Source organism: Populus nigra, chromosome 1, assembly GCF_951802175.1.
Source record: "Populus nigra chromosome 1, ddPopNigr1.1, whole genome shotgun sequence".
Lineage (NCBI taxonomy): Eukaryota > Viridiplantae > Streptophyta > Magnoliopsida > Malpighiales > Salicaceae > Populus > Populus nigra.
This window is the reverse complement of record NC_084852.1, coordinates 43,934,424-43,996,940: the sequence shown is the minus strand read 5'-3', so window position 1 is coordinate 43,996,940 and position 62,517 is coordinate 43,934,424. Positions and strand designations below refer to the sequence as shown.

The following is a 62,517-nucleotide window of genomic DNA, read 5'->3' as shown; positions in this document are numbered from 1 at the left end:
CACCCACTAAAGTAAATCTTAGACACGTCGGAGCGATCCAGCTTTGACGACTTGACTACAGACTACTTGACTAGAAATTTAGTTTTACTTTATAGAAGGATCTAATCAATTATCCTTTGACTTTATAAAGGGACAGGCTAGTTGCATCAAATTTATTCAGAAAATATTTCTATTTTGATCAATAATTTATGAGATCCTGGGCACTTTTTACCCCATATATTTATAATTCTCGGCTTTCATAGATTTTAATTGTCGAAATGCATTGAACATGTTATATATATATATATATATATGCTCACGCCTCGAAGTTCACTTATCACATTTGACTTAAACTGATTTTTCTTGAAGATTTTGAAATGTGATCGACCACTACAAATTACAATCACTCCGATTTATTAAGCTTGTTAAGTATGCCTTGTAACTAGGTGATGCAGTAACGTTTTGAAAAAATAAATGTTTTTTTTAGTTATTTTTAATTTTTATTCAGTGCTATTAGGTTTTTCTAGGTTTTTTTTGAAATAATAGTTTTTTTATTTTATTTTTTCTATTTAATATTATTAGTGTTGTTTTTTTTTCTATATAAATAATTGTAATAGCTTTTTAATAAGGAGACTAGAATGAAAAAAAAATGAAATATTTTAGGTGTCTCAATTATAGTTACAGTGTTTTTAATTTTTAATTTATAAAAAAACCCTATTATCTTTTATTTTTTATTGTGTCGATTGGTCCCGGTGAAGGATGATTTTCTAGTGAGTTCATAGTAAAGGAAAATTTCTGATTAAGAAGGTTATATCCTAGGAAAGTTACGTTGGAGGTGTTCATAGTAGAAATGATGGTTTTTTTATTGAGGTATGAATCGATGATAAGTACATTTCAATTAGAAAAGACTGATGTAATAATGTCTTAGAAAAATAAATATTTTTTAAGTTATTTTTAATTTTTTTATTTAATTAAGAATTTTATTTCATGTTGGATATTATTATAATTTTTTATTTTTTTATTTAAAAAGTTATAATAGCCTTTCAGCTACATGTATATTTGATATATAGATGTTCCAATGTTTACCTTTTAGATTAAGTTTGTGAGTGTAGTTGTGGTTATTTTTTAAAATATTTTTTATTTAAAAATATATTAAAATAATATTTTTTTTTAAAAAAATTATTTTTAATATCAACATATTAAAATTATCTAAAAACATAAAAAAATATTATTTTGATTAAATTTTTTTGCTTCAATCTTCTCTATGTTAAAAAGAACTTATTTTGTCACAAATATCATACCAAGTAATGACATACTCATATAAATACTCTAAGTCTTGTGCTACACTAAAAAAAAATGTGTTTCCTCCGAGTCTTTTTCATTCTCAAATAGACATGCTAGATCAAAATTTTCTAGTTGAGAATAGAATTCAACGAGGTTATTAATAGTTCACGTCATTATTCATAGCTTTTTTTTGCCCTTTTTCCACAAAGGTTTTATATATATATATATATATCTTTACCCTTCGGTCATTACATTTTGTTTGTTTTTTTTATGCCCTCGTAAATTATGTTGCCATAGTTTATATATTTTGGGATGTGTTTTGTTGTGCTCGCATTTATATTGTGACAAGGATTATTTCTTGCATTACATTATGGATAGTTGTTACGAAAAATAATTATAGGTTATAGTTAAAATAATTGAAAACGAAAATATCAAAATTAAAAAAAAGGATCATTTTTTTGTATTGTTACACTTTGGTCCTTGTTATTTTCAAAATTTATATCTCAACCATCAAACTTAATTTCTCTTATATTAGAAGGTGAGAGATAGTCACCCAAAAGTAGATAAGAGATAAAACTTATGGTCAATTCCATTTTGGCAAAAAAAAAAAACATTCGATGATGATGTCCATGAATTTATCTTGAAAAAAAAATTCAATGAAGATGGTTTGACCCTTTAATCATGCCAAGAAAATAGAACAAGATCCAAAAAAATTATTTTGATTTGATTTTAAGATTTTAGCTAATAAAAATATGTTTTTTTGGAAATAGGGTTGTGAGGCTCCTTGATGGTTTTAGATGAAAACTAGTCAAAATTTGAATTTTAATGATCCAAAAAACTCATATTCTAATTTCTAGTCATCAAAAATGCTCGAAAAGTATTATAACACACATCACATTGCTTGCCTAGATGAACAACATCATTCATACCTTTTGTTTTTTTAAAAAATACATGTGTTTTGGAGGTTTTTTCATATCCAGTTGTGCACGTGCTTTATTCTATTGACCTTTCACTTTTTTTAAATTGTTTTATTTATTAATATTTCAAAATAAATAATTACAATGATATTTAAAAATTTATTTGACATGCCATATTTGTAAGTAAGATTAGAGCTTTTTATGGTAATACTAGAAATTACTTTATGGATAATTATATATGAACCTAATAAACAATTTTTTTTTAAATGCACATGAATATTTAATTAGAATAATTATTTTTATTTCTGTATTGTGTAATTTTTATATAGTTTTCTTAAATTAATTATTCTTTTATTTTTTTTATACAAGAACATAAAAATTATCAAGACATAATTTTTTATTTTTGTTAAAAATTGCTTTTCAAATCGTATTAATTGTATACTTCTATATTCATCCTTGAATTTCGTATTGTTGTAGGTGAACCCATGTCTTCAATGTATTTGGGATGTAGGTTTATTTTTTATTGCCCAGCTATCTTGCTAGTCATCAGCGGGTAACACTCCCATGATCTTCCACTCATGTTTTTTTTTTTTTTTTGTATTGGATTACAATTAAATTTCATTTTCAAATAAATATCAAAATCAATTGGAATTAAGACTCTACACAAGTGAAGTTGTGAAACATGAAATTGCTGAGTTAACTCAATAATTATAGAAGCTAAGTTGTGCTCGGTGTCCAGCCACATAATTGGGCTCTAACAGGGCTTCAGAGTCGGTGAAAAGTAGGGCCATGTATTTTTCTGATTGAAGATTGGATAATGCTTGAATCTTGATAGCATTCTTTATACTAGTAACCACTGCTATTTCAACAAGTTTATCTCTTTCAAATTTCTGGCAGTGGACATGAACTCATTGGCATTTTCGGTTGGGAATTACACTCCCAGAAACCTCAGCGCACCCAATACAACACTGCCCGCTAAGAATCTTGACACAACAAAAGTATCGAGTATCAAATTCTCGAGCCACAGCCAAGAAAACTTTTCTCGACAGCTGCAGCCGAAAGAAAGCCAGACTTTTTTCAAGAGAAGAGAAGCAATTGGTCTTGGCTTCTGCGCAGGCTTTCTTGATGTTCTCTTGCAACAACAGCTCACTGCAACAGCTGAAGAAGCTCCATGTGAGCTAACAGTTGCTCCTTCGGGTCTTGCCTTCTGTGACAAAATTGTGGGCATTGGCCCTGAGGCTGTCAAGGGACAGCTCATTAAGGTAATTATCTTCTTTTTTTCAGCCAGTTTTAAAGAAAAGTAGAAAATCAAAATCGTTGTGTCCATAAGGTTTTCTGAGCTGGCACCATTTGCCAATTTCAAATTTGATCTGTAACATGTACATCTAAGCCAGTTTTACCATGGTCATTGAGTAACATTAAAGAACGAGATATGTTGGAGATTTGCCGTTTTTATATGCTTACCCGGGTACTTTATTATGTGGATGAACAAATGAACAGGCACATTATGTCGGGAAATTGGAGAGTGGAAAGATTTTCGATAGCAGCTACAATCGTGGAAAGCCTCTCACGTTTCGAGTTGGGGTTGGTGAGGTATGCGAATGTCTATATAATCTCTTCTTCTTGAAACTTTTTGCTGTGGCTGTGGGGGAAAGGATTAAATGATGAATCAATTTGATATTCCTGGAATATAAAAGTCTAAATCTGGGATGAATCTAAATACATTACATGTCTAATGTCTTGGAATATGAATTTAATTTGCTAAATTAAGTGGTCACCTCTCTTAAGATTTTCCCTTTAATACTTTAGTGTGATTTGTTAATTCAAACCGGAGGCTTTTTTGAAAATTTCTCATTTTCAAGGATAAGAACAGCAGTCAACTGATTGCATTGTTGTTGGTAAAAGAGTGTAAGGTAAATCATAAAACTTGTCGGAATAGCAGGAATTTCTCATATATTGGTTTGCATTATGTTACGGTTACAGGAGCAGTGTTGCTGGTTTTGGTTTTGGATGATTAATTTCTAAACAACTCACAGCTCCTTTAAATGAACCCAATAGGTCATCAAAGGCTGGGACCAAGGTATTCTAGGTGGTGATGGAATTCCTCCTATGCTAGCTGGTACGAGAAAATATATAAAAACAGTAGCTTCTGGGTTGTATTTTGAATATCTGACATCAACCATGTTATCTTTGATGGATTTTAGGTGGAAAACGTAAATTGAAGCTCCCTCCAGAACTGGCATATGGCATGAGAGGGGCTGGATGCAAAGGAGGTGATTAAGCATCCTCTTGGTTCACTGATACTTCACAACTAAATATAATTTTGCACTTGTTATATATAAATATATAAATAGCATTCACTGTGTTTTTTTAACCGACAGAACTTGTTTTTATGATGGTATTTGGGCTGTTGAAAAAGAGAATTCTCATAGGTTACATAACTAATGCAGGTTCTTGCATCATTCCTCCAGATTCAGTCCTGTTATTCGATGTAGAGTTCATTGGAAAGGCTTGAAACTTTGTTCCTGATCAACTTCCCTTTTGAATTGTGAAGAGAATTACATGTTTTGCTTGTTTCTTCGGATTCTAATATCAGTTTGAGATGATATCTAAATTAATTTCAGATGGAATGAAGATATTGGTGTAATTCTGAGGATGAATAGCGTTGACGGATGTGTTTGATAAATTATAGGAGGTCCGCGGGCATATGATTTCATCAATTAATCAGAAAGTTGTATGAGATTTTGGTGGAGGTGAACCAACATGTATATCAAAGGCTTTGTTATTTTCTACTTTCTAACCAGCGGAGGTGTTTAGCATTGCATTGTTAAATCTTGATCTAACACTACACTTTACATTTTTTTAAAAAAAAAAAGTCAACAAAAGATTTATGATTATTTATAAATTTGTTATTATATTTAATTTAATGATTAAAGTGCTCTTGAAGCCATGAATTTATGAAATAAACTTATATTTTACATTATGCAAACATGTTTTTTTTTTACTGGGATAAAAAATAAATTTAACTTATTAAGATATAACTCATTTTTTTTATATATTTTATTTGTGAAATGATATTTATTGTGAGGGGTTTTTTTATTCTAATGGTAATGATGTCTGGGGACATGTTTTATTATGTCTATATTCTTATCGAAACTTAATTTCTTAACTTTTCAGAAATTGTATCATTTTTATTATAAATTGCTTGACCACATAATCACATTTTCCCATCATCGAAACACCTCTCATTGTTTTGGTTGTCTTGAGTTACTGTTAGGCTCTTTTTGGGCTCGGCTCATAGGACTTAATATGGATAATGGCTGGACAAAGAGCTTGTGGTTATGAAATTGGATGAAAATTGACTTTTAATTCAGTTATGAATGATAATTATGTGGATATGAATTAGAAAATGAAGTTGGTTTCTAATGTGTATGTGTGTGAATTAGAAGTGAAGTGGATTTATTTTCGTCTGCCATGTTTATGTAAAGATTAATGGATTGAATTCTAAGAATTTATGTAAAAAAGGAGGCTGATTTGAAGTAAAACCTGGGTTGGGCCAAGCTTCTAGCTGTCAGATCAGTTGATCTGCTGGGCTGCATGAATAAATAAAATCTTGTTTTTTAATTTATGTAGATCTTTTGAGAAGCAGATGGATACAATTGTGCCATATAATTGCCATAAGCATGATTTCACTGACAATTTCTGTGATTATTAAATGACACTTTTTTCGCATATAAGTGGATTTTTTTTACCAATATTAGAATTGACACATTTGTTCTAAAAGTCAATTGATGATCTCACAGATTTTCTAGTTTCTCATGGTTGTGATTCTTCATTCCTTTTCCTCTTTTTCAAGTTTTATTACAACCAGCAGTAGATTGATATATCATCTGTCAAATTTTAAAAGTTACAACAAGTCACTGACTATATATATTTTCTGGTAGCACGTACAAATTTCAAATATAATGACTTTGATCATGGTTTGGCCCTGCAACGGATATGGAAATGGATGGTGAAAATCAAACTAAGAGGTCGTTGAAGCCAATAGGGAAGAAGCTAAAAAAGAAGTCGAGGCTGGCAAGAAGGAAGAGCGGTGGAAAGGGGAGGATCAGGAGGAGAAATATTTAACTGCAAAAACTGATAATGCTATTGACATTTTCTTCTCAGTTGTCCAAGTTTTGTATGTCTGAGGCTGCTGTACAATCAAGGGCGGAGGCAATGCAAAGGATTGGGTGGGTTCTAACCCGGTTCAAGATTTTATCAATACTTTTTTATTAGTTTTATATAAAAAAATTTTGTAATTCTCAATTGAGTTATCAAAAAATTCTGAAAATTTACGTGGATCCTTCTAATATGATGCTTTAACTTGGTTTAAAATTTCAGAATTTTTGAAGAAATTCAGAAATTTGATAAAAAAATCACAATTTAGCCAGTTTTATGTTATTTGGTGTAATTTTCAATCCGACCATCAGATTGAGCTGAAATTTTACGAGGAATCTTAAAATATATTGAATAAAATCTGGTTAAAATTTTAGGATGAACAGAATTTGATAGTGTTAAAAAAAAGGACCGTCAAATAAAAGCAAAACGACTCATTAAAGGTAAAATGGATATTTGCTATTAAAAAATAAAATAAAAATTCTTTTTTCTTCTTATATGTTGTCGATTGGGCAGAAGCAAAATAGAAAAAGAAAGAAAAGAAAAGGCAAAAGAGAAAGAGAGAAAAGTAAGGGAAAAACATTAAAAAAAAAATCAAAGGAAAAAAAATAAGAAAAGTGAGAAAATAGCCTTGTAAACTTACAAAGTCCAACTTATAAAACACTAACCTAAGGAAGAATCAAGTGAAGAAAGGAGTGATTGAGAGAGGGAAAAAATTTAATTACTTTTTTTTTTCCAGTTGACATAAGATTGTTATTTTATCCCGATTGAGAGATTGTTATAATATCAATTCAAATTTGATTATAGATGAATTATATTTCAAAAAATATCGAATGAATTATATTTCATAAAATATTTAACTTCAATAGTTAATTTATTTTTACCTTCACTTTAATTTTTTGTACTTTCAAATTTATTTTTTAATATTTTAGATAGTGTATTTGAATTAAAATTTTATTGTTAACTTTAAAAATTCATGTACATAAATTAATAATTTATCTTAAAAAAAATTTATATATTTATTTAATAGATAGGATAGGAAAAATTCCTAGCTCCACCCTTATATATAACATTTTGATAATCGTGTCTTCAAGATTTTGGTGTCATTTGGAAGGTGCTGATATTAGAGGCCGTGTGCCATGATATCCACCGAGTTTTTGTAAACCTGTTCTCTTTTTAGTTCTTTCCAATCCAAAACGTTACTTAAAAGTGTTATATTCAAACGCTCAATCACAATTTCGGTAAAATTTTCCAACAGTGATGGGGGTTCAATTGTACGAATCATCTCAAAAATGGTCTGCTATCTCAATTGAACGCAAGGATCATCGATTGTTGAATGCGTTCATATCATGTATGGAGCACGAGAAATGAAGGGTCTCGCGCAGTTCCATCTGCTTTCATATTTGATTCCTGAATCACTGCTGACAGAGAAAATGGAGGGGCATATTTCTTACAAAAACTACTCGTCCAGTTCTTCTTAGCATTTTATGAACTCTGTTATGTACTCATGGAATGGTCGAACCTGAGGACAACGTAAGAATGATGGACAAAAAAGAACACGGATCACAGGATAGGGTTAAGTTATCGAGCAGGGTTGGGTTTTTCTGCATTTGCGAACACATCCTGGACTTTTCCCACAAGGGAAATGGACCTACTCTGGGCTCATACTTTTCTCAACATTCTGAAAGATTTAGCTTCGGGGCATGGCCGCATGGGCTGTATATCAGCAAATTTCCTGAGCAAGATGATTTCTTGACCTTCTTGTCTCTCTCAAGTTGTTCGGCATATTTCCTTAAAGTAACACAAACAAGGAGGAGAATTCGATTCAATATATCACATTCACTCTTGGCATCGTAAAGCTATCTCCAGTCTCATAGCTTGATAACACGAGGATGAAAAAAAGGGATGGGTCATTTCTCCTTCTGTAGGACACTTAACACCATTCCTGAATAACACCTCCCTTGTGGCTTTCTCCTTGGATCTTTCTTCTTCAAAAAAAAAAAAACTATCAGAATTTTCTGTCAAATTATACATTAAATTCATAAAGGTCAACTGTTGGTTAGGTAAGGCGTGATGTAGCCTGCGTTTAAACTAGTGGATTTCGTTAAATAAAATAAGCTTATCTTGATTTTGTTAGTGTAAATTTCTTGTCAGTATTTTTATGAAAATCCGGCATGACTTAACCGATCATATCGCCAGATTGGAATTGTGGGTCTCTGTGGCCAATGAATTTGTATCTTGACCAGTAAATACAAGACATAATAAATAAAGTACAGGAGTCTATAGTCAGCACAAATATATCAATATGGTAGGGTTTCTATTTTTTTTTTACTTTTATCTTGGGAATATTAATATGCTAGGTTTTAAAATATTAGGATGTGAATATCCTTGTTAGTGTATTTTTGAATGCTTTGTTATATAAATATATTTTTGTATATGTACACGTGTTATGCACATGTTGTTTCAGCTTCTATCGATTTGGAAGGTGGCACAGTAGCTCTAAACTCTTTTTTATGATGGCAATTATATCCTTCGTTGTGTCATAGCGTTGGACTATACAGGGGCGTGCTATGCTACGGGCAGACTTAAATTTTTTTCAATATAAAAAAATATATGTTAAAATTATACTAATATCTTTTAAAAGTAAATAAATCTGAAACATGGCCATTCACCTGTTTGGGTTAATACAATCAATTAATTTAATAAAATAATTAAAAAAACATCAATAATAAATAAAACAAAAAGAAAATTAGCAATAATTTACAAGAGAAAAAAGAAAAGTTTGTTGAAAATTTACCATCGGTCCACTATGAATAGCCCCACCACAAGAAAAAGCTTATCGAGATGGTTCTAATACCACTATGAAAGGTTGTACGATAAAATCAAAAGAGGTTATATGTGTTGTAAGAGCAACAACCCGGAAATCAAACCAAACAAAATATCATGAAGTGAGTATCTCATACTTATATTCAATCAATTAATTTAATTTTATTAAAAAAATAAATTCTTTTAAATAGCTAAATTTAACAAAGAACGACAATAAAAAAACACTGAAGATAACTCTGAGTTTTTTTAAAATTAATAAAAAATCCTATGGAAAGAAAAAAAAATAAAGGAGATAATTTTCAATTAAATAAATGTTGAAGATTGAAATTAAAAAAACACGAATTTAAAAAAACAAAAAAAAAACCAAGTAACCCCAAACGAATATCCTAAACTTGGGTTAATCTTTCAAACTCACAACTCATGAAATCCTAGACTTGGGTTCAACCAAGAAGCTCATTTTCCTATCAATTAAATATTAAAGAATAAAATCAAAATAAATATTTAAGTCTAAAAAATCTATCAAAGTAAAATAAATAACAATTAAGAAATAGAGACCAAATTCATTATAAAAAGATAAAATTAAATTCTGATTAATAAAATTGACAAATAAATTCAATTAATAAAATGATTCACAACAAAAAAAAACATATAAAAATCAAATTTGATAGATAAAAAATTTAAAAGAAAATAAAATTTTTTAAAAAATCAATTTTAAAAATTATTTTAAATAAAATAAATAATAAAAAAAAACTAAATAAAAAAAAAAGAAAATTTCAGCACGAAAAATAATGTTTAACATACCAAAGAGAAGATAAATTTTAAGTTCATCAAGTACCAAAGCAAAAACAAATTATTAACGAATGGAAAGTTTAATAAATAGATTGAAAAGTCTCCGCCGCCCCCGAAAGCGAAAACGAGAGCTACTCGACCCTGTACGAGCCAAGTCAAGAGAATCTGTTCTCCTTTACGCTTCCTTCCAAGAATACTTCGCATTCCGTAATTGTCCTTATCTGGAAAGACACGTCACTCTCGTTCTATTGGACGCGGTTCTCTTCTGAAAAATACCCTGTTTGTAGTACTACTTCTAAATCTAAAATTCATGCAATAAGTTTTTTTTTCTTCTTTTTTTTGAAAGTTACATGGATAATAAAATTTAATGAGCAGTAGGATTCCTAAACTGAATAAATCCTTGTAAGACTTAAGAATTAAATGAGATTAAAATAAAAACAACTATTTTATACAATTAAAGAAATAATTTTCACTTAAAAATATTTTTAAATGACCTTTTTAAAAATTTTATTTTATTTTTAACATCATTGTACTAAAATTATTAAAAAAAATATTAATTTGATGTATCTTCAAGTAAAATACATATCTAATTATAATTTTAAATGTAAAATTATATGGTGTGGATTGTTTTAATAGATAAAAAAATAAAATAGAATTAGGTCGCGGAGATGGACCCTCCCTTCTCTATAATAATAAAATGAGTACATCACATGACAATATACATAACAATAATAAACGGGCCGATCTTGTTATAATAATGAATTATTAGCATGCTATATGATGCTAAGAGTCACGACGAGGGTTTTAGGAGTATGAAAAATTGTATAATTGATATTATATTGAGAAATAGTGAAAAAATGTAGTGATATAATTTAATAAATATTGAACAGCCTAGATTGCCTGGTTGACTGGTGTTTTGATTTTTCTTAATGCTTAGCTAACCCCTGAGACACGCAACTTGCCTTGCAAGGCGGGCTGCATTACTCCCATCTTTTTTCTGCTGCCTTGAGCCTTGACCATCATCCGAGAAAACGACTTCGTTGGCTCGGGACATCTCCAGTCAATTCAAAATATTTTATTTTCTTGACTCTCTAACCCCGAATCTTTTATATATATATATATATATATATATATATATATATATATATATATATATATATAATCTGCGATTTGACATGTATAATTAAGCTGTAGCAGTTGAAGAAATCTAAAAATATTTACTCCGAGAAAATTAAATTATATAACTATAGTGATTAGAATAGTACCGTGAAATGAATTTCAGTAAATAAGACACACAACACACACACTAAAACGAATAGCAAAATCACTGTAGTTATAGATTTAATTTTTACTATTAGAACTTGTTTCAAGGGCATTATAGTCTTTGCATGTGGTTCATTAGTTATTATGGAATTTACTGTGAATAACTAAGTTTTTTTTTTTTTTTTTAACATGATATAATTACTGAATTATCCTTAAAAAGCAAGGAATATTAAGCTTCCATTCAAGGTCATTTTTGTCATTTTCATTCTTATTTGCACGACAAAATAATGATTGTCCCACTGAAAAACAAAAAAGATTATAAACATCATCCAATAGCTATTTTGTCAATCTTTATCTGTTTTTTTTTTGTGTGATATTTATGCTACCTGAGGGACAATTGTTTCTTTTAATAAATAAAAAATATTAAGAAAAGAAAAATAGATGAGGCATATAAAGGCACTTCACAACATTTGGCCGGCGCGTGCAAGTTCGTTTGGCAGTTAATGATGAGCTTTCTTGACGTGGTTAAGTTTATCTTGGCAGCCCCTTCCTTCTATGACGATGTGTTCGGTGTTCTGAGTTCTGCTTTTGATGTCACTTGGTTTTTTTTTTCTTGTTTTTTTGATGATTGATTGATTTTATTTGATACACTGAATAAGTTTTAATTTTTATTACAAATATTTTATTCCATTCAAAAATAAAAATAAAAATAATACTCACACACACACACACACACACACACACATATATATATATATATATATATATATATATATATATATATATTTAATATAGTAGCTGAGTTCTGATGTTACCTGTAGCAAAGTGCATGCCTCAACCTAGTGATAAGCTAAATTTGCGTTAATATAAGTGAAAGAAAGGGAAAGAAAGAAAATTAGATAGCGACCGTGTTTTTTGTACTTCTCCGCCATTCCTTTCTTTCAATTCATTTGAACGACTTATAGAAAATGTTTCTAATGCGGTGTAAATCGCATTTTTAAAATATTTTAAATTTATTTTTGTTAAAATTTAATATGATTTATATATTTTGGATTGTTTTGATATGTTGATGTCAAAAATAATTTTTTAAAAATAAAAAAAATCATTGATATGCATTTCGATACAAAAAATTATTTGAAAAGCAATCGCTACCACACTACAAAACACTCTCTTAGTCTGACTTACCCCCCCTGTATATAAGAGAATGGTAGGTTTGTTATCCTTTCATGGAAAAAATAAAATGCGCAATTTTATTATCCTTATTAAAATAATTTAATTAACACAAAATAAATAAAAATATATAAAAAAGATATAATTCTTCTTAATTAATTTATAGAAGTACATGATTTAATCTAAATACAAAGAATTTATATATAGGTTAAGATAAAAATATTATTCTACTTTTAATAAATAAAACAAGATAAATGTATTTAACAATCCTTTTAATAATTGAATTTTTTTATGTTTTATCATTTAAAATTGGAATATTAAAATTCCATTTCATTCTATACCTTATCCTCCTACTTCTAGGAGATTGGTGTAAGAATCTGCTCAATTTCTTAAATTTAAATGTAAAGATTAAAACTCAGGAGAATTTATTAACTTTTCATGAATATACCAGATCTATTGATGTAAAATGTATTTTTTAAAACCCTCTCAAAGAATAACTTGGTCATAATTATCACAAAAGCTATATAAATATACCTTCACAATAAATAAATAAATAAAACTATTCCTCCATGTTTATTAAACCACCCAAGTGGATTGAAGTAATAAGACAATAAAATATCACCCAAACTTCTACTTCTAATTTATTTAAAGTTGCACTTGTTGTTAACTTTTTTAATGGGAAAACAGTTGCACTGTTCTTCATGTAAAAGCTGGATGTTTAAATAATAAACCCATTAAATATATGTTACTTGTTCCAATGATGTTGGAATTTGAAGTTTTCAATTTTTTCTACTGTAATAATCGGATTATAGAAGAACAATAATATTTTTTATATACAGCATATTATACTTTAACAGATATGAGAAAAAGAATATGCAGATACGTGGACATAAACTAATTATACTATGAATCACATTATAGATATAAAGTATTTATACTATGAATGATATTATAGTGCCATGTCGTCTTTGCTGTTTTTTAGTAAAAAAAATATTACCCAGTTTGACTTATAGCCAGGCTCAAGAGATATTGAGTCTGGCTTTGCAGCAAGATCTAAGGAAAAACATTGTGCATATACTGTATACATAGAGTGTTTGTATTGTGGATCACATTGTAGACATATAATATTTGCACTGTGAAAGACACTATAGCACCAAGAGGCGTTGTCTTCACTAATTTTTAGTAAAAAGTGTTGTTGAGTCTAGCTTGGCCGTCACCTAATGCTTTTGGCTTTGACTAAGTAGCTAGACCTAATGCTTTTGGGTCTGGCATTCCAATCATACCCAAGGATATTGGGTATAGCTAAGCAACGAACCCAAGTTTTTTTCCATAAGTCGTTGGATCTGGCCATATAGAAGGATCCAACGCTATTGGATTTTATTAGGCAGTCGGACCCAACATTATTAGGTCCTATTAGGCAGCTGGACTCAAAGCTATTAAACAGACTCATAACATCTAAAACATCAACCGCAAACCCCAAAACAAACCCATAACAAACTACTCAACAAACCAATCAAAATCATCTTGTATAACAACCAAAACACCCAAGCCATCAACAACCCGCTAAAAACCACCCTTCAACAACAACCTTTAACACCCTTGATATCCATAATAATAGACCTATTCTAGCCTGAAACCACCATTGATAATATATTTAGATTATCTTTGTTTTTGTGTTGAAAATTCTTTTTAATTTTTTAAAATTAATATTTTTTAATAATTTTTATATATGTGCTGATATTAAAAATAATTTTTTTTAAAAATATTTTTTTAATATATTTTCAAGAAAAAAATATTTTAAAAAGCAATCACTATAATAATCTCAAACATTACTGCTTTTTATTTTTATTTTTATTTTTTTTACAAGATATCCTTCGTAACATATAAAATTAATAAAAATATATTTTGAAAACCAACCAACATCTGCATATGTGGGGGCATATGAAGGATATGTTGTTTGAGAGGGTGATAAGTGATAACAGCTGTTTTTCAAAATATTTTTTGTTTTGAAATGTGTTGAAATAATTTTTTTATTATTAAAAAATTAATTTTGATATCGGTATATCAAAATGATATGGAAATACTAAGAATTTCTTTAATTTATAGTAAAAAAATAATTTTCAAAAAATTTTTTCAATTTTTTTTTAAATCATAAAAATAAATAGCTCAAAATACACTTAAATTTGAAAGCCCCAACACCCCACCCACACTTTGACCTTTTAAATTTGTTGTTTTTGGTTAAATGACTCGGGTCACTAACTTAATAGGTTTATATGGGTTGACATTTTTTTTTTGCTTGTTTTTTTTCTTATATATATATATATATATATATATATATATATGATTATCTTATATTATTTCCACTTCTCTCTCTATTTATTTTTTAAAATTCCCCTCTTCTTGCTGCCTGTGTAGAAATCTCCACCAAAATAGGACCAACTCATTTTTGGTGCATAAATAAATATTACTAATAGCAAATTGCTAAAAAAATCCCACTTTGCTTACAATTGAAGAAATCAATCCAACTACTAAAAGAATAAACAACAACATTAATTTGCTCTTCAAATAATAATAAATAATATATACTGCCTTTCAACATGTCTCCATCTCCAATCCCTTACGCTTCTCCTATCACTCTCACTCTCAAGTTCCAAGTAGTTGCACCCTATAGAAAAAGGTTCGGTAGTTCTACTGACTCCGTCCGCCCCCAGCCCCACTTTTACTCCTCCCCTTCCTCCCACTCTCATGCCGTTCTCTTTACGTTAGAATTATTTTCATTTCCATGGGATATACAAAGACTTCAAGCTAAAAGTAAACGTTCCCTTCAATTCTCCAATAAATGTCTCTCGTCCTCTCTAAAATACACTTTATTATTTAAGTTAGCAAGAGATTTATGATTCTAACACCAAACTGAAAACTATAGTACTTGTAAACTCTCCACCTGAAAAGACCATTGTAAAGTCCACTCTCGCTCACACCAAACGTCCTCCCTAGCCATTCCACACCCCCCCCCTCCCCCCCTCTTTCTTTCTTTTATCCAGTATTTCTCTCTGCTTCTCCTTGTTCTGGACAAGAATTCATAAACCAGCTCGTAGCTAGTCTTGTACGAATATATATTCTTCCTTAATCATCATGGCACTGATGGTCACTTGCATGGCTGCTTCTCTAAAGAAACTTGCGTCTTTGTTACTTGTACTAACATTTCTAGGGAAGAGTTATGTGTTTGGTCATTTTGTGGTCGAGAAGAGTAGCCTAAGAGTGTTGTCTCCCATGAAATTGAGATCAAAACATGACAGTGCAATAGGTAACTTTGGTATTCCAGATTATGGTGGCTACTTGGCTGGTTCTGTTATGTATCCAGATAAAGGAGCTAATGGTTGTCAGCCTTTTGATGGTGATAAGCCCTTCAAGTCTAAAGGCTCTCGCCCAACTATTCTACTTCTTGATCGTGGAGGTATAAATAGTTTACTCACAATTATTCTCTTGCCTGTTGAGTTTTGATAGATTAATGATGTTAAGTCCAAGTGAAGTTTATTTCTTCGTCGAGAACTTGATTCATGGATGTTTCTTGGACTTTGACTCCACTCTGTTTACACTCCATCTTTTTTTTTTATTGATTTGCTAATTTGTTTGTTAACAATTTGATCAACTCTGTTATAGAGTAGCTAATAAACCTCGTCTAAAACGGGTTTTGTTTGATTTTGCTCTCACAAACAACTCTGTCTCTCTTTCTCTTCAACTTTCTTATTTGCTTAATGAGATTCGTTTGTTGGGAATTTGATTGACGGATCACTAATTATGGAGTTAGCGTTGATGGTTAGTTGTTGTATTTTGTGTTTTTTTTGTTCTAATAGATTACAAAGGCATATTCATTTTTTAGTTATGGATTGGGGTCTAGTTGTTTGCTTATTGAACTTGATTTGTTTGAATTTAGTAAAAGTTATGGTGAGGATGATCGATTTAAGTTGTGAATTCTCTATATATCTTCCTTCTCTCCATTTGTTTGAATTTGGTAGAAGTTATTGAACTTGATTTTGTTCGAATTCGGTAAAAGTTATTGTCAAAAATCTATTTCACATTCATTACTCTTCCATCTTGGCTCTCTGGCTTTAACGCAAGGGTTGCTTTCTGTTGACTTCTAGGTTCGATAGGTTGACTGTTTGATCTGGATCAACTGTGAGATAAAAAAGAGGAGTATTTTGATTAATTTCAGAGTTTTGATAAATATTCTAGTCACCATATTGAACAAAGATTAATTGTGTTTAGTTAAATTTTTACTTTTTTTCTTTTATTCTCTTTGTTCTTGCTTTCTCTAGGCCTGGTTTTATAAATTGATGATTGATTAAGACTAGTAGATGATGATCTTATGTAAGGCTTAACAGTGGTGATTAGTTCTGAAAAACTCGAATTCATAAAGTTCAATGACTGATTAGCTAAATCAACCCCACTGTACTGCGTAATTCCAAGAGGATTGAGCTTTCTTTTAATTTATTAAATTGATGAAATCATATGTTGATCTTTCCGTTTTCCTTCTTGGAAATGTAGAATGCTACTTTGCCTTGAAGGCATGGAATGCTCAACAAGCCGGAGCTGCAGCAGTGTTAGTGGCTGATAGCATAGATGAGCCTCTAATAACTATGGATTCTCCTGAGACAAGCAATGACGCAGACGGGTATATAGAGAAGATTGGAATCCCATCAGCTCTGATAGAGAGGTCACTTGGAGAGAGCCTGAAACAAGCCTTGAAAAATAAAGAATATGTGGTGGTAAAACTGGACTGGAGAGAGTCAGTGCCTCATCCTGATCAGAGAGTTGAGTATGAGCTTTGGACAAACAGCAATGATGAATGTGGGGCTCGATGTGATGAGCAGATGGATTTTGTGAAGAATTTCAAAGGCCATGCTCAGATCCTCGAGAGGGGGGGTTACACTCTGTTCACTCCACATTATATTACTTGGTTTTGTCCCCCGCCTTTCATTCTTAGCACTCAATGCAAATCTCAGTGCATAAACCATGGGCGATACTGTGCTCCTGATCCAGAACATGATTTGGGGATGGGATATCAGGGGAAGGACGTGGTCTTTGAGAACTTGAGGCAACTTTGTGTCCATAGAGTTGCCAATGAGACCGGAAGGTCTTGGGTTTGGTGGGATTACGTGACAGATTTCCATATCAGGTGCTCTATGAAGAACAATAGATATAGCAAAGAATGTGCTGAAGATGTTTTGAAATCACTTGGTGAGTTCTATTCTACACTATTGTATTTACAGAATCCTGTTTGAATTGGTGCTCTAATGATTATAATCGACGGACGCAGATTTGCCTGTTGAGAAGATCCAAAAATGCATGGGTGACCCTGAAGCTGACGTGGAGAATGAGGTGCTCAAAACTGAGCAGGAATTGCAGGTCATACTTCTCATTTGGTTTTCACTTTGCCGTTCCTTCCATCCAATAGGCCTTCAAATATCAATACTGCAGATTTCTTTTCTAAATTGAAATACAGTGCCCTTAATTGTGTCTTTGTATATTTCTGTGTGTGTCCGTGTCTGTACATCCATAACACAGTTCGGCTATGTGAACTCAATTGTTTTATTCTGGTTTGTGGGATTTAGGTAGGGCGAGGATCTCGTGGTGACGTTACCATCTTGCCAACAATGGTGATTAATAATGTTCAATATCGAGGTTCGTATTTACTGACCATGTCACAGTGTGTGAATGATCTTTGTTAAAGCAGTGTAAGATTGTGCTTAAGCATGTTGAGGAGTTGGGTTCACCATGTAAGCAAGTGGGTTTCAACACTGAACGCGATTCACTGTTTCAATTTTGGATTGAGATCTTATATTTGACTTCTCATAGTCCAAATCCTGGTTGATGATTTGTTTGGTTTTAAATTGTATACCATTTTTCTTTAACCTCTGCATTATGTATTTCTGGCCACTCTAGTGACTACAGGCCAATCATAAGATGCCTTTCCAGCTCTTTGTTAGAAGCGTTTGTATTGGATTTCTGCATTTCCTTTTCTAGTTTTGGTTGGTTATGACCTTCCATTTCCCAAGCTTTTTTCTTTTATTTCATGGCTGTTTTCCCATATATTAATCTTTTGATTCTAGTTAAAAGGAGAGCTCTAATATTCCCTGATCTTCACACAACTTTTGCCAAATTGTTCTATGAACTGGATACCTTTGACAGTGATCTTTGTGATCCTTTTCTTGGATGTTGTATATATATCATGGCTTTATGTGTCCTTATTTCTTATTTTAATTTTCTTTCTGAAGGAAAATTGGAGAGGGCTGCGGTGCTGAAAGCGCTATGTTCTGGATTTAAGGAGACCACTGATCCTCCAGTTTGTTTAAGTCCAGGTTGGTGGGCATATTTGCTTTCACGCTCACGATTGGTGCATCACATTTGGTTAAATTGCTGAATAATCTTACTCTCCTTTTCGCCTTAATTTATACTGTCAGAGCTTGAGACTAACGAGTGTCTGGAAAGGAACGGAGGGTGTTGGCAGGACAAACAATTTAACATAACCGCTTGCAAGGCAAGACAGAAGAATTCCAATTTGAGCTTTTTGATTGATTCCCCGTAGAATTTGTTGCTTTCTCTTTGTTTTGTCTTCCACTAATAGCTGGATCTTGAGTTTGTTCAGGACACATTTAGGGGAAGGGTGTGTCAGTGTCCAGTTGTGAACGGTGTTCAGTATGCAGGAGATGGTTACATGTCTTGTAAACGTAAGCTTTTTTACTTGGTTTCACATCCAGTGAGATTGGAAGTCAGTCCCTGCAAACAATTACAGGGATATTCTGTTTCTTCTTTTGTGTTATAAAACCTTGTACCTAGGTGAAATAGACTATCACTCTCATTCATACGCTACTCTCTTTATTTCTTTGGCAGCTATTGGACCTGGAAGGTGTGCAGTACAAAATGGAGGATGCTGGTCAGAAACAAAACATGGATTAAGTTTCTCAGCTTGCTCAGTTCAGTGATATTATCTTTCATCTTCTTATTATACTAATCCTCCTCCCTACGGCTTCATTTATTTTTGCTAAATCTAATAACTACCCTTGAACTTAATTTGTTCGCTCCATCTTGACACAATTCCAATTCCATACTGAGCAGGAGTCCCAGTTGACCGGTTGCCACTGTCCACAAGGGTTTCAGGGGGATGGCCATCATTGCGAAGGTGCTTCTCTTCTATCAGTGTAACTATTGGAAAAGTTTCGCTGTCTACCTCTCCGTCAACTTTGTTGTTCTTGTGAAATATTTCTCTAATAATCATTTTCTACTTTGCACCAGATATCGATGAATGTAAGGCGCACACTGCTTGCCAATGTGATGGTTGCTCCTGCAAAAACAAGTGGGGTGGATATGAGTGCAAATGTAAGGGGAACCGCATTTATATAAAGGAACAAGATGCTTGTATTGGTAAGAGAACAATACCATGCTACAAGTTTAATTAAAACTGAAGGCATACTTGTCATCAATTACTTTCTGACCTTCGTTTCTCAATTCTGCAGAAAGAAATGGATCCAAATTTGGATGGTTCCTCACCCTTGTGATCCTAGCTGTTGTGACTGGTTCCGGTATTGCTGGTTATATATTCTACAAATACAGGCTTCGGGTATGTCTAAATGAATACAAGGGACCAGCTTTTTATCTATATATCTTGGGTTACTGATTAGTATCTTTACTTGCAAGCAACGATGTAATCATTGACATTTTTTCTTTCCACTTGCAGTCTTACATGGACTCAGAGATCATGGCTATCATGTCACAATACATGCCACTTGACAACAACCAGAACAATGAAGCTCCAACACAATCCCAACCATTACGACGTCATGACACAACTGTGTAAGGTAACGAGTTCTTTTCTTTGTGGTTCAAAGAGAAAGAGTCCTTTTCGTTATCATTTGTCTAACTTTGGTGGTCAGACTTTTTCTGCAACCTAACACCTCATGTTGCTTTCTATTTGCAGATGCAAGAACTAAAGCATCCAGTCCAGCAAAGAATGATTCCATTAGAGGAGCGGAGATTATGTGTCTGCTGAATGGAAATTTTCGTGACCAATGGCAGCTCTTATACACAACAGAGAGAGGTCCAGTTCCTGTGCTATATACGGTTTAGAGAAGTACCTATTTTTTAGAACATTTATAGAAGAATCTTCTGAGTTTTCCCTTCTGTATATAGAAATAGTTGAGATCATGTAGATGTTACTTCAAATATTAAATAAGGAAATGTGAAGGTGACAAAAACAGGTACAATGAAGAGAATAAAGGGATGGAAGGATGCTGCTGCTTTGAATCAGTTTATTTAAGAACATTTTTCAACAATTTATACCTGCAGAGCATACTTGATGATACTGTGTTACTGTGTAAAAGAAAGGTCTGTAGTGTAGTCTATAAATTAACTAATAATATATATATATATATATATATATATATATATATATATATATCAGTCCTATAGATCACTGTATGATTTTAGAAACAACCATATAATATAAGGAAATAGCACCTGCTGCTGCTGGAATTATATATTTTTAGTCTCTTTAAGATGCTTTATTACTGTGGTAGCTTGTGTTTTTTTATTTAATTATAAAATAAAAAAATATTATTTGATTAGTTAATTTTTTTTTACTAGAATAATTGTATTTTAAATCTTAATTTTATAGAAGATAAATAACTTTTTTTTATTGATGAAAATATAATTTTTTTAATTTTACATAAAAAAACATTTTATAATAGTTTTAACTAAATATTTTTTTTTTAAATCTACTTATTTAAAACCACACCTAGAAATATTCTTTCAAGAGACTAAAATTATTCTTTTAAGAGAATGTCTAGGGGAGTGGTGGAAGTGGTAGCTGCTGTGGTTTTCATCCATTGTCTGGTTATAAATTTAACTGGTTCATCACGAGTTAAAAATGGTTTTGAAAAAAAAATATTTATTTTAAATTAATATTTTTTTATGTGTTTTTAAACTATTTTGATATGCTAATGTTAAAAATAATTTTTTTAAAATATTATTTTAATATATTTTCAAATAAAAAACAACTGCTATCACACTCTTAAAAATCCACTAAAATCTCCGTTTATTTTTATATTTTAAAAATATTTTAAAAAAATTAAAATACAATACATCCTAATATCATTAACAATATTGTTAACGTGTACTTTTAAATAATTTTATTAGCAAAAACACTTATGAAAACATTTTAACCAAATATATACAAACTTTTTATCAATAATAATTTCAATCAAATATATATTTTATTTCAATAACTCATAATTAAAAATGATTTATTTAAATTTATTTTTCTAACTATAATTATTTAAATTATCATTCTTACAAATGCCCTCTAAAAATATAATAGCAAAACTCCAACCATACACCAAAATTACTTTGTTTAAACATTTAAACTGTATTTCACCTTTTTTTTTCAAAAAGCATAAAATATAATGCCGTAAGAAATGGGTACGAAGGATTAAAATTTAACTGAAGTGTCAGAAAATTCAAGTGTTAGAGTCAAAAGGTGTCCAAATCTTATTTAAATGCTCTCGTTGAGAGTCGAACTCAAGACCTCCCGCTTACTAAACGGGTGCTCTAACCAACTGAGCTACGAGAGCTGGTTGATACTTAAACTTGATTAATACTATTTAGACCAAACATACAAAAACCAATTCAAATTATAACAGGTGCAGTAGGGTAGAAGGAACGCCATTGATGAAAATGAAATCAATGGAAGCCAAGCCCCTCCTATTCCTCTTCCTCTCCAATCCATCAAAATCCATTACCATCTCTCCTTTCTCGCACCAGTTGTTTGCATTGTTTTCTTCTTCAATTGATATACCAAAACTCGCCACCAATTCGGAAGTAGTAACAACATTGACACAAGAAGAAGTAACCAAAATCAACCTTCTAATCCCACGTTTATGTCTATTAAACCACTTAACCACCGCAATCCAATTAATCACAACCTCTCTCCTCGCTAACCCACCTCCAAAGTCCCTTTCGTTTTCCATTCTCACTCACTCTCTCACTTCCCAACCAGACATGACCAAACCCATGTCACTTCTCACCATTCTTAGGCACACCCCACAAGCACATTCACATCTTTCACCTATAAACACCATGCTTATCACTTCATATATAAAAAAGAAGAGACCCAAAGAGGCCTTGAAAGTGTACAATTGGATGCTTAGGCCTGGCTCTCCATGTAAAGTTGAAAAGATTGTATTTTGTGTTTTGCTTAATGGGTTGTGTGAGATTGGTTGGGTTCTTGAGGGTTTGAAGATTTTGAAAGACATGGTCATTGTGGGGTTTTTGCCTATTGGTGGGTTAAAGGAAAGGGTCTATAAGAGTTTGTTGAGCGAGGCTAGGGTGAAGGAGGCAGTGGAGTTAGATAAGGCTTTATGTGATTGTTTTGAGGATGTTAGTGGTGAGGGTGGTAAGAAAGTTATTGACTTGTTGGATTCTTTAATTAGGAACTGGTCCGAGTAAGAAGCAGGTATGCTTTAACAAAAAATTTTCCCCTTTGGAACTGCTTTAACTGATTCATTGAGGTTCAGTTTGTGTGATTAATTATTTTTATATTTTTTTATGATGTGAATTATTGAATGTTAATAAATAGGGTGTAAGATATGTGCATTTTGTAATTGTATTCCAGATATAAGACTATTTTATATGAAATAAACAATGATTGGATTTGTCTGTCTGTTTGCAGTCACTGATTCTCTCTCTCTCGTTCCATTGTACGTATAGAATGAGAGAGGTAATATTCAATGAGATAATCCTGCAAAAAAAATGTCTTTATATTGAAATGAGCAGTGATATTAGTGAAGAGGATTGAAAAAAGGAAAAAAGATGGGGAAGGGGTGTATAATCATTTCTGGCTTGTTGGTGCAGAACAATAAAGTCAGTGGTGCTGAAAAGTAGCTGGATTTTTGGTAATCTGCTAAGGGAGCTATACTCTAATTGTTTCCTCTCAGTGGGTTAAAGAAGATGTATGTCAAATTTTACTGATTGCTAGACTTGGACATTTGGCCTAGAATTTACCTAACGAGTGAATCCAAATAATGGAGAGTATTAAGCTATTAAAACCGGCATCCAGCTGAAAATATCAAAGCCATATGTTATGTAGTAAGAATTCACAATTCCATGAGCTTAACCTGGTTTGCGTTTGTTTTGATGCATCTGCTGAAGTTTGCATTTCATTTGATTGCTTTTCTGAAGCCAGAGAAGATCCTTCATCCTGCTTGAACCTTTGTATAAAATGAATTAGTTCTGTGGTGTAATGTTTTTGATGCTGGAAAAATTCTGGGGGGAGTTAAAGTGCACTCTAAGGGAGGCACGAAATTAGGATGGGATGTGAGGATGTGAGTGCAAGATCATTCCCTTCCATTCCCAACCCTGATCAATTGTATCCAAAATACTTGAAATTATACCTTCCTTCTCCAATATAGTTTTAGCATTGTTAGAAGATAGTTATGCTGTCTTTTCCTCTTCTTATCATAATTTCATTTCACAGCTAGATTGTATCATCCTTCGGTAAACATTTCATGCTTTCATGCAGAGTAGCTTCCTATATCAAAAGGGTAAAATTTCCTTTGATACATGTGGATAGGTGGTCATGCAGCAGTGAGTTCATTCTGCTCTACTTTTCCAGTTAAAACAATTGTTTTATGAAGAGTTCAGTGTCTATTCTCCTTTGCTCTTGTGTCCAAAAAGCATCTCTTAAATCTCTCTCTCTTTTTTTCTTTTCCAAACAGACTTTTACTCAAAGGAACCTGGTCAAATATCCTATTTTTCGAGTGCTTTTGGACAGAAATTGGTTTATCTGGAGCTTTCTGAGAACACTTTTGCTACTTTGGCTATAGTTATTTAAAATATGACTATATTCCTTTCTTCGTTTTCCATATCTCTAAGGCAGTTTTCTTCTCTCGCCATAGTTAGTGTAGTGTTGCTATGCCCCACCTCCAAAGACAAGGATATTGGCTTGACCATTTCTTTTAAGTTGTCCAATTTTGCCTTGCTGCATAAATGTTGAAGTGAAATCAGAAATTGAGAAAGTCTTGATGGTTGTGGTTACTTTCCTAACATTGCATTCTGCTTATAGTTGGATCATTCTTTTCTGCTACTTCCTTTAGCGCTCACATGCTTTGAAAAATATTTTGTCTCTGCCTTGAACAGCTTATAATGTTTTCCATGTAAGTTCTTGACTCGTTATATAACTGCTATGCCCTTACTTGGCCACCATATGCAGTTATATTGTACTATAATTTAGCTTTATATTCTTTAGATTCTGTATAGCTCTCTCTCATAATTGTTTTTCTGTGTGGCAGTCTTAAGGTTTTACCTTATAGATGACGCAATGAGTTTCTGAGACCACTCTCTATCTCCGTCAAATCCTTTTTGAGCAGGCTGTGCTTTGCCATTAAGGAATATCAAGGCACCGATTCTCTCCCCATCAGTTTCTTTCTTAAGTTTTTGATCCTTGTGATGTTTGTTCCAACAATACTGTGGAGCTATCATATAGGATTGAAGGAAGCAAACATATTGCCATTTTATTTGGGAATAGGAGATGATAGGATGGTTATTGATGTGATATCAATGTTTTAAGATTAGGGAAAGCTCACATACCATTCTGACTCGAGTACAGAGTATCTTCATTTTCGGGGGTCTAGGACTTGTGTATCATCTGGAAGACTTTAATCTCATCCGTGCTACTTTCCTTGTAAACTTGCAGATTCAATTATTCGTATTTTACCCACTTTAGTTCCTCTTCTACAATAGTTATATGTGGAGTTAGCAACGTTTTTGTGAAGGATTTCTCCTTAAGTGCACAAATGCTGCAAAAGAGAGATCCTTGCCTAGCTGATAATTGTGTTATGTTTTCCAGTCAAATATCCTCAGCATATCACCATAGAAGACTTCAGGAGCTGCATTTTTTCCCTTCTCTTCATTCTTTTCACCAGATTCCAAGGAAGAATAACACACGCCGAAGCGTCTGTTAGTTCTGTCTGATCACTCTGGCAGATGAGAAATGTCCCAAATGATTTGTCAGCTCGGCGCAAGTTCGTATCTGTTTGAAAGGCCCTGTATTCCTATTTTCTCATCGGCCTGATCAATTAGTTTGTTTAAACAGCTATTTCTTTTACATGTTTATTATTATTTATTACATTTTGGAATGATATGTGTGTGCTACTTACTATCTGGGAGTAAAAGCGGTGCACAATATTTGCTGTCCTTCCGTATCTCGTACACAACAGTAGCACTCAATTTCGTGAGAATGTTTGTGTTTGTGCTCAGATTTGAACTAACAATTGGTTGAGCTTCCATTTCCTAAACTTGCAGGAGCTATTACTAAGGCAAGCATTTGGTAGGATCATTCAATACCTGTTCGATATCGTTTTCTTACATTCATATTGCAGGATTGGATAAGTAAATAAACAAAGTTCGTTTCTGAATTACAAAATGAGACAATTTTTGGAACTTCATAAATGCTTTATAGAATATCAACTCATCCAACTGCATTCACTTGCCGATGAACGAAAACTGAACACAAATTTGACCGAGGTTACTTCCATAAAACTTGAATAAATTATGCTGATGTCAGTTTTTTATTTTGTGATTAAAATAGCATTTTTAAAACTAGTAGTAATATTTTGTTTCATGTTATTCAGAAAAAATCATACAATAGATGTGAAAATCTTAATAAATTATTACACTATATTCCTAAATAAAACATCAATTTTTTTTTTTCAGGGATCACAGGAAAGATCATGAAGTTGTAAAAAGATGATGATGATTTCACATGAGTTGAAAAAATCAAGAATGATGCATGACATGCTCAGTGTAAGAGTGAGTGTGCCAGAGAAGCAGCATTTTGATAGAAGGGATATTTTATAATTTTAAAATATCTTTTAATAAGATGAACTTATACTTTAAATAAAAATTAAAATATATATAAAAATGAAAATTCTAAAAATAAGATGAGAAAAAATATATAAAAATATGAAAAATTTTGATTTCTTATCTGAAGGGATTTCATTGACCACGTACTAAAATCCTGCGCCGCTGAAAACCAGTTTCTTGATGTCACATAGATTTATGATTATCTATGGCTTCTATACTAGTCTTTTAGGATATAACCTCGTGAGGGGGGAGAATGTTGTTTATCACCTTATTGTGTGACTTTCTTGAAACTGCATCGTAAATGGCAGTAAAATGTCAGATCAAGTATTGGGATTTGGTATAGATTGATTAGACTTCTTTCTTTCAAACTAATTGCGGATAAAACCTTATCCATCTTTTGGAGCTGATCAATCGGGAACATTAACAACGACAAAAGCCTTAATGCCAAGCTAGTTGGGGTGATCAATTGCTAACATATGTAAGAGAATGTCGTTATATGCATATGCTACTTTTCACTATGTTGAATTATTAAATATCATCCAACGAGCTTCGTTTTCTGTCCTATAATGTGTAGCCTTCTTCCGTTTTTCTTGCGAGTTTTTAAAGACACATTTATCAGCTTTGGCATTTCACTTATATTTGCCCAGCATTTAACCGAATTACATTTTTATTTAGGAGATGATTGATCACCACATCTGTGACGGCTAAACAATAACAACATTTAACAGCTTTAACTAGTTTTTTTGAACTAAATCTTGCTTCTTTTCCTGACATGTTTCTTTATCATGCTTTGCCAGGCGGTTATCAGAGCTTGGAATGTTGAAGCGTCGTAGAAAGGTACCACCTAAGAAGGGACAAGGAAGGGGAATGATGATTTTCTGGTGTTCTTCAAATTGATTGTTTTTTTGTCTGATGAAGAGTACTCTCTGTTTTTGTTACAAGTGTAGAATGCATATGTTTGTACACTTTTTTTCGCACTCTTTCCCAGTTTTTTGGGAAGATTACTTTCTGTGACAATGGGCATATATTGGCGAGGTCAAACATTTCTACCCATCTAATGTTGTCTATAGAACAGCACACTTCTTGCTAGTCTTAAGTGGCTGTCCAGCGCAGGTGCTAGAAAGCAGGATAGAGAAATTACAAGTTCGAACTCTATTTTAGCGGTTAAGCTAGTACATCTTCCTCGAGCTTCTTTCGGTGCTCAGTTTACAGGGCAGATATATTAAATACTCCATCCTTTTGCTGTGTATTCTTCATACCAACCCATTTAAGTTCGAATTTGAATTTAAAATGTTGCTGACTAGTTTTATGAAACTATACATATATCTCAAACTGTATATTAAAACAAGCTAAAATTTTATAAGACAATATTAAAAAAATAAAACTATATTATGATAGATTTTTAGATAAAAATATTATTTCAGAGGGTTGAAGTTATTAGACAAATCTTATCAAATTTGTTATACTAGATTTTTGTATACTGTTTGGGACATGTCTAGAGTTACAGGTGAAATTGTATTTCGATTAAAATTGGGGTGAAAATTATATATCTCAAGCTTTCCAATCATATATAGTAGGCTCAATAATTCACCAGACAAGAGAGAACAATATGTTTGAAATCAAGACTAAAAATTTGTTAAAAATATGCTAAAATCAAAGATTCGAGTTACATAGAGGAATTTTGGCATGAAGGCTTTATTTTTATTATCCTATTTTATTTATTTATTTAATATTAAATAATTATTTTTAATTTGGGTTTGTTATGGCCCGTTAGATATTGTTTATGAGTTTATTTCATTATTGAACTTATATTAGTTGATTACTAGTTTAGGCCTATTAGTTTGTAACCCAAAAGAGATTTATTAGGGTTAGTTAGATGAAACTATATTATATATTTTAGTTGCAAATTTCAGAAGCAAGTTGAAGAAAGAGTTTTATTTTTGTTTGTTTGTGGCAAAATAATTTTTCTTTATAGAGCCAAATATCATACATTGATTTATCAAAGATTAACTGGTTTCATGATATCATTCACATATTTAGGTTTTTAGATTCAAAGTTATCTCTGAGTTCAAGTTTTTTTAAAAAACTTTTAGTTCTTATATAAATAATTATTTTTAAATCAAGATTCTATCAAATATAATTTTTAATTTTTCAGGTTGTTATGTATTTTGTTAAAAGTTACTCAACCATGATCAAGAATTCCCAACAATTCCCCTCCCTTCTTTTTCATCAACTCCCCTCCCTTCTTCTTGATGGAAGACTTGCTGTGTCTCCTGAGACGCATAAAGTTCCGCACCTTTGGATAGCTATAGCTCAGTAAAATTTAGTAGTTATCATGCTGATTTTGATACTTATGTGAAAAAAAAAAAACAGCTGGATCTTCATTAGAAATACCAGATTGAAGCTAGGCTCAAGATCTGCTGGTAGATAAAAATTTGATGTGTGAGATTCGTATCTCCAATTTTTTGTTGTCAAAGCTCTAAACGAGTTCCCTTCCAAATGGAGAAAGGAATAGAAGCAAAACCCAAAAATTTGATAACTCACTAGAATATCTGACATGTCTTGAGGAAGAATTAAAACTACGGATTTAGTGTTTGATTTTTCTTCTCTATTTCACAATTTTTCAATATTGATGAGGATACAATAAATTTTAGTTAAAATATCAATATCAGAGCGGGGAAACCAATGAGAATATCTCGTTGTACAGGTACAGGATTGTCGGGATATTTTGGCTCCTATAAAGCTGTTTCAAGTCGTTTTTTCACCAATAATCGCCGCAAGAACAAGTTCCATCCTTGAAATGATGGAACCGCCTCGCATCTCTTAGGATGATTTCTCTGTCTTCTATCTTTGAGATAAACTTAGAAGCAGTATGGCAGTCATTGCAGACTCTAAGGTTCTTGGCAACTCTAATAGTAGTTCCAGGAGGAGTGTTGAGTATGCCAAAAGCTATTGCCAGTTTCTCACTGTGCCCACAAAGTATAGTTTCTTTCTCGTCCTCGTCAATATCGTGGAGTACACAAGCAGTATCAGGCACATAACCCTCCTTTTTCAACCTTTCTGACAAGGTCTCCAGAAAATCGTGGAGCTTCTCACTTTGTGGATGTGACAAATCCCCAGCCAAAAACTTATGCACCTCATCACCAGACTCAATCCAACTGCAACCAGGTTCTTTCTTCACACCCATTGCCTTCATCCTCCTCCTAAGATTCATTGCTTTATCCCAAAGTCCAGCAGATGAATATATATTAGAGAGTAGAACGTAGTGGCTAGCCACATCAGGTTGCAACTGAAGGAGATTTTCAGCTGCAATTTCCCCAATTTCAATGTTATGGTGGATCCTACATGCTCCGAGCAAGCTACTCCATGCTCCAACTTTGTCAAATCCAGAAGGCATGGTATTGACAAGTCCATATGCTTCCTCCACTTTACCTGCTCGACCAACCAAGTCCACAATACAAGCATAGTGATCAGGTGCAGGTTCAATCCCATGTTCGTTTTTCATTTTATGGAACAAGCTCAGGCCCTCATCCACCATCCCTGAGTGACTACATGCGGCAAACAATGCTATGAAAGTAACTTCAGTAGGCTTTACTTCCCCACCTTTGGCTCCTTCCGCCACCATATCTTCAAATAGCTCCAATGATTCCTTTCCTTTCCCATGCATCCCATAAGCCATGATAATTACATTCCAGGTTATGACATTTCTAATAGGCATTTGATCAAATACTCTTCTAGCTAAATTTAAGCAGCCACATTTAGCATACATGTCAACTAATGCACTTCCAACAGTGACTTGTGATGCTAACAAATTTCTAATGGCATAAGCATGGATTTCTTTCCCCTTTGCTAAAGCTGATAGGGAAGCACAACCAGGAAGGACTGTCATCAGAGTTATTGAGTTAGGTTTGAAAGGAACTTGTTTTTCGTCATTGTAATCACCATCATACGTGGACTTTTCTTCTATTCTTTGCATTTCATGAAGCAGAAGAAGTGCATCACTAGAGCGTCCACAAATCACATAACTAGTGATAATTGTATTCCAAGAAACTATATCTCTATCCTCCATGCTATCAAATATTCTTTTTGAAGTTTTTATGTCCCCCATCCTAGAGTACATATCTATTAGAGCATTTTGCACATATCTATTTGTCTCCAAACCCCTCTTTATTACATATCCATGTATACCTTCTTTTCTTGAAATTCCTTCACAGCGCACATAAGCAGGCACGATACTTGACATTGTGGTTGCATTTGAATAAAGTCCAGCAGCAGCTTCCATTTCAATGAAGAGCATCAATGCTTTCTCATCGTGCTCACTTTGTGCATAACCAGCAATCATAGCATTCCAAAGACCAATCTTCCTGTCCAAGACACCATCGAAAACTAGACGTCCACTTTCAACCTGTCCACAATTGCAATACATGTCAACTAATGCACTACCCACGAAAGAATTCTCGATCACGTCATCAGTTCTCAATGCATAAGCATGAATTTCTTTCCCAGTTCTTAACAGGTCCAAGTGGGAGCAAGCAGGAAGAACACTCGCAAAAGTGACCCCATCTGGTTTAACTCCCTCAAGAACCATAAGCCGCAAGAACATTAACGCTTCCATAAACCGCTCATTTTGCGAAAACGAACTTATCATGCTGTTCCAAGTAACCAAATCACGGTCCTCAAACAATACTAGTAAACTTTTTGCATCATCAAGTCTTCCTAGTTTAGCATACATAGCCATCAAAGCATTGTTTGAAAATGTTCTCCAATGACCCTTTCTAAAACAACACCCATGAATTTGCTTGCCAAGCCACAAGCCATCGCGTTTGCACAAATTAGAACAAGCAAGCGCCATACTCACCAAAGTAAACGAACTAGGCTCGAATCCCTCCATCAACATCAATCTGAACGCCTTTATTGCAACCTCCCATTCTTCAAACCGACACAACGCAGAAATAATTGAATTCCAAGAAACCTGGTCTCTCTCAGTAATTCTGTCAAACACTTTATAGGCATCACCTAAACCTCCGCACTTACCATACATATTCACAAGGGTATTATCTATAGTCACAGACGAGAACGACCCGTACCCGAATTTGAAAACATGGGCATGAATCTGTTTCCCTAAATACATTTCCTGAATCCCTGCCACGGCCTTCAAGACTGCCGGGAAGGCAAAGTTATCAGGCGAAACACCCGAACCAATCATTTCAATGTACGTAGAAATGGCTTCACGGAATAGATTAGAGCGGGATCTGGAGCGAAGGGATTCAATCCATGAGGCTTGAGAGTGTGATATGGAAATGGGTTTTGGAGAAGAAGAGGAAATGGGAGGCTTCGTAGGCTGCTGGTGGGAAGGAAGAGAGGTTGACGGACTGAAAGGAAGAGAGATTGGGGAAAGAGGGTGCTGAGTGTAGGTGGACATATGGTAGTTATTTCAGTTAAGGAAGAAGAGTTTGGAGGTTTTTCAAGATTTTCTCTTACATGACTCCGAGGCATTCGTATGCTAATCCGAACTGCTGAGGATTGAGGAAGCTGTCCGTCCATAAACCAATCCCATGGTTTCGATTGCGACACGTGACAGCCTGGGCAGAGATGTTTCTGTTTATTTACTTACAACATGTTTTTTTAAAGTGTTATTTAAAAAAAATATTTTTTTATGTTTTTAAATTATTTTAATATATTAATATAAAAAATAATTTAAAAAAAACATTATCTTAATATATTTTTAAATAAAAAAATACTTTAAAAAATAATAATAATTATATTTTTAAACACCTCTTTACCAGCAAAATAGATATAACTAATTATCTATCCTTGTTTTGCCATGAGTTATATATAAAAAAAAAAGTTAACAAAAAAAAAATGCATGTTTCTTAATAGCAAGGAAAGTTATGATTGTAAATTCAAAATTTGAAACGAATGTTTAACAAAAATAACTAAGGCTTTTGTACATCAATAAATGTTAATATTATTAATTATAACGTTATTTTTAAACCACTTAAATAACTAATATATTCTGGTCAATTTAATGGTCCAGCTATAATGTCAAAATACTAAAAAAAATTGACTTTAAAAACTCGTTTTTAACTAATTTTTCATTTTAAAAACACTTTAAAGCCTTAAAAATCTCATTTATAATTTTAAACTTGAAAAAAATCGGTTTCAAAATACAAAATCAACTTTGTTCTATAAAACTTTCTTTCTCTATAAAAAAACAAATGATATCTTGTCTGTTACAATAAATGCCTGTCGTTCATAAACTCAGATGCCGACCACGGTGATTGGAAAATCATGTCCAACTTTTTGAACTTATTTTTCAACCAAATTTTCATTTAAAGAACACTCTAAAGACCTTAAAAAAACCCATATGAAAAATCGGATTTCAAAATGCAAAATCAATTTTATTCCATAAAACTTATGAGACCCTAATTTATTTTTTTAGACAGGACGAAGGCCAAAGAATACATAAAAGGAAATCATTTAGTCTAAAAAGGAACTCATTAACATTAAATATATATATATATATATATATATATATATATATATATATATATATATATATATATATATATATTTGTGGCTAGAATCTGATTTTCAGCCAACCGACAACACTTTTTCCTTCACTATTTTTCAATAGTATTTTCTCTTCTATTTGAAATTAGAGACATAAAAATAAGAAAAATAAAGCTTTGAATTAAAATAAAACTTTCCAAAAATAAGGATTGTAATAGAAGAAAAATGAAAATAGGAGGATCAAAAGGAACTTTGTAGCATTGATTTTAGACTAACCATGTCAATTTGCCATGCTTTACACTTTGGTCCTATATATCTTAATTGTGTTTTTCTATGATAGATCATAAGAAACCAATTACTAATTTGATAAAAAAAAAATGCAATCGAAAAATAAATCGAGATTAATAATAATAATAATAAAAACGTTGTGTGAATCCATATTTTCCAAACCTTCTAATGTTTCTTCTAACAATAACTAGTAGTGATAATTCCATAAGGTTCTGATGGAGTTCGGGGAGCCAATTTGTCCTTCTCAGTTCTCCCTCCTGTAGCATTCCTCGAGTGTTGAAAAAGGCAAAAACAAAACCTTCGGAAAAGGTAGGAATTGCAATTGAATCAGATGTTCGTCATTCAGAAACTGAGGAGCTTTCTCATCGCTTTGACAAATTAAGAGCTTTTTATAGGATAAAATCACGAAAATTTCCTCATAATCATGTCATTAGCCCACTACCTACAAATAATACAGGGAAAATTGTGTAAAATAAATTAAACTATAGATATGAATTAATACGCGTGCATTAAAATTCGAGTTGAAAGTATAATTTTTCAATAATTGATAGATAAATGCAATATTAACTAAATTATAGGATGGCCAGCATGGTTTTTTCATAAAACAAATATAATTTTTTTTCCCGAAAATTAAGACGATGAACTCAATGCAAAACAACAAATGAACTTAACATTGTCCGAAAGAAAAGTGAAGAAACAAAGCTACACAAAATCAATTATTTGGTATTTGGTCACCAGATTCAAACCATAGGTTAGGTTATCATTTATAAGAAGTAAGATTTTTATAAATCTTTTTAATTCTAGCAAATACACACACACGTTGGGATTTACCATTAATGGACAACCTACCCTAAGAAGTAGGGTTACCATTTGTCAATGGTAGTTGCACCCACCATTGACAAATGTATCAACCCATGTGCAGCTGTTGTTGTTGAAGAAGAGGAGTCACCATACTTGCCTATAAATAGGCATACGTGAGAGAGCACAATTACAAAAAAGGGGTGAGAATGTGAAGAGAGTAGAGAGAAAGTGAAGAGTTGCAATGATAGCAGCAGCAGCTTTGCTGCCATTGCAGCAGCTGCAAGTGCAGCAAAGAGAGCTGGGAGTTGAGTTTGAGTGAAGTGATCCTCCTCCTCCATGTATTTGTATTGTTTCCTTTCTCTATCTATAATAATATAGACTCTCTCCCGTGGATGTAGGCGGTTTTGCCGAATCATGTTAAATATTGTGTCAGTGTGCTTAGTCTCGGATGAGCAAAAATCAGTACACCACCGGTCCGCGCATGGGGAAGCTGGAATCCCAACAATATATATATATATATATAATAATTCTTATATAATAGTCTTGAATCCACACATTTAACACAATTTAAATATTAGAAGGATGCGATTTTTTTTTTAATTTTTTGTTTGTGAATGCTACAATGAACGTGCTGTTTACAACCCTAGCATGAATGACCGAGAAAACCCTCGAAACTCTCTGTAACAAGACACAAGAGTTGAAGAGACGTTTCACAAACCGCAAAACCAAAATACCGCCCTTTCAACTCCATGCCCAAATGCCAACCATTCAACACCAACTCCATCCTCAAGGCTCTCAACAACTTGTTTTCGTTCCCAAGTAAGTTCCTTTCTCTTTCTATGCACTCTAACTTTTCAGCTCATGCCATTCCATCCACCAAAACTATTGAAACTGAACCCCTAAACCACACTCAACACTGTAACACCACTGACCAAGAAAATGCCATTGAACCTGACCCCCCAATATCTGATAAGATATTCAAGTCGGGCCCCAAAATGGGTTCTTACAGGTTGGGTGATTCAACCTTTTATTCCCTCATTAATAACTATGCAAATCTGGGCGATTTTAAGTCTTTGGAGAAGGTTTTGGATCGAATGAAGTGCGAAAAGAGAGTGATTTTTGAGAAATGTTTCATTGTTATCTTTAAGGCTTATGGGAAAGCTCATTTGCCTGAAAAAGCTGTTGACTTGTTTGATAGAATGGCTTGTGAATTTGAGTGTAAAAGAACTGTAAAGTCTTTTAATTCGGTTCTTAATGTGATTATACAAGAGGGTTTGTTTTATCGTGCTTTAGAGTTTTATAATCATGTTATCGGTGCCAAAGGTGTCAGTATATCCCCTAATGTACTTACTTTTAATTTGGTTATTAAGGCAATGTGTAAGGTGGGATTAGTTGATGATGCGATCCAGGTGTTTAGAGACATGACGATTAGGAAATGTGAGCCTGATGTGTACACTTATTGTACATTGATGGATGGACTGTGCAAGGCGGATAGGATTGATGAGGCAGTTTCGCTGTTGGATGAGATGCAAATTGATGGTTGTTTTCCTAGTCCTGTTACGTTCAATGTGTTAATCAACGGTTTGTGTAAGAAGGGTGATTTATCACGGGCCGCGAAGCTTGTAGACAACATGTTTCTTAAAGGATGTGTTCCTAATGAAGTAACTTATAACACACTTATTCATGGTTTGTGTCTGAAAGGGAAGCTGGAAAAGGCAATTAGTCTTTTGGATCGGATGGTATCGAGTAAATGTGTGCCTAATGTGGTCACATATGGGACAATCATTAATGGACTTGTTAAGCAAGGAAGAGCTCTTGATGGGGCTTGTGTATTGGCTTCGATGGAGGAAAGGGGGTATTGTGTTAATGAGTATGTTTACTCAACACTAATTAGTGGGTTGTTTAAAGAGGGGAAATCTCAAGAGGCAATGCATTTGTTCAAGGAGATGACAGTAAAAGGATATGAGCTCAACACCATTGTATATAGTGCTGTTATTGATGGTTTATGCCGGGATGGAAAGCCAGATGATGCGGTGGAAGTTCTTTCTGAGATGACTAATAAGGGCTGCACACCTAATGCATACACCTGTAGCTCGCTGATGAAGGGATTCTTTGAGGCAGGTAATAGCCATAGAGCTGTTGAAGTGTGGAAAGACATGGCAAAGCATAATTTTACTCGGAATGAGGTTTGTTACAGTGTACTCATTCATGGGTTATGCAAGGATGGGAAAGTCAAGGAGGCTATGATGGTGTGGACACAGATGTTGGGCAAAGGATGTAAGCCTGATGTTGTGGCTTACAGTTCAATGATTAATGGCCTTTCCATTGCTGGCTTAGTAGAAGATGCTATGCAACTTTATAATGAGATGCTTTGTCAGGGACCTGATTCTCAACCAGATGTGGTCACATATAACATACTATTGAATACATTGTGCAAGCAGAGTAGCATCCCTCGTGCCATTGATCTTTTAAATAGCATGCTGTATCGGGGATGTGATCCTGACTTGGTTACATGCACCATATTCTTAAGAATGTTGAGAGAGAAGCTGGACCCACCTCAGGATGGGAGGGAGTTTCTAGATGAGCTTGTGGTTCGTCTTTTAAAGCGACAGAGAGTTTTAGGTGCATCTAAAATTGTAGAAGTGATGCTGCAAAAGCTTTTGCCACCAAAACCCTCTACTTGGGCACGAGTTGTCGAAAATCTATGTAAACCTAAGAAGGTTCAAGCGGTCATTCAGAAGTGTTGGAGCATCCTGTATTAATGATTCATTGGTATGCTTATTACTGCTATCATACTTCAACCTGAATTGAGTATGATATATATTTTTTTTAATTTGGCTATCAAACCTTAGGTATTCTAATTCTGATTGTAGTTTTACAATATATGCTTCTGCATGCATGTGTGTGAGCGTGTTGAATGCATGATCATTCATGAGCATTTAATACTAACCTATTTTCTTGCTAACAGGGTTCTCTGTGACGTTCTTGTGAAGCTCATATGATCATAATGAACCTCTAGCTTATAGAGCATAGACTTCTGTCACAATTATATGGAGTGTGTGACCAGGGCAGGTGTTGGTGAATACGAATTTGAAACGAACTGTTGGAGGAGTTGAGTACATTGTGTTTGAGGTACGTAACTATATGTTTCTTCAAATATGTTTTTATTTATTTATTTTTTTCTTCTTCTAGTAAGTGCTTTTGGTTCTTGTCAATATTCATAACACACAAGTTGGTCTACTGGGGAGGGAGGGGTTGGGGAATGCATCCTTCAAAGAAAAGGAAAGAAAAATTAAGATAATAGAGTTTGCCAATCCCTTTGAATTTCAGCTAGGAAACACCACTGGAAGTCCCTGAATGCAGTACCCTGAGTAGAGGCCAAAACACCTTATCTCATTGTTGTTTCCCTTGAAAGCGAAAAAATCCATGAAAAATTCAGAGTTCTGCTCCAACCACATCCGCCAAAGAACTTCAAATACAGTGTATCTCTACAGGGGCTTATGATGTTTCTTTGTCCCAAAACCTGGAAAAGACATTACTGAAAGGTCCTATACTTGATCAGAGATCACCAACATCCCTGACAAACTGAGGAAAGATATGCTACATATCCCTAGCGTTTGGACAGTGCAAAAAGAATTGCTCTGTGTCTGTCACATTATTATTTTTGTATAACACACATATTAGTAGAAAATTACATTATATGGCCTGTTTCAAGCAGATATCATTGGTATTAGTTCTATGGTCTGCATCATCCAAGTGAAGGCCTTGACTTCGTATAAAAGTTTGGTTTTCCATATACAAGTGCCCAGAGGGAAACAAAGGCAAGACGAGCCTAAGTGATGAAAAAAAAAAAAAAAAATGGCCGGAATATTACCAAAACTCTGTTATGAGGTCTTGAAAAAAAATAAAAATTGGGGAGTGGAAGCAACAAAACGAAATCCTATAACATGAGTTGAGGAGTAGAAGCCAACAAATTAAATCCTCCCATTTGGGTTTTCAGAAACATGGCAGCCACGATATTACCCCTGCCATGTTGCAGAGAAAAGGTGGCAACAACCAAACTAGGGTGGCCATAAATATGGGGAAATACAATGGAGAAAGAATACACCTGTATCCACTGTTCATTCTATTAGATAATATCTAAACCGGTAGCTAATTAAAATTTCATTAGAGGAAATTGCTGAGGATACCTGTGAAAGAACTTAAAGGACTCCAGTTTGGCATTTGAGCCACTTGATTGAAGACCAGGCTTACAATTAATTACCTCTCCCGCTTAGCTGCAAAAAATCTCCTTTTTTCCCGATTAAGAGCCACAGTAAACCTTCTAACTGATCAAAAGGATCCTATAATTTTCAGTTCTCCGAAACATTAAATGTTTGGCGTAATCTAACCGTCTAGCTACTATTACAAGAATATTAAACAAAGGCATATAATAATGACAAATGAGGGCAGGCCACCCCAAAAGAGAAAAATGCACTTTTCTTCCAATTGTTTCTGCAGCTAATAGAAAATTAATATGACATAGATATTCTTTGCAAGGGTTTTGTGCTTAGTTTAAAAGCCACCATAGATTTGAATATCATTTGGTCTCCTGATGAGTGACATTTGGCCCAGGAAGCTTGGTTTTAAATCAAAAGCTCTTTGGAAGCGTATGCGAATATTTTAATTTTGGAGATAGATAATCACCGGAGACAAGTTGTTGGTTTGAGCACTGAGAGAACTGGATGAATGTTTAAAGTGGCAGGTATTATGCTTTCTCCGGCAAACATCTAGAAAGACTTTCATAGTTGCTAATATGTATCTAAATTTTATGGATTTTGATATTGAAGTTAGGGAGACCCTTCTCCGGCATCAGGAGATCATATTTCATGGTGGGTTGTTGGGTGCTTTATGCAAGTGCAATGAAGATAATGTTTAACCAACCTTTTCTGTTTGGCTTTGTTCCAGAGGAGGTGCAGTCTTTTGTGTTCTTGAACTTTTGGAACTGTTTTGATGATGCTTAGGATGGTTCTTGTGTTGCTGATAAATAGCTGGAATAGAAGATTTGGGGGGACAAATTAGTCATAAGATTTGGGAAATCTTGAGGTGGTCGAATGGAAGTATGGCTTTTCTGAGGACCTGGAGCTTCCTTTTCATAGGATTGAACCTCCTATCTTGGGATCTTTTTCTCCAGCATTGGAGGCTTTTCCCTGAATATTGATGTTCTTTAAGTTTTGGAGTTGTCAGAAGCTATTTTTATTTCTTGTCCTTTTTTTGCTCTCATCATTTTGTGGTTAACGTACTTTCTTTGGCTCTTTTGTCTATACTTACAGATGCTGGTTATTTACTCTCACTTCTGATTATTTTTTTAATGCTCATCGTTAGAAATATGGGTTTTCCAATTTTATTTTTGTATGCTAGTGTGCCTTTTAATCACTGTTTGTGGAAATGTTCAAGAGTGGTTTGTCTTCCTTTTCTTCTTTTTATCCCCTCATGGTTACCTGCTCTCTCTTATGTAATGCCCTTACGCTGGTTAGTTTTCTCTTGCTTTTATTTATTTCATACCCATCATCAAACAAAATAAGACTTCTCCAAGGATAGTTTTTACCCCTGTGCCCTTTTAATAGTTGCATACAGAAAATGCTTTTAGTGAGAAATTTGTGCTTTCTGTTTGCTTTCTTGTGTTCAGTTTGGTCACTTAGAATACTGAATAGAAAAGCCTGAAATTGAAGATTTCCAATCTCTTGTAAGTGGATAGAAATATGAAATCTAGGACATTACAAGACAAGGCACAGGGAAACATTTTGGAAGATATGTGATTTGCAAGCCACATTGCTGCTTTTTATCTAAAAGTTGATACATTAAAATGTTGTCAGTTATCTTTGATCAGCTCAAGATGTCATAATTTTAAATTGTAGTTGCAGGACTGAGACTTTGCAGGTGTTACATAATGATTGCGGCTATGGTTGTCATGAATCATTTGTAATTCTTAATAAATTTTAGCGTGCATGCTTCTTTAATAGTTTCACAATAGATGTACAATAATAACACTTCTAGTAGCTAAATATCATATAAGCAATGCATTACAACTATCAAAAGAGTGAAAAAGTGTGAAACCATGAACTTGAAATGCAAAAAATCATATTAGTATTTAGTAAGTAGACTGTTATCGACCCATTATTTTCACAAATAGCCTATAATGGCCGTTACCGGACATTACATGAGAACATTATGGCCATTTTTCTTGTGAATTGCCAGTAACAGCTCTATGACATCGAGTGATGGTAATGGGGCTCTCTGTCTCCGTATGGCTGTTAAATTTATGCAAGATGGGGCAAGGATGCCAGTTATTTTACAGGCTGGGTCTGAAATAATTCTGCATAGATGCTGCTCTGCTCTGTTATTCTTATTTTATTCAAAATAAACATGATCGTTTATATACTAATATCAGGACGCATAATATTTGGTTTGGTAACTTAAGGATGAAGAAGATGATTTTAAGCTCCTTCTCTTGCAATCTTATCTTCATATTTCTTCTGTTGATTCTGCTTTGTGATGCAGATGAGCCATATCATTAGAATGGAGACCAAAGAAGACATGGTAAATTAGCATTACCACTGTACAAATACCAAATCTTTCAAAAGCCTTCGCGCCCAAAGATCCCATTAGAAAGATGTTTATTGCATTTGACAGGGATGGAAGCCATGGAACAAGTGGAACCCCAAAGACTTTCTCTGTTGATGTAACATCATGGATAATCCAATAGTCCTCAAGAACCAAAAAGGAACGATTACAGCATATCCAGCCTAACCATTGGGATTCAATCCTCTGTAAGCAGAAATTCCCATGGACAAAGCAATAATGATTAGCAGGAAGAAGACCAACTTCAAGAGGTTTATTTGTGGTGTGATTTCTCTGACATAGTATCTCCTCACAAGTAATGCAGCAGCCATCATCATGAAGATAAATAGGGTGCTTTCTGACAAAAAAATTACCAAGACATCCAGGCTTGAGAAAAAAGCAATGAGAGCACTTGAAATGGTGATAAGAAGTGTTGCATTTATTGGTGTTCTTGTCTTTGGTTGGACAAGAGCAAACCATGGAGGGATCATGTGGGCTCGTGCAATATGAGTAGTACACTGCTTGTCCAGGCGCCCCTGCCAGAAGGATGTCCCCTTGAGGGCTCCAAGTGCTACTAGTTACTTAGCCCAGTTCATTCCTACACTCTGAAATGCAACAGAGTAAGGCCCGTCCGGGTCATCTCTATCTATTTTTGTATCATACTTGGTGAAAGTGCCATTAAGCAGTATATAATGGTAATGATTGACATGGATCCAAGTACTCCTAACAGTATGTGTCTTGATGGGTTCCTTGTTTCTTCTGCCATGGTGGCTATATTGTCAAAGCCTCCATAAGCGAAGTAAACAATTGCAGCTGCTTGGAATATCCCTTTCACCCCAAAAGGCAAAAATGGTTTCAGATTGGATGTATTGGCATGAGCAAACCTGCAATCTTGACAAATAAAATTACAGCAGTATTGAGTGTCGTTGCTATCCAATTGAACACTGAAGTTTCCCTGGTGCTGGTCATTGCAATTGTTGCAGCAATCACCAAAACTCGAACTGAAATTGGATCCAGGAGATTGAAACCTTCAGCTAGATTTGAATGGATGCGTAAAGAGTTGGAAGGACTGTCCAGAAGACTTGTGAAGTAAGAAGTCCATGCCCTGGCAACTGCTGCACTGCCCAGGATGCTTTCAAGCAATATGTTCCCTGCAGTTATGAAAGCCACAGAGTCTCCTAATTCAATTCTCAAGTAACCAAATGAACCACCTGCGACTGTGATTTCAACTGCAAATTCTGTGTAACAGAATACAGAGAGCATTGCTGAGACTTCAGAAGCAAAATAGGACAAGACAATGGCAGCTCCAGCATGTATGCAGGCCTCTTGTCCCGTGAGCACAAAAAATACCAGCTCCAATGACAACCAAATCCAAACCAGTTAAGGTCCCACCAAGTGAGGCAGCGTTTCATCTCAGTCTCACTCTGTTTCTGAAGCTCCGCAATTTCATTGGCATCATCTGAACAGCTGATGAAATTTTCCTTGAACTGGAAACATGTCTCTGACAATGCTGAATGGTAGTTGCCCCAGCTTTGGAAGGACTCTTCTGGGAAGAAGTCTTGTTTGCTAAATGTCCAATAACTTTTATGTTGAGTCTCACCACCAATTTCTCCCATGGAACCCATAATTATATTCTCGTGTGTCCTTAGTGAAGTAAACCGCAGATGATATAAGTTAAGCTTTTATGGGGACTGTTATCTTGTAAAGTAGTTTTCTTAAAATATATATATATATATATATATATATATATATATATATATATATATATATAAGAATAATGAAGTAGTTTTTTGATTTTTCATGCGAAGTGTTTTCCAATCTTTTAGACCAGAAAACACTTTCTTCTATCTAAAACTTACGTTTTTCTTTGACTAGAAAGGGAATTCAGTTGACTAATTTTTTACATTATAGCTAATAGTTTTCCGCAATGTAGCTAAACATGTGAAACTTTCACAGTGAAAGTTTAGAGTGCTTTTCAAAAAAACACTTTTTAACAAACAAACAAGTTCCAAGTGAACTTATGGTGTATAGATTCTACCCCCAATTAGCGGTCATGGAATCTAAGATTATGAGATACCTGAGCAGCAGCAGATGACTTGTCTGGTCTAATTTTAGGTGGCTCTTGGTTTTAGGCGTTCATAACTAAGAATTGCTTGAAACTACTTGAAAGCCATATTTGTAATAGGAATGGATTCTTGATTTGCTATTAAATGTGAAGATTCCATCTCCATCTCTTCTCAAATCTACATGTATTTATGTGCGTGAAACAACTTTCAAGGAATGCGGGGCCAATAAGTAAAATCTTCATAAAATCAAGTAACGAATTGCTTTACAAGCATGGAATAAAAAAAATGATATTTTCCAGTTGAGATGATCCTTTCATCTATTGGGTTGCACATTGCCTGATTACAAATCTTGAACGTAAAACCAAGCTCTGGCTGTTTTTGGCGTTCGCTGGAGAAGCGAGGATTTTGCGTGCTTGAAATTGCTGATAATCTAGATGGTGACAATTCAATGGTTTGCCCAAAATAAGTTTAGTGGATGCCTTATATATATTTTATGGGCTACCAAATACTATCCGGTATGAGAAAATGATGAAGGGGTGTGTAAAAATCAACATTCTATAAGAGCCCCGCTCTGTGACTCACCAGGAAGTTGATTGCTATTGCAAGTTCTACTGTTCGAGGATGATTCCTTCTATCACCTAGTGAACGTTTTTCTTCACGAGAACCGTATCGTCCGAAGGCAAATTTTACAAGCTGCTCAATCATTTCAATACTTTATTGAGATAGAGACAGGCGTAAGTCAGTGTTAGAAATACTGTCATGAACTGGTAGGTTTTCAACCCTGCCCTTGAGGCCAACTGCTATAAAGACTTCAATTGCAAAGTTCAGACAAGAATAGGAGAACAAAAAAAAAAGGGTTCGAACTATCACATGTTCTAAATACTATAATGATGCATAAGGCGATATACAAGTCAATACAAAACCTTCCTCTCCAAGAAAAAAGAAATTCAATAACAAGTGTAGCAAGGAAATAGTGAAATGCTCCTCTACAAAGTATGAAATAGATCAGCGATATAAAGCTTGTTCTTCTAGCTAAGTATCTATCCTTCATCTCATCTACGTATGGCCATTTTTTTTTATGGGACGCCCTCCTCGGTATAAAAGTAAAAATGCATATGCTTTCTACTCATCTGCTGCATAAGCTAGCGGCAATTTAGGCACCTGGGGTGTTCCAGCACCAGTGGGATTCCTCGTCAAGAAAATATAACTATTGACCTGGCTGAACTATTTCAGAGTATGCACAAAACTGGGGGGATAAGGAAATGAGGGGGAAGATGTGCTGCATCATGTCCAAGATTTCCAAGCCTTGCGCACTTTATTAGCAAGATATCTAGTAGCATTAATACCACCAGCAGCCAGGAAACCAGAGACAGCCTGCCTTGCACTTGAAACCATAACAGTACGCCTGATAATCCTCTGCATACTCCTGGCAGCCTCTTCTCTTGAACCAATCACGACTTCATGTAAAACTCGACCTGCAAAACTTATGTCAACGTTATTAAAACTGTCTAGTCCCCAAGTGGTTAAATGAGGAATTTTATGAGTCACCTAGAAACAATAATTGATGCAAGGCTTGGGCCAAGATATTTAAATCATCTTTTGAGTATGGTAATAATATTATGGAATTTGAGTATCACTCAGTTTATTTATGTTCTTTGAAAAATCCAGAGATGAAGATAAACAATTTGCATCATAGAGAAGTAACATTCAGTTTATCAAACACCCATACAAAACAAACAAACAAAAAAAAACCCATCATACCAGAATCCTTCAGCACTTGGATCTCTCCTAGCTTCATCCCCATTTTTCTTCTGACAAGGGGAGGAAGTGAATGAACTAGGGAATGAGTCCTTGATAAACTGCAGTCCTGGTTTTGAGAGAGATTGTATAAGAATTTCTAAATGGTGCTGAAAGATGACTATGTTAAAGCACATATAAACATGTATCCATAAATATCAGTGCTGCCAACAAATAAATGCCTGACTTGAGGACTACAGCTTTTAGCTTACAACAAAGGATCTACTAAAAGCTTACAAATATCAATTGACAGAGTAGTCAATCCAAACACATGTTAATGAGAAGTTAACGAGAATCATAACAATACATATGTTAAGGCATTATTTCAGGGAAAGCAGTTTAAATATCTAAAAATGCGCTAGAAGTTACAGCGTGTTACATTACTCAACTGTAAGAAAACGTTGGAAATATTACCTCTTCCAAAAATGCTGCATTATAAATAAAAGCCACTGATAACGAGTGCTGCCACTCATGTGAAATGATAGACAATGATTGAACTTCAAAATCCCAAGAGTGTATTATATGTTAATTCCCCAATTTAATGTTTCTTATTATGAGCTTTTGGTTCTCAAAAAGAAAAAAGAAAAGCCTTTCTGCATTTGTTAGCTGGATACACTGTGGCCATAGATGCATAATTATTGATTGAATGGCTATTACACTGTCAGTTCTCAAGAGAAGAGAACTGCAATGGAAGGTACAAAATCTAACAAGTTTTGAATTGAGAACATGAAAATTTGAATAAACCTGAGAGATAGTAGCCTGATGAGAATTAGGCAATGAGAATGTCAGTAACTCTTTAGCCTCGTATTCTTTTAGAAATGGTTTATACATCGATTGGAATAAACCAAACTGTCCTTCAACAATCCTCTTCACCTGCAGGTGGTTGCAAGCATGAGCAGCAGAAACTCCAAACCATCATAAGAAATGATCACCATTTGCTAACTTCAGCAGTGCAGGTTGTAAATCACAAATATCATAGAAACCACAAGAATTCAAGTCACCAACAATATCTACAAAAGTTAAATCAGTGGAAACACCAATGATTACAGCCAAACAACGTGATAAAGTAACCAGTAACATTTCATATAGATGAAATATAATAATGATTCATCATCAAAGACAAAAGAATTCTGATGCAATGGAGGTGGAACCTAGACCTCATAAATAATTAACCCATTATTTTGACAGTTCACGGTGAGTTAAATTAAATGATGTAATTGAGGAGCATAAGTAATGCTTAGTAGATCAAATCAGTTATTAAAAGTAGTTAATAAAACCAGCAATTATCATAAAATTTCAAGTGCACAAATTACGAAGCTTATCAGCACTATCAAAAAAGCTATAAGCAACTTTACCTTATTTTTATCCTCTGCAAAAAGCATGCGCAAGTCACCCATATATGAGAGGCTACATATTTTGGAGTACAAATCTTCCTGCATAAGCATGGAATATGTTGGGGATTCTATTAGCTCTATAATGGTTCACCAGTAAAGGAACAAACCTCGGTGAATTTGGATGGCAAAAGGAGAAGAGCAGCAGAGACTGCAGCCCTCAGATTGACAGAGTTTACATCTCCAATATCCAAATTATCCACAAGTATATGAACCTGTAAAAAAGAACTCAAAGAAATGTTGACATTTGTGAATGGAAAAACATAATTAACAGGCAAGGGATACATAGGAAGTATGAGACCTAATGCAGGCAAGGCTAACAAGAAAAAGCATAAAACAAGGTACACAGCTAAACATAAATTCTTATTGTTTTGATTAGAAGCAGACAATTTGAAAAGAGTATGTTAAAATGTATCTACCTAGTCTATAAGGCAGTGAAAAAATTAAATTTTCAGACATAGATATATTACTGGTCATGGAAGAATATCACAATTTGGTTTAACCAGAATAGCATATCATGGATCAGTTGCAAGTAGCACCAATTTGGGACTGTACACAAATCAAAATACCTAACCCAATTCAATAAAGCCCAAGTCCCAGACTAGCTATGGCTGGCTATATAAATCCCTTTTCTTCATTCATTATAATCTATATCATGAAATGGAAGGAGCTGATTTTACACTACCGTCAGCCAACTACAATCCTCCAGTTTTCCAGATAGCCAGAGACAAGAAATGAGAAAATTTGAGAGTAAAAAATATGCAAGCTCTAAGAATAACTTTGAGGCAAGGATTTAATTGGGCATGAAAAAGAGTAAGCATACCACTTAACAATTCTTAGGAAGAATTTAAAACTTAGAAAAAGAGTTGAAGATTTCTAAGCAGAAATATTTCAAGCAGTAAACATTATGCATGTCAAACACACAAAAGGGACTTTGATCATGAAAAAAAGTTGTAAATCAGCTCGTTGAAAGGATCTGGATAGTTTCAATGATCAAATGAACTAAGCCTGAGCTTGGTTTTAGGCTTTGAATTCTTATGGGGCATGGATTGAAACATGTAGAGTTTAGTTCATGACTTTCGAGCTTCAGAGCCTATATGCACTCTAGTATTCTAAGGTGTCATTTGAATATTCTTTTAAATAAGTGCTAAATAAACATGGAATATGCTCTTTCTATATCTAGCCAGTCCTTTAATGCAAATAGTTAATAATTTCTTCACAACGGTATTCTTATCACCATTTAAAACATTATCATACAAGTTGTTTTAGGTAGACTTTGCACTTTTGGAAGAAGCATCATTCTTCCTGCTATTTTCAGATGGAGACTACAAGGATAACATGAATATAACACAAGAAAATATAACATTGGAATTGAAATGACAAATTCACTCATTTAGCCTATTCTACAAATATAAAAAATTGAACCTAACTTCAACAGATTTTGGTTTTCTAACTCAATTCATTTCTGTTCTGTTCCAGACAGCAATATGAATCTGAATTAAATTCTATCTCAGTTCTTGTCTATTTTACAATGAAAAAAGTTCAATGTAACCTATCCAATAAGGTTCAGAAAAAACATTGAGCAAACAAGAAGAATATCCACAAAACAGACTAGAGAAGATAAGTATAAAATAATAGACAAGACGCACTGGTTTTTGTAGACGACCACACAAATAGAATCTCTCCCAATGCAGTACATCTTGAACCAAGTCATGCATCCTAACAACACCGTATTTGAGCATCTGAAATGAATTCATCAAACATTTTACAAGTTACTAGATAATACTGGAATAAGGATAACGTGACATGATCTAAAATGACATGCCAAGGGAAGGCAAGCTGAATATATAGTATCATGTAAGACCTGATTCCCTTTTCTAATTCACAGTATGCTTAGCAAATACCTTGTCATTCCATGTTACAAATGGATTAAAGTGCACTCCTACACCAATCTTATCTGCAACTTGAGTAATCTGAAATAATAAATAAGTTATAGTCCCAGGATTAACGCAGTAAAAAAAGGTGGAGGGGGAGAGGGAGAGGGAGAGGGAGAGGGAGAGGCACCAGTTTTGCACCGCCAAGGGGCACCATCCAGGAGGCATAGTGATCTTCATTCAATTCCATATTCTTGGAAGTGTGATAACCAAAAATAGAATGAGATATACAAAAATATCAGAACTTGAAAAGGAGAGACATCACTCTATATGTTTCTAAATAGTATAAATCTACCTCAGAATGCCATTGCTTGGGATCTGATACGCCAATAATATAATCTACCATGGATGACTACAAAACCAATAGTCACTAAGAAACAAGACCATAGATTTTGAAAATTTAAAGAAAGATGAAGCATAAAGAAAAAAATCAATAGAATTGGAAAAATGAAATCCAAAACCTTGTCGTTATTATTTGGATGGAGAGATGAGCCATAGACGCAACAAAATCCAACTGGGGGAAGAACCTTGAGAAAACTCTTCAGCTCGGCAATTTTGTCAATCTCCATAATGATTCTAGCGTTAACTGAACAAGTTTACAATAAGTACAAAATTGAAGGGGCAAGCTTCAACATTTTCATGACAGCAAGTTGCAACACTGGATTAACGCAATTGAAAGACATGAAAAAAATAAATAAATGCCAGAACTAGAGATAAATCTAATCAAGCAATGTCAAACACATTGAATCATTCTGAAAGTGGACTTAAAAATAAGCTTTCTTGAAATGGCCCATAAACCCATAAAGTCTATCTATCAAACCAAGGCCACTCATGCCCTTCGAAGGCCTTCACGTACATCATTTATACAACTTTACGATTGTGATTTTTTTGAGGCATTTTATCAGACATTTGATAGGCATGCCGAAAAAGCTCGATGTTAGAAAAACGTTATTGAAAATGGCTTTTTATTACATGTGACTGTAAAAAGGAAAGAACAGAGAGATACAGAATATGGAGTACGAAAGTAACACGAGCTGTCTTCACTTACCCGTTTTTCGGGAGGTACGGGGATGTTGTTTCTTGGTAATTAGGGTGTGTTTGGCATTGTATTATAAAAGTGTTTTTTTAAAAAATTAAATTTATATTTATATTTTTTGTTTCAAATTAATATTTTTTGATATTTTTAAACTATTTTTATGTGCTAATGTTAAAAATTATTTTTAAAAAATAAAAAATATTATTTTGATGTGTTTTGGAATGAAAAGCACATTAAAAAACAATCGTTATCATTCCCTATTTGTTTTTGCATTTCAAAAGCGTTTTTGAAAAAAATTAAAATTTTTTTATTTTTTTATTTGCTTTAAATTAATATTTTTTTTGTGTTTTCATATTATTTTGATGTGCTGATATTAAAAATAATTTTTAAAAAATAAAAAGATATTATTTTAATACATTTCTAAATAAAAAATATTTTAAAAGCAATCACAACCACGTTCATAACACATTATTCCAAACACACAAATTGGGTCTGTTTGTTTAGGTTTAGCTTTTGCGTTTACGAGGTAAAAAACGCAGTTAGGTATTTGGTAATACACCAAGCTGCGTTTTATACTGCGAGACCCACTAAAAAATTGAGTTTAAAACGTAGTTTTTATGAAACATTTTTTACATGTTTTTTTAACTGAGTTTCGTAAAACTCTGTTTGTTTTTGTGTTTCAAAAGCACTTTTTTCAAAATTTGAAATTTTTTTATTTTTTTCTTTACTTCAAATTAATTTTTTTTTGTTGTATTTTCAAATTATTTTGATGCCCTGATATTAAAAATAATTTTTAAAAAATAAAAAATTATTTTAATTTATTTTCAAGTAAAAAACACTTTTAAAAATCAACCACAAACAAACACACTATAAAAAACAGGTGGTGTTGCTATAAAGGCCAGGTTTTTAAATTAGAATTCAAATAGCGTGTTTATTTATTTATTTATTTATTATTATTATTAAGATGGATGTATGGACCGACTTGCGTTTACCTTAACTAATTTCACAGCTCCTAAAGTTAACGACCATGTAAGCCTTTAGTGATCCTAAGGTTTGTGAAACTCGAACGGGTGATCTTCAAAGAACAAACCTAGAGCCTGACCAGTTAAACTACACCCCTTAGGGTTTAAACAACATGTTTATTTTTGTGATTTGAGAGTATTTTTTTTAATTCTCATTTTAAGTTATTTTTTATAATATTTTCAAATGTTTTAATGTGATTTAAAAAATAAATTTTAAAAATAATAATAAAATATTATTTCAATATATTTAAAAAAACACACTACAGCATGCTCATAACAAAATTAAAATAACCAATTCGGCTTAAAAAATTCATCAACTAAGTGATGAGGTCAAATTTTATCATTATGGGCTTGAAGACCCAGCCGAGACTTGAGATAAAATTATTAATTTTTTGATTCTCATAACTTGACTCATCTTTTTTTGATGAAATAATTGATAGATTATGTTCAATATCTATAAAAGATTCTTTTTTTAGAGTTTGGAATTCTCCGATGATTAATTAATATCATAAGAAAAAAAAAATCTTCTTTTTTAAAAAAAAGTCATAGAAATAGATATATATCATTTGTAGTAGAGAAAAATTGAACCTCTCATGTGAAGGCTTATATTAGTTTTTTTTTATATAGTTCTTGAGATCCCCTCCTTTCCTGGAATGAAGAAGAGATTAACATCTTAGTCAAATAATTCTTTTATTTGAACATTGTATAATCAAGATCATGCATTGAAAAGACAAGATTTCTCTTTTCTTTTCCCAATCAAAAGAAGAAGAGAGAGATAGATGTACAGACATGTAAACTAAGAGCAAAAACATTAAAAAAGAAAACCCATTCTGAACATACCCCGAAGCTGAAACATAAAGGAAGCTGAGTTTTGCTTCTTGGAAATCAAACCAGCGCTGTTTTGTTTTATTTATTTATTTGAACTTCCAAGTTATTCTATGATTTTGAGCTTCGACTGGGGACCTCTTGCTCATGCAAGAAACAAACAAGTCTTGGTTTCCCATTTTTACATTTCGCCAAATCTCTTTTGCTCAGGTCTTTTTACTTGTAATTTGACACATTGATTGATGTTCATAAATTGCTAGGATTCTCATTTATGGCCTTTTCTTTTCTTTTGAGAATAAAAATTAGCTATAGAGAATGGGAGGGAATCAAATTTAATTCAACGTTTCGATTATTTAAATAAAAAAAATTAATGAATTACAAATCAGATTATAAAATTTACTTCATTTACATGATTCATTATATTACGATTATGTTGTTAGACTTTAAATTTAATATTCTTGTAATTTAAGCTAATCTAAGTTATTTAAATCTTTACTTTGAAATATTAATAACAATGAATTTTGTATGTTATAGTGTTAGAAAACGATTTGAAATAAATTTGGTTGAAAAAATGGTTTTGATATGGTATTTATATATTGTATAAAACCATTCATAGTGAATTTGAAATTTATTGATCATTCTTACTAATTTATTCTATAACTTTAATAAATTGTTAAGAATTAATTCTTGAATTAATTTTATTTCATTTAATCTTCTCAAACTCGTTATTTCTGTATTAGAAAATAATATAAATCATATCTCGGGATCTCATCTAACAATTTAAACTTTTAAATTGAGATTGTTCTTTGACATTTTGTAATTTAATAAGTTATGAGTAATTAATTCTTATGAATCTTGAATTAATTTTGTTTCATTAAAATTCAAATATAATGAATTATCAGTAATTAATTATATTTAAAAATAAAAATCGAAGGAGCTTCATTCTCAGAAGTTGGATAGAAGTTTAGAAGAAGAAAAAGAAAAAGAAAAATTATGGGCTCTCACTCTTTTGTTTGCTCTTGTGCTCTCTATCCTCCCGTTTTAGGTTCCATTATATTATAGAGGAAATATTTAAGTAAGTTTTATAATTCATAAACCTAAATGCATTCTTTAGATGTATTATTATTGAAATCTTGTTGCACATACTGATAGGCAATTTAGCTTTAATAGTAATAGGTAAAATCCACAACAATTTTCTTTTCTATCTTGGTTTTGATCTAAAATTTATAATTCTACAAATAAGTATTGATGCAACTAGAGCGAAAAATAATAAGGTTTAATATAAGTCAAAGTTTTTAAAATTTAAGAATATAATAACTATAGAGATATATTAAAAATATTTAATTTTTATTCATACTGATTTTTCACTTGTTAAAGTACATCCCTTTATATAAAAAATCTAAAAAACCCTATTATCAACTAATAAAAAAAAATGTGGGAAAATTTATTCCCTTCAAATTGAAAAACTAAAATAATAACATTGAATAGAAAAATAAAAAAATAAAATTCTTAACCTGAAAAATAATAATTATAAAATATTTAATTTTTAAAAAATTTTTATAGTAATCTTCGTAGGTTGGATGAAACTCGTACTCAAATTCAAGTTGTTCATGGAGAAAACTTTATCAATCAAAAACTGTAATCCACTATGAAAACACCTAACATAACTTTCTTCAAGCAAAACTTCCTTATTAAAAAACTAAATGATCTTTTTAGGTATAAGCTACCTCATTGCGAGCTCTTAATATTTTTAGGTAGCTTATTCTGAGTTTCAAACATCTTTCTTTTCAATAACAACATAAAATAATTAATTATTAGGAATTGTTGGGTTTTGATACCACCTAACACAACTCTGATATCAATTGAAACATTAAGAAACGAGGGATAACAAGATTTATTACAAGTCAAAACCTTCAAAAATTAAGAACCACGTAACTATATATCGAGAGACACCTAAAATATTTAATTTTTATTTATCAAAGTCTCACAAGTCAAAAGACTAGTATAACTCTCTATATAGAGAAAAACTAGAAAACCTTATTGATATTTAATATAAAAATAAAAATAAAAAAATTATTCTTCTTAAATAGTAAAACTAGAAAAACCTAATAATATTTAGAGTGTGGTTGCGATTACTTTTTACTCGGAAATGCATCAAAATAATATATTTTTTTTATATTTTTTTAAAAAATTATTTTTGATATTAGCACATCAAAAGGATTCAAAAACACTAAAAAAATATTAATTTTAAATAAAAAAATTTAAAATTTTTTAAAACGCTGGTTGGATCGCATTCCCTAAATAAAAAACAAAGAATCTAAGAAATAAAAATACTAAAAAAATATGTGTTTTTCTAAAAAAACCCCTCCATCAAATACTCTATACTTATCTTTTGTTTAATATATTAATTAATTATGAAATACATTTTATTGATTTTACTAAACAATTTGCTAACAAAATTGATCTTATAAAATAATACTACAAAAAATACAGTGTTTAATGTGGAACCCTCGAGGATTACGAGAGAAAAAGGTGAAAGCTCGTTCCCATATAATTATTTAAATGCATCGTGATGAGTCTTCGATAAGAAAAATGACTCCAACAACTTTATTTAATTAATAGTGTCAGGAGAGGGTAGAAATGAACAAAAAGCTACAATGACAACCACCAAGGTGTCTAAAACTGTAAATACACCAAAAACTGAGGACTACATATAACAAAATGTGTCGCAGAAAACCATGGACGGTTGTCCCTGGTATTGCCAAGTGAAGTAAGTCCTCCTCTCCGGATTTGACTTTTTGTTTTGCTCTCCGGATTTGGATTTGGATTATAAATAGTTTGGAATCCTAGTGGTTGTTATATTTTTAACTCTCTCTCTCTCTCTCTCTCTCTCTCTCTATATATATATATATATATATATATATATATCACAGGGGTATATATAAATGGTACTAAAACAAACGACACACAACTTATTAAAATCCCAATTTAAAGATACCAATCAAACTTCCAAACTGTCAGTGCAAAAGCAATTTAAAGATATCAACCTTAATTAAAGTCACATATGTATGCTTTCCATGGTGAATGTTTATTTAATCCCATCAAAAGCAGCCATTTTGCTTCATATCAACCACTTCATTCTCCTCTCACCAGTCAACATGGTCACTGATAAATCACCAGCAAGGCTGCAATTATCAGATGATAAACCTGTATTAGTGCATTGACTTTTCCTTGAAGCTAGCAAATATTATAGATCATTGTTTTTCTGATCAAGCAAACCAATTGATTTATTTTCGTCATTTGATTCTCGATTTATCATAAATTTACCATTCTTAGCCTCACATCTGAATATTCGTAGCAAGGTTGTCACTTCCATTTCAATTAGCATTTTATTTTTTTAATTGGAACAATACATTTCAGTTTTAAAGTATTTTAACATATTATTTTGGGATTGTATTGTACACACACACATATTAATTCAACATGTATATTTTCAATTTAAATAAAAAAATAAATTAACTTAAAATTATGTAATTCAAATTTCAAATGCAATGTTAAGTATCCAAACACATTTTAGTCTTTTATATATATATATATATATATATATATATATATATATATATATATATATATCTAACGTTTAATTAGAGAGGTGGATCTAGTTTTAGAAAGCTAAAGCTAGATCGATATACATCAAGAAGATGAATGGAGGAAGGTGAAAAAAATGAGAGAAAGAAGAAAGAAGAGTAAGAGGTTGTAGATGAAGTCACCAAAATATCATTTCATTCTTCTGCCACTAACCTATATTACATGCATGTATAAGAAAAAAAGCAAATAATAATTTTACTACCCTTAACTCCACATTATAATTAATTAATACTCCTAACAACATTTAATTAAATTAAGAAAGAGTGATAAAAATGTTTGTTAAAACTTATTCCATATCTTATTATTCAAGAAAACATTAAATAGGTTTATATATGTACCTTAAATTTTGGCCTGATCCAGTTCATGCTCGTTTTTCTTGTTCACCTCATCACGTGCATTACTTTCATTCTCTAGCACAGCATTTCTTTCCCGCAGCTGTGCATTGCTTGCTTCAAGCTCCGTATTTCTTTCTTGAAGCTGAGCATAGGACTCCATCTGCAAAAAAAATAAAAAATTAATATTTAAATAGTGTAAATATGAATTCAACAAGCCTTCTAATTGGCAAATGTCTTTGGCTTTTGCAAGTGGACTGAGACAATAAACCCAAGTTGTTGTTCTGGAGCAAATAATATGGCCAAACATAAAAGGGAAAAAAAAGAAAAATTAAAGAAAACACAATAGAAAAGAGAGTGAGAAGATCTAAATCCGTTGATAGAATACAAGTAAAAATTCTCCACGAGCGCATGGTAGATTTGATCAATCACAGATACCCCAGCTGTTTGTTGTGATATGGTAGAAATTTAAACTAGACAAATTGATAAATTGATGTTAGTTAAGGGTTGCGCGCATTCTGGTGGTTTGATGAAGAGAAGAAAATACTTACCAGTAGATTGGAAAGGCCTGTGGCCTTGTCAGTCAGTTCATTGTACTTGTCCTTCAAGTAGACCAAGGTTTTCTTCTGACGCTTCTGAGATTTTGTCATCCAAGCTTGTCGGTTCTTCAGGTAGACATTTTCCTTCACCAAGGAGGTGTTTGCATTCTGCACATTAATGATTGCGAAAATGATCAATTACGTATCAATACAGGGAGGCACATAATATTTAAATCATCACCTTATATTTTGCAATATGCTTGTTCATGCCAGCCATTCTTTTCCTCACGTTTTTTATCAGAGCAGCATTCAAGGATGTGTTCTCGTTAATGACAGCACCTGCATTTCCAAGGTGAGCTGTGTTCAGAATCAAGAAGAATAAATAAAATTAAAAGATCGAGCATAGTACAATCACTTGGCCTTGTAACCCAAAAGGTCCAACAAAAGTGATTGGACTCTTTTCTACCCAGATAGTGGATTTGTGTATAGATCCAAGGTGGATTTGTGTAGTTAGTTGTTCTTGCAAGGCTGTTGAAGAAAAATGTAAACCCTAAGTGGAAACCCTAAAAAAGGTAATAATTGATAATATTGAGTGCTAGAAAATCATAATTAATATCTAGCAGCTAGCCTTGAGATCAGTGAGAGAGAGAGAGATTTATTCTGAAAAATACATGCACAAAAACAAAAACAAAAGTGCTGGCCGTAGAGGTTGATCTAATGATCAGACCAGTCGCATATATTATTCCTGGTAAGAACTTAAAATTAATAAAGTGCTTAAACAATGAAAGCACCAATCTTTTCCCTCCCTTTATTTTATTTCTCGTACGAGAAGATTAGGAAAAGAAAAGAAAAAAGCTTACCGTTAGCATCAGAGAACTTTGAGTAAGACATCAGACGCGTTTTGATGTGATCTGAAGAAAATCGACAACAAAGGTAAAGATCAACTTAAAAAACAGTAAAAGTAGGAACGGAGCTTGATGATCAAACAGGTGAGAGCACCACAATTATTGTGTTTGTTTTCATATACACTACCTGAGCAGGTGATGGGCGGTCGGTCTTGGTAACCGGCGGCGTCTGAGGACGAAATAACTGGCCGGTGTTCTAAACTGAGAGTACAGAAAAAATAGCCCGCATAGGCCAAGTAAAGAACCGGTATCAAATGGAAAATTTATAGACCGGACTTATCGCAAGAAACCAGAAGACGACGAAATAAAACGCAGGGAACCGCTCGACACCGCACCATTAGCGTATAATACATGACGTGAAGGTAAATTTTTTCTTACTATCTACTAAAGGGTGTTTCTTAGTTTACTGACGCTCAACATTCATTAAAGAAGGGGGAGCCGTCATTGCTGACTAAGAACATGGGAAAATAATCAGAAAAGAAGGGCAAAAAATAGGTGTGATTTTGTTTTTTGTTTTTACTCGTTGGTCGTCCCAAGCTGGCTATGTAATCTTCAATAATGCTATTACCATCTTTGTTTCAATCCAACCTGCTTTGAGATATTGGGATTTGGGACCTCCGAACCCATGGCACGTGGCTGTGATAACATGGAGGACACAAGTGTGGCCAGCTCACTGGGGATATTCTATAATCTAGACATTAAAGAAACATTCCTATGATTTGAAGGGAACTCAAAGATTTGGAAGATCCACCCCCATAATTAAAAATCAGGTGATTGAGGATAAGGTTGTTAATTTTGTTTTGTTTTGTTTTATATTTTATATTAATTTAAAAAATAGAATGAAATGGAATAATTTTTATTTTATTTTAAATCTCGATCCGTTCTGAATTTTTTATCTAAATTTCGGCTGGAATATTCTAGTTTCATTTCATATGTTTCGTTCCGCTCTTGAAAAGTTATTGAATCAAATTGAACCTTGTTCAATTTAATTAATTAAACCATCCAAGTATAAAAGGATATTTTTCATTACTATTTTCAATAACAATGATATTAAAAATAATATTAAAAATTATTATTACTATTTTCATTAACAATGATATTAATTTTTTAAAATTAGATTTATCACTAATATATATGGTTTATATTCATGTTGTTTTTTTCATGTTTATACTTTGTAGGAATTTGAGCAAAATAAGAAATGCTTTAGATTTCATTAGCCTTGATAATATTGATCTAATTTTATATTTAAAATATTTATGTTAAAACATTTTATTTTCATAATATTTTGATATTTTATTTAAGTTGAATTACTTTAAGTCAAAGATCTATTTAATCTTGACTATTTAGAAATATTTTAAATTTTAAAATTATATTTGTTTGACGATGTGTTTGTATTGCATAATTTATAATTAATTTATCTTAAATTTAAATTATGTTTGTTGAATATATATATATATATATATATATATATATATATATATATGAACAGTACAATCTCGAAACGGCACGTCGAAACACTCCGAAACTGAAACATTTCATTCCAATTGAAAAAACAAAATATCTACCGAAATGGAATTGACAACCTTGATTGAGGGAGTATAATTTAACCGGTAGTGTCTAGATTTATTTTATAAAAATTATTTATTCGAGTTATATAAATTTTAGGTATACTAAAAACTTACATAATCATTACTTTTAAAATTTATAAAATTAATTAAACTAAAAAACAAGCTAACTCAAATACACATATTATTAAAAACAGGAGCCTGGGATTGATGTAGGTTTAAGGGAGGCTGAGCCCGACAGAATCGACAACCTAAGTATCAAATGTGACTACGCTTAAGAAACTTGTTACCATCATTAGCATTTGAAAAACGTCAAATTTCAAGGAAAAAATCTGAAAAATTAATGACTTAAAACCTCAATGGTTAATTAAATTTAGAAACTAATATCCCAAATTTTAAGGAGAGAAATTGTAATCAACCTGAGAAAAAAATAACTTCTTCATCCGCATAAAAAAGAAGAAGAAGAAGAAGTTGATAAATGGTTGAAAAAACAAATAGATATCGAGAGTAAAATGATATCAACAAACAGTTTACTTAAAAAAAAGCCTCCAAACTAAAGGGAGGACAAATTTTAGCTTACCCACTTAATTTTGCTTCTCATCCCAGCTGACGTTTCTCTCCCCCTCAGCAATTCCATCTCTGAGCTCTCGAGTTCACGAAACTTCTAGCTATGTGGATCATGCAGTACCACATCGATCATGCTCCCTCTTGGTTTTTTGATTTGCATACTTTTCCTTTCTTTGCCTTCCTGCGCTTTGTCGAAGCTAGAGTAATTAATAGAGAAAGTTAAAAGATAAAAAAAAGTGAGATCTGTAATTTAACTACGGGCAGGAAATGTGCTGCTTACAGATATGTTCATAGGCTTCCTGGATGAACTACCATCCGGTCTGCGGACTCAACTTTAAGCAAGACATAGTACAGTGAGTCTGTGGCGTTTTTTGAAGTGGAAGAAAAGCACGTGAGAAATGTAGCAGGGAGTGGTACTGAGATGACATGCGTGATTAGACTTCTCATGATATCCAAGAGAACAGCACAATTACTAGGACTTGGGAATTTCGCTTCAAGCTTCCATATTCAAGTAGATGTTCTGGAACGGGGCTGCGGTGGTATTTTTAAAAATTTTAAATTTTTTTTATTAAAATTTAATATAATTTATATATTTTAAATCGTTTTGATATGTTAATATTAAAAATAATTTTTAAAAAATAAAAAAATATTATTAACATATATTTTAACATGAAAAATTATTTAAAAAGCACTTACAACCACACTAACTAAAACTCCTGGTAAAGGTTAGGGATCGAATCCAAGAGGACAGGGCAGCCATAAGAAATTGAAGGTTTTTTAGTTTTTTTTTAAAAAAATTGTTTCAAATTAATTTTTTTAATATTTTATATCATTTTAATGTATTATATTAAAAATAAATTTAAAAATAAAAATAAAAATTATTTAATATATTTATAATCGAACACCACTGATATATATAATACTTTACTGTCCAATCCCCTGGCAGGGAAAAAAATTATGATTAAAGAATCATTGACAAAGACGTGACATGATTTTGTGTGGGCATGCATCGGCCAGGACTTGGAGTAGAAAATTGCATTGCTTGGTAAGAGTGATTGTGGTACCGAGCTCAAGGTATTTTTAAAAAATAATTTTTATTTAAAAATATAATTTTTTTTATTTAACAATTTGATTTTTTTTCAAAAAAATTCACTTAGCATATATTGATATTTTCTTTTTTTTAGAATTAAAAACAAATTTAGAGAGTTTATATAAAAAATAAAAAATGTAGAATTAAAAAAAACAAATTAAGTTTAATTGTTAAAGTTAGCATGATGACAAATCATTCATGTTTTTCTACGGGATCATAAGAGAAAGTATGATATTTTTGTTAAGTTCATCATAATTTTGACAAATTAAAAATTCCATATCAAAAGAATATGGTTACCGGTCATTTTCAAGTTTGTGAAGAATATATGTTTGATAAAGGGTAAAAAAGTTATTAGAGATTATTCATTTTAATATTTGTGGGTCATAGTAAAAAAAAAATATATATATAATCACCTTTATTGAATATTGTAGTTAAAAAAATTGTGGTTTGGTGACCACCTAAAACTTGTGCGTTCTGAATTACAATTTTTTATTCACTTTAATATGTTTAGGAATATGATAATAATGGTTTTTTAATATATTTTTTATTTATAAATATATTAAAATAATATTTTTAAATTTTTTAAAAATTATTTTTGATATTAGTATATTAAAACGATCTGAAAACATAAAAAAATTAATTTGAAATTAAAAAACATTAATTTTTAAAAAATACTTTTTTAAAAAAATAAACACATTCAAAACTTACTGTACATACAAGCAATTAAGCATTACATCATAATGGTATAATAATTGTTTGGAAGTGTAATAATTATTAAGTTTTAAAATATTTTTTATTTAAAAATATATTAAAATAATATTTTTTATTTTAAAAAATTAAACATTAAATAATTTATAACTAAAAAATTTTTAGTTATGTTTCAAACATGGATGGGTTGAATTTGATGAACCATCGGCCGAACATGTGGTTTATGAAAAGTCTGCTAACCAGCCGCAACCTCAACTTTCATCATCCACCGACAGGCTCCAGAGAAAAAAAAAAGCAGTTGGATAATAATATCACTCTCCCAGCCAAATCGATTCAAACGTTCTCTCCTCTACTGTCAAAAATTGAATTGCACTCGTTTCTTCTCACCTATCAGATCCCTCCTCCCTCTCACACACAAAAATTTGAGATCACAATCACTGCAAAAAGTTCTCTCCTCTACTGTAAAAAATAATTCTGTGTCTTCTCCGAAGAAGGAAGGTGGTTTTGGAGCTTGTATTGGGAAAGGGTTGGAAAAAGTTTGCTCCTTTAACTGGGGTAGTAAGAGAGATTAATTTAATACTTCTGCAGAGCAAAATTTTCATATTTGTTTGTTTTCGGAGAATGGACTCCAGCATAGGAAAAATAGAACACAGTTATGAACCAGTAAGAACTCATACCATGGTTGAAATATGGAAATTCACTGGATTCATTTTTCCATTTCATTGCTGTGTATTTTATCTATTGAATGTCTAGTAACACAGATTTTCTTGTTTACATTTGGCAAGATTCACGCGTACAGTTTCTGTTTCTGATGGGAAAGCTCTGATATTCTATTTTAATTTTACAAGAAACATTGTGGTTTGATCATTGTTAGCTTTTTTCCCCATTGACTAGGTGGGTCTGAGCTCAAGACTTCTTTAAGGGAGGGGGGCCCTGCATGCCACCCAATAAATCTTGTTGAGTTGGTGCGTCTCAGGAAAATTGGCGAACCATTTTATTCTCTGATAGATAGCAAATAGAATTCTGCTTTTGCACTTCTGTCTCCCCATGATTCTTCCAATTTCCCGTAAGGGATTGAAGTGTAGATTCTATTAGTCAGGTATTCAAGAGAAATCTTACAAAATGAAGATTTAAAATTAATTTTTTTCCTGAAAATAAAAAATTCAATATTTTTAGAAATGCGGTTACCAAACACATTAAATTGTTTTTTGTTTAACCTCAATTTCAACTACAATTTTAATCAAATATATATTTTTCCAAACCAGTCTAAAGTAAAAATATTTTTTATAAAATAACTTTTTTAAAATCACAACTACAACAACAACCTCAATACCAAACACAATCTAAAAAACCCAAAATAATATTAATTTAAAATAAAAATATTAAAACTTTTTAAAATTACTTTTGAAACATGAAAATAAATCATCATTATACAGTATAAATTCTTACATTTGCCATGAATCGCCAATATCATCCTAAGAGAAAAAAGAAAAGAAAAAAAGGAGGCAACGATTAGATTGTTGTTGTTCCGAGTATCACTTAGCACTCCACCAGAACCATGACAAGCGACGTAAACCGTCATCTCTAAAAATTTTATGTTGAGTTATCTGGAATTGCTACTTGATTGTAACTTAAATTTTAATCATGGAATCCTCAATTATACATATATATTTAAATGATTTGTTTTCAAGCATCAATCATACCTTTTCTGCTTCTCCTTCTTTCTCTTCCAGCACAATATTACAAATAATTGATAGCTAAGAGGGACATAGAAATTAGAAATACAAAACTGTACAGAATGGAAACAAAAAAAAAAAAAAACTTTGTGAGTACCTTCGAGGCTCCCTTCTTGGGGGACCAAAATCAATACATAGTAATTATATGATTGTTGAGATATTAGTTAAAATTCTAGTTTTAGAAAGAAAAATCTTATAAAAAAATTATGTTTAGGATGCTTTTAATTATATACAAAGTTTATATAAAAAAAAACTATCTCTAAATCAACTTGATTAAAACAAAAAAAAAATTAAAATTATTAAAAAGACTCTAAAATCAAGTTTAGTAATTTTTATTTTCAAGGATTGAAGTCATTTCACTATTTTAAAAAATAATAATAAAAAAACCTTCATACGCTATTTTAAGATTTTTTTAAAAGACAATTAAGGTTTTTTATTGTGTTAAAAAAAAGCAGAAGAGTGATTTATTCCTAATTAATTTAATAATATGATATAAACTTGGTGAAAAAATCATTTTGTTTTTCAATTTATATTTATTAACCTCATATGAATGGTAAAAACTATTAAAACAATTCAATTAACACAAAAATAAATATGAACATAAAAGAGAAGGAGGTTAGAATTCTCCTCAATTGATTTGTCTTAAAGTTCTTGTTTTAATCGAGATACAAAAAGCTTATATATAGATTAAATTAAAAATATTATTTTAACAAAATCATCATTAAAATGTAGCATGAATTATCATCCATAATATTTTACTATATCTATTAATGTTTTTGATAAGCGAGCTGCCATTCATGGAGATACATATTTTTAATATTGTTTTTTTAGATCCTTGACGGAGACTCTACCAT

At 32.4% G+C, this 62,517-nt stretch overlaps 5 protein-coding genes, 2 long non-coding RNA genes, 1 other non-coding gene and 2 pseudogenes across 22 annotated transcripts; 5 read left to right on the top strand and 5 right to left on the bottom strand.

The window, feature by feature from the left end:
* The first annotated feature begins 2,989 nt into the window (after positions 1-2,989).
* Positions 2,990-4,980, top strand: LOC133694451 (peptidyl-prolyl cis-trans isomerase FKBP13, chloroplastic). Its single transcript, XM_062115961.1, has 5 exons — positions 2,990-3,442; positions 3,681-3,773; positions 4,239-4,299; positions 4,385-4,453; positions 4,631-4,980. Exons 1-5 carry the CDS (start codon positions 3,083-3,085, stop codon positions 4,693-4,695), a joined length of 648 nt encoding a protein of 215 aa, XP_061971945.1. The 5' UTR covers positions 2,990-3,082; the 3' UTR covers positions 4,696-4,980.
* Positions 4,981-15,090: 10,110 nt separating this feature from the next.
* LOC133680107 (vacuolar-sorting receptor 6-like) lies at positions 15,091-20,720 on the top strand. Its single transcript, XM_062102934.1, has 13 exons — positions 15,091-15,840; positions 16,932-17,624; positions 17,704-17,792; positions 17,999-18,068; positions 18,662-18,745; positions 18,848-18,924; positions 19,033-19,114; positions 19,278-19,360; positions 19,503-19,566; positions 19,680-19,808; positions 19,901-20,004; positions 20,122-20,242; positions 20,362-20,720. Exons 1-12 carry the CDS (start codon positions 15,519-15,521, stop codon positions 20,239-20,241), a joined length of 1,917 nt encoding a protein of 638 aa, XP_061958918.1. The 5' UTR covers positions 15,091-15,518; the 3' UTR covers position 20,242; positions 20,362-20,720.
* A 1,218-nt stretch (positions 20,721-21,938) lies between these two features.
* TRNAT-AGU (transfer RNA threonine (anticodon AGU)) lies at positions 21,939-22,012 on the bottom strand. Its single transcript has one exon. It is a non-coding gene; the product is annotated as a tRNA-Thr (tRNA).
* Positions 22,013-22,023: 11 nt separating this feature from the next.
* On the top strand, positions 22,024-25,160 carry LOC133693082 (uncharacterized). The gene is made up of 2 exons (XR_009842070.1): positions 22,024-22,893; positions 24,728-25,160. It is a non-coding gene; the product is annotated as an uncharacterized LOC133693082 (long non-coding RNA).
* Positions 25,161-26,087: 927 nt separating this feature from the next.
* LOC133696481 (uncharacterized) lies at positions 26,088-27,351 on the top strand. Its single transcript, XR_009842689.1, has 2 exons — positions 26,088-26,246; positions 27,098-27,351. It is a non-coding gene; the product is annotated as an uncharacterized LOC133696481 (long non-coding RNA).
* A 1,535-nt stretch (positions 27,352-28,886) lies between these two features.
* LOC133691327 (pentatricopeptide repeat-containing protein At3g57430, chloroplastic) lies at positions 28,887-31,869 on the bottom strand. The gene has a single exon (XM_062111784.1). It carries the CDS (start codon positions 31,720-31,722, stop codon positions 29,062-29,064), a length of 2,661 nt encoding a protein of 886 aa, XP_061967768.1. The 5' UTR covers positions 31,723-31,869; the 3' UTR covers positions 28,887-29,061.
* Positions 31,870-34,484: 2,615 nt separating this feature from the next.
* LOC133680035 (pentatricopeptide repeat-containing protein At4g20090-like) lies at positions 34,485-42,208 on the top strand. 13 transcript variants are annotated; one of them, XM_062102898.1, is made up of 5 exons: positions 34,485-36,674; positions 36,871-37,034; positions 38,517-38,646; positions 40,443-40,481; positions 40,575-42,208. In XM_062102898.1, exon 1 carries the CDS (start codon positions 34,652-34,654, stop codon positions 36,662-36,664), a length of 2,013 nt encoding a protein of 670 aa, XP_061958882.1. In that variant the 5' UTR covers positions 34,485-34,651; the 3' UTR covers positions 36,665-36,674; positions 36,871-37,034; positions 38,517-38,646; positions 40,443-40,481; positions 40,575-42,208. The 13 variants fall into 13 exon arrangements, with proteins under 13 accessions (XP_061958882.1, XP_061958859.1, XP_061958894.1 ...); XM_062102875.1 differs by adding an exon at positions 38,732-38,773 and having other exon boundaries at positions 38,850-42,208; XM_062102910.1 differs by lacking the exon at positions 38,517-38,646.
* LOC133680098 (cationic amino acid transporter 5-like) lies at positions 40,407-41,914 on the bottom strand (annotated as a pseudogene).
* Positions 42,209-43,422: 1,214 nt separating the features above from the next.
* LOC133693935 (uncharacterized) lies at positions 43,423-48,793 on the bottom strand. 3 transcript variants are annotated; one of them, XR_009842206.1, is made up of 11 exons: positions 48,152-48,717; positions 47,986-48,042; positions 47,821-47,883; positions 47,661-47,729; positions 47,406-47,498; positions 45,867-45,971; positions 45,721-45,798; positions 45,110-45,238; positions 44,330-44,435; positions 43,755-44,043; positions 43,423-43,652 (listed from the first exon to the last, which is right to left on the bottom strand). XR_009842206.1 is itself a non-coding variant. In XM_062115326.1 (11 exons), exons 2-11 carry the CDS (start codon positions 48,257-48,259, stop codon positions 43,853-43,855), a joined length of 999 nt encoding a protein of 332 aa, XP_061971310.1. In that variant the 5' UTR covers positions 48,260-48,276; positions 48,739-48,793; the 3' UTR covers positions 43,423-43,852. The 3 variants fall into 3 exon arrangements, 2 of the variants coding, with proteins under 2 accessions (XP_061971310.1, XP_061971316.1); XM_062115326.1 differs by adding an exon at positions 48,739-48,793 and having other exon boundaries at positions 43,423-44,043; positions 48,152-48,276; XM_062115332.1 differs by lacking the exon at positions 43,423-43,652 and having other exon boundaries at positions 43,885-44,043; positions 44,330-44,427; positions 48,152-48,719.
* A 4,752-nt stretch (positions 48,794-53,545) lies between these two features.
* On the bottom strand, positions 53,546-58,576 carry LOC133682237 (uncharacterized; annotated as a pseudogene).
* Positions 58,577-62,517: the final 3,941 nt, after the last annotated feature.

Coding starts and splice junctions, on each gene's coding strand:
- LOC133680035 (XM_062102910.1), top strand. CDS start 34,652: ATGCCCAAATGCCAACCATTCAACACCAACTCCATCCTCAAGGCTCTC.
- LOC133693935 (XM_062115326.1), bottom strand. CDS start 48,259: ATGGAGATTGACAAAATTGCCGAGCTGAAGAGTTTTCTCAAGGTTCTT. Junction 45,799..45,866: donor TGCCATCCAAATTCACCGAG/GTTTGTTCCTTT, acceptor ATGCTTATGCAG/GAAGATTTGTACTCCAAAAT. Junction 44,436..45,109: donor ATCAGGCTACTATCTCTCAG/GTTTATTCAAAT, acceptor TCTCAAAACCAG/GACTGCAGTTTATCAAGGAC.
- LOC133680107 (XM_062102934.1), top strand. CDS start 15,519: ATGGCACTGATGGTCACTTGCATGGCTGCTTCTCTAAAGAAACTTGCG. Junction 15,841..16,931: donor TCTACTTCTTGATCGTGGAG/GTATAAATAGTT, acceptor TTGGAAATGTAG/AATGCTACTTTGCCTTGAAG. Junction 19,361..19,502: donor TAAGTTTCTCAGCTTGCTCA/GTTCAGTGATAT, acceptor CATACTGAGCAG/GAGTCCCAGTTGACCGGTTG.
- LOC133691327 (XM_062111784.1), bottom strand. CDS start 31,722: ATGTCCACCTACACTCAGCACCCTCTTTCCCCAATCTCTCTTCCTTTC.
- LOC133694451 (XM_062115961.1), top strand. CDS start 3,083: ATGAACTCATTGGCATTTTCGGTTGGGAATTACACTCCCAGAAACCTC. Junction 3,774..4,238: donor TTCGAGTTGGGGTTGGTGAG/GTATGCGAATGT, acceptor TGAACCCAATAG/GTCATCAAAGGCTGGGACCA. Junction 4,454..4,630: donor AGGGGCTGGATGCAAAGGAG/GTGATTAAGCAT, acceptor TAACTAATGCAG/GTTCTTGCATCATTCCTCCA.